General features: G+C 47.6%; 2 protein-coding genes and 2 pseudogenes across 3 annotated transcripts; 1 reads left to right on the forward strand and 3 right to left on the reverse strand.

Moving 5' to 3' along the window:
- Positions 1 to 3,675, reverse strand: part of LOC117097393 — a 7,961-nt pseudogene extending 4,286 nt beyond the window's left edge.
- Positions 3,676 to 16,475: 12,800 nt separating this feature from the next.
- LOC117097279 (UL16-binding protein 2) lies at positions 16,476 to 41,751 on the reverse strand. Of its 2 annotated transcripts, XM_033235085.1 has the most exons (7): positions 41,625 to 41,751; positions 29,989 to 30,128; positions 23,291 to 23,421; positions 19,896 to 20,159; positions 19,067 to 19,348; positions 18,270 to 18,401; positions 16,476 to 16,986 (listed from the first exon to the last, which is right to left on the reverse strand). In XM_033235085.1, the coding sequence occupies exons 2-6, from the start codon at positions 30,036 to 30,038 to the stop codon at positions 18,292 to 18,294; spliced, it is 837 nt and encodes a 278-aa protein (XP_033090976.1). In that variant the 5' UTR covers positions 30,039 to 30,128; positions 41,625 to 41,751; the 3' UTR covers positions 16,476 to 16,986; positions 18,270 to 18,291. The 2 variants fall into 2 exon arrangements, with proteins under 2 accessions (XP_033090976.1, XP_033090975.1); XM_033235084.1 differs by lacking the exon at positions 29,989 to 30,128 and having other exon boundaries at positions 41,625 to 41,727.
- Positions 40,304 to 43,582, reverse strand: LOC117097394. The gene is made up of 2 exons (XM_033235253.1): positions 43,402 to 43,582; positions 40,304 to 42,321 (listed from the first exon to the last, which is right to left on the reverse strand). Exons 1-2 carry the CDS (start codon positions 43,580 to 43,582, stop codon positions 41,621 to 41,623), a joined length of 882 nt encoding a protein of 293 aa, XP_033091144.1. The 3' UTR covers positions 40,304 to 41,620.
- Positions 43,583 to 58,731: 15,149 nt separating this feature from the next.
- LOC117097395 overlaps positions 58,732 to 70,894 on the forward strand; it is a 13,191-nt pseudogene continuing 1,028 nt past the window's right edge.

The raw sequence follows: 70,894 nt of genomic DNA on the forward strand, positions 1-70,894 counted from the left end.
CTACTCATGGGCGCTCCCAGAGTCATCCTGGGGGAAATGGTCCTTCCCATCCCCTCTGCACTAAGTTCTGTGGAAAGCGTGGGGTGTGTTTGCTGGGGTGTGTCCTCAGGCAAAAGGGGAGAAGGTGCTAGTTGGTGGGGTAGGTGCCAAGGGCTCCTTCATGGATGGGGAGGTGAGGGAGGCCTGTGTGGTGACTGCGGTGAGCTGAGACGGAGAGTGAAAGGGTGCAACCTGGGTGGTGAAAGAGAATGCTGAGGGGAGGTGTAGGAAGTGTCTGGTGAGCTCCTGGGTGCAGGTGAGTGTCTGCAGCAAAGTTCAGGGGGAAGTTCCAGGGCAGGAAGCCCTGGAGGTGCTGGAAGGTTTGTGTGGTGAAGAGCAGGTCAGAGCAGAGCAGGGCTGTGGCTGGTGGGGGAGTCTGTGATTGCTTCCCTGTGGAACTCCCCTTCACCCCTTTCCTGACCCCAGCTACGGTTCGGGGATCTGGTTTCTCTTTCCCTAGGGCGAGTGGGGCTGCGGGTCTGCACCAGGGAGGGTCTGCACCAGGGATCCCCGCCCCACCTTGCCCTCTGTAGCCCTTTGGCCCCTCCACTCTCCTGGGATTCCTTTCCAGCCTTCTTTGACGCTCCCCCTGGCCTGCGGGGCTAGCAGCAGCTGCAGCAAGCCGACTCGGTGGCAAGGAGCCCCGGAGAGGAACTGAGCGCCTTCAGCCGGGCATGTTCAGGGAGATAGCGACCTTCGGACAGATTGCAATGTTCCGGGAGGCCGCAATGCTCGAGGCGATCGCGATGTTCCGGGTGATCGCGATGTTCCGGGAGACCGCGATGTTCGCGGATATCGCGATGTTAGGGGTAACCGCGATGTTAGGGGAAACTGAGGTGTTCCGGGGAACCGCGATGTTCGGGGAGATCGCGCTGGTCCATCCAGCAGCCTCCTGGCCTACAGGGCAAGGAGCAGCCACAGGAAGTGGACCCGGAGGAAAGGAGCCGCGGAGGAGAACTGAGTGTCTTCAGCCGGGCATGTTCGGGGAGATCGCGATGTTCGGGGAGACCGCGATGTTCGGGAAAACCGCTATGTCTGCGGTGGCAGCGATGTTCGGGGAGACCGCGATGTTCGGGGAGACCGCGGTGTTCGGCGAGACCGGGATGTCTGGGGAGACCGCGATGTTCGGGGCGACGGCGATGTTCGGGGCGACCTCGCTATTCGCGGAGATCGCAAAGTTCGGGGAGACCGCGATGTTCGGGGCGACGGCGATGTTCGGGGGGACCTCGATTTTCGCGGAGATCGGAAAGTTCGGGAAGACGGCGATGTTCGGGGCGACGCCGATGTTCGGGGGGAACTCGATTTTCGCGGAGATCCCAAAGTTCGGGGAGACGGCGATGTTCGATGTTCGGGGAAACCGCGACGTTCGGGAAAACTGCGACTTTGGGGAAGATCGCGCCAGTCCATCCAAAAGCTTCCTGGCCTGCGGGGCAAGCAGCAGCCGCAGGAATCGGACCCGGCGGAAAGGAGCGGCGGAGGGGAACTGAGTGCCTTCAGCCGGGCATGTTAGGGGAGATCGAGATGTTTGGGGAGATGGCAATGTTGGGAGATCGCGATTTTCGGGGAGACCAAAATGTTCCGGGAGATCGCATTGTTCGGGGAGATGGCGATGTTCGGGGGGACCGCCATGTTTGGGGGGATCCGGGAGGACAGCGATGTTCGGGGAATCCGGGATGTTCGGGAGAACCGCGATGTGCGGGGAGATCGCGATGTGCGGGGAAATCGGGATGTTCGGGGAGACAGCGATATTCGGGGAGATCGCGATGTGCAGGGGAACCGGGATGTTCGGGGAGACAGCGATGTTTGGGGAAATCGCGTTGTTCGAGGAGATGGCGATGTTCGGGGAGACCGGGATGTTCGGGCGGATCGTGATGTTCGGATAGAACGCGATGTTGAGGGAGATCGCCCCGGTCCTTCCATAAGCTTCCTGGGGCAAACAGAAGCCTCAGGAAACCGACCCGGCGGAAAGGAGCCGCGGAGGGGAACTTAGTGCTTTCAGTCGGGCATGTTCCGGGAGATAGTGATGTTCGGGGAGATCGGAACTTTTGGGGAGACCGCGATGTATGGGAGATTGCGCTGGTCCATCCAGAAAGTTCCTGGCCTGCGGGGCAAGCAGCAGCCACAGGAATCGGACCCCGCGGAAAGGAGCCGCGGAGGGGAACTGAGTGCCTTCAGCCGGGCATGTTCGGGGAGACCGAGATATTCGGGGAGATCGCGTTGTTCGGGGAGATGGCGATGTTCGGGGGGACAGCGATGTTCGGGGGCATTGCAACGTTCGGGAAGACTTCGATGTTCGGGGTGATCGCGATGTTCGGGGAGGCCGCGATGTTTGGGGGGGCCGCGATGTTCGGGGGGACCGCGATGTTCGAGGAGACAGCGATGTTCGGGGAGATGGCGCCGGCGCATCCAGAAGCCTCCTGGCCTGTGGGGCAAGCAGCAGCCACAGGAAGTGGGCTGGGCGGAAAGGAGCCGCGGAGGGGAACTGAGTGGCTTCAGACAGGCATGTTCGGAGAGCTCGCGATATTCCGGGAGACAGCGATGTTCGGGGAGACAGCGATGTTCGGGGAGACGGCGTGTTCCGGGGGATCGCGATGTTCCGGGAGACAGCGATGTTCGGGGAGATCGCGATATTAGGGGACACAGCGATGTTCGGGGAGACCGGGATGTTCGGGGAGATCGCGCCGGTCCTTCCAGAAGCCTCCTGGCCTGCGAGGCAAGCAGAAGCCGCAGGAAGCAGACCCGGCGGAAAGGAGCCGCGGTGCGGAACTGAGTGCCTTTAGCAGGGCACATTAGGGGAGATCGAGATGTTCGGGGAGACCGCGACTATCGGGGAAACCGCGATGATCGGGAGATCGCGACGTTCGGGGAGATCGCGACGTTCGGGGAGACCGCGACGTTCGGGGAGATCGCGCGGGTGCATCCATAAGCTTCCTCGCCTGCGGAGCAAGCAGCAGGAGTGGGACCCGGCTGAAAGGAGCCGCGGAGGAGAACTGAGTGCCTTTAGCCGGGCATGTTCGGGGAGATCGAGACGGTCCGGGAGATGGCAATGTTCGGGGAGACCGCGATGTTTGGGGAGATCGCACCGGTCCTTCCAGAAGCTTCCTGGCCTGCCGGGCAAGCATCAGCCGCAGGAAGCCGGCCCGGCGGAAAGGAGCCACAGAGGGGAACCAAGTGTCTTCAGCTGGGTATGTTCGGGGAGTTCGCGATATTCGGGGAGATCGCGATGTTCGGGGAGACAGTGATGTTCGTCGGAGGGACCGCGATGTTCGGAGGGACCGCGACGTTTGGGGAAACAGAGATGTTCGGGGAACCAGGATGTTTGGGGGGACCGCGATATTTGGGCAGACCGCGATGTTCGGGGAGATCGCGCCAGTCCTTCCAGAAGCCTCTCCTCCTCTGAAACCCGCTGCAGTCCACAGCCCACCAGGTTTGGCCCCCGCCCCGCTTAGGTTCCATCCCCGAACTCACCGGCCCGCCCTGCCCCGGACCAGCCGAACAGCAGGTGCAGAAAGGAGAGGCACAGAAGGAACTCAGTGCTGGCAGTCACTGCCATGGCAGACCTGGAGCGCAGGGGCAGGAGGCGCGGTCCACGTGGAGTCCGGCTGACGAATCGCTTCCGGGCTCCCAGGCCTGCTAATTATAAAAGCCGCCCGGTCCCGCCCCTCTTCGCGGCACCCCGCCCCGGGGCGGGCTGGGATCCACTGGGCGGGATCCTAGCCTGCCCTTATTAGGGATGCTCCACCCAGTCACGCTGTCATCTGGCAGCCGCCTGGCTGATGAAACTTTCCCCTCCAACCCGCCCCCGCGGCTTGTTTGCGCCTGGCACAGGCCCCGAGCGGGCCCAGGGCGCGGTTCCTTCCATGGCCCCATCACCTAATTTTTCAACACAGCATTTCTCATTACCACAATGTAAACACGCACAGGAAGGTGAAGAAACTTGCACAGGAATACTCAGTGGCGGCGGTGTCTCCCCGTCACCGCCTGCGCCAGCAACACCCGCCCTCCCTCCGCCAGTGTCGCGGTGCCCCCGCCCCTCTCCGTTCAGGGCGCAGCCGCTTCCCCAGACCGGAGCGGACCTTGTTTGCCTGTCCACTAAAAGCATAAGGTCTTTGAGTAGATTCTATATCCCTTCATGACTTCCGGAAAAAAAAAAAAGAAAGCCCTGGAGGCCTACAGTGATCAATCATCATGTGATCAATTGTGTTTCCATGGAGAGCAGAAGCCGAGGGAGGGGTCTACGCATGCCTGGGGCTCACTTTGCCACACACCTTCTCGGTCCAACCACACTCAAATCCATGGCTGCATCCGCACCTCGGTTCAGTCCCTGGATGGTCACTGCAGCCATCCTTAAAGGGGCAACCCGAATGCATCCTCGTCTCAGTCATGAAGCCATCTAGATCTGTGGGCAGAAGCCAGAGGGAGGTGGGGAGCCCGTGGCCCTTGGCCTCAAGGGAGGGCTTAGCCTTGGGTGAAGACTGGGCAGAGGCCCTGAGTCCCACTCTGTCCCCAGTCACTCAGCCGGTTCCGCCATTGAATGAGAAGAATAGGCACAGACCTCCCACTCACACAGTCTTCATGTGGGGAGAACTTCACCTGGTGACCATCAATCCCCAGAGTCCTGAGGATATGGGAAAGGGGAGGAGGCCTGGACCAAGCCCAGGACCTGTCTATGCTTCAGGACAGGGACATGGGATGGCAGCCATCTCTGTGATTGAGCAGGGACACAAGAGCCAAAAGGTTCTGGCCTGAAGCACTAGAGCCTCTGTCCAGGAGGGGCCTTGTGAAGGGTAGTCTGGAGGACAACAGACACATGGGGGTGGGCAGTTCTCAGATTTGGGAGGGGCATAGCTTGGTGGGTCCAGGAATCTGTGTGTGAGAAGAGCCTCCCATGTACAGGGCTGAGGGCAGGAGCCCAGGTTACTCCTGGGAGGAGGCCACTGGGAAGGCCCCGGCAGCCCCACCCCTGAGGCTGGGTGACCTGGGCCAGTGACTGGGGGAACAGGATGAAAGCAGGGGAGACTGGCAGGAGAGCCCCAAGCAGGACAGCCAGATGACAGGAGGAGGGGCCTCTCTGCACACCTGGGCCCTCGTGCCTCACCCCTGCTGCAGGCATCTGGCCACCAGACTCAGGTCTGCCCACGATGGGGATAGAAGTGGCTCAAAAGTGACTGTAATGGCTGTGATCTAGAGGTCTTGCATTCAGACGTGGAAGTCAGCTGATATTGTGGCTGAATATTCCTGTGCAAGGTTCTTCAGCTTTCTGGGCATGGATGTCCACATGTGGAAAAATGACAAATGCTATGAACACAGATGAAATGAGCAGATTCTACAAGGAACCCTGTCCTTGCACATGCTAAGCACCCAGGGCAGGTCTCCTATTTCAGTTGTGAGCCCTGCTGCCCTCCCTGAAGTCAGCAAATGCCAGGCCCACCCTGAGGAGAGCTGGAGCTCTGAGCCCAGGCCATGGCCTCTTCATGGCCCTGAGTGTGCTGTGAGGGGGTGGAAATGAAAGCAAGACCCACCATCAGGACTCAGGTGTGTTTTTCAGACCCACAGAGGATGATTTTTCTCTCCATCACCTGGTGAGCCTGACCTGATTTAAGGGTGGTTGGAGGCTGAGTGAACCAGTGAATGAATGAGAGAGTTGTGGGAGTGAATGGGGCTCAGAGGAATAGCACAGATGCAGAGGGGAGTTGGAGCGGAGGTTTTAACCCCCAGGGGCCCGAAGGTGGCAGCGTCGAGGTTGGAGATCTCATGATTGGCACAAGTTGGTAATACTTTTTTGCCTTTTTTTTTTTTTTTCTTGAGACAGAGTCTCACTCTGTCGCCCAGGCTGGAGTGCAGTGGGATGATCTCAGTTCAGTGCAACTGCCGCCTCCCAGGTTGAAGCGATTCTTTTGACTCAGCCTTCCGAATAGCTGGGATTACAGGCATCTGCCATTGTGCCCGACTAATTTTTGCAGTTTTGGTAGAGACAAGGTCTCACCATGTTGGCCAGGCTAGTCTCGAACTCCTGGCCTCAGGTGATCCACCTGCCTCGGCCTCCCAAAGTGCTGGGATTACAAGCGTGTGAGCCACTGCAACTGGCCACAACTTGGAAATTTGAATGCCCACCTAGGTGTCCACAAAGATTTTCCAAGGAAGAGTAACTTTGGTTTTCAACCAGTCTGGGGGTGCTTCATCAGGATAGAATCTTCTAGAAAACATAGTGTGATGATGGACAGCAAACTGCTGTCTTCATCTGGTTTGATTGAGCCTAGAGTGCACCAGGGCCAAAAGAATCTTGCCTTTTTTTTTTTTTTTTTTTTGAGATGGTGTCTCACACTGTTGCAGGGGCTGGTGTACAGTTGAGCAATGTCAAGTTGCTACACTCTCCACCTCCCAGGTTCAAGCGATTCTCTTGCCTCAGCCTCCCAAGTTGCTAGGATTACAGGCGCCTGCCAACACACCTGGCTAATTTTTTTTTGTATTTTTAGTAGAGACAGGGTTTCACTATGTTGACCAGGCTGGTCTTGAACTCCTGATCCCGTGATCCACTCGCCTTGGACTTCCAAAGTGCTGGGATTACAGGCATGAGCCACAGTGCCCAGCCGAAAATCTGTGTTTCAAACAAAGAAGGAACGAATCTGAAAGCAGAAATGGAAATGGGAAAAGATAAGGAGGCCAGGAGGAAAGAGAAGGAGAAAAGAAGGGTTGGGGTCTGAGAGGGAGCGAGAATCCAAGCATTTCCGGACCCATGGCCTGGAGTTGCAAGTGGGCGGGGCGGGGGCCACTGGAGCTGTGACAGCCTTGAGGGCTGGGGTGACTCACATAGGGGCCCTCTGCTTCCTCCAGGCGTGTCACACCCTGGGCTCCAGCTCCCCAGTGGCACAGTTGCTGGTGCAGAGTTGGGTGTCTGCCTCCAGCTCTACTCCTGCTACCAGGCTGTTCCGGAGTGGGTCGGGTCAGTGAGTTCCAGGCTGGACCCTAAGCAGGGGTCCTGGGCCAACATAGGAAGTCTTGGACTGCAGGGGTGCGGGGAGTCAGGAGGAGGGGAGGCTTCTGGAAGTTTCTGAAGGTCTCCCTGGGATTTAATGCGGCATTGCCAGCTGAAGCCAGCTTGGCCGGGAGAGAGATGTGAGACTGATGAAAAGTGTGCAGCCTGATTTAAAGCCAAATCCTGAGCCCTTTCCAAGAACAATAAACTATATTGTAGTGGCTAAAACAAACAAACAAAGTAGCCTTTCTTGACAGATACAGCACCTATCATTTTTAAACTTTGCATTTAACATTGTCTTTTGAAGATAGTGTATATTATTTGATATTTTAAAATTCAACCTGGGAGTTTCAGTGATTTATGTGATGAGCTTAGTAATTCACCTTTACTGTAATTATTACTGTTTCGGATTTAGCTATGCCATCATTTTGTTTGTTTGTTTTAAGATACGGGATCTTCCTCTGTTGGCTGGAGTGCAGCGGCATGATCATAGCTAGCTGCAGCCTCTAACTCCTGGGCTCAGGCCATCTTACTGCCTCAGCCTCCAAGTAGCCAGGACTACAAGCATGCGCCACCCACTGGGCTAATTTTCTATATTTGTTTGTAGAGATGGGGTCTGCCTATATTGCCCAGGCTAGACTTGAACTCCCAAGCTCAAGCGATCCTCCCACCTCAGCCTCCAAAAGTGCAGGGATTACAGGCATGAGCCACTGTGCCTAGTCCACGTGTATTTATTGTGTTTTTTATTGCTGGTATTTCCCCCTCCATACCTGTGTTCCATTTAGTATACTGAGGTTTTCTTTGATTGGTTAAAAGTTATATATTCTAGTTTTCTTCTCAGGGTGGCCGCCCTTAACCTATGACTCATACTAACATCTGTCACATTTATTGGTATTAATGGTTTTGTTTTATTCCTAATTTTAGAAGTATCAGCATATTTTCCTATTCCTTTTGCGTGCCACCTCCAGCCCCATTTTCCTGATATCTTTCCTAGCTGTAATTCTCAGTTACTCTTAGCTACACTTCCTTGTTTCTGTGATCCTAACTTCACATTTCCCTTGTTGTGAGATAACAGTAATCTGGAACAGATTCTTTGGTCACTCATCCTCCTCGGTTCTCTTGTGGCATCTCCTGTGTTTCTCTTGCTATTGAGGTACCTTCCTCTAAACTATTTCCAACTTGGATCTTTAGGAGGCAAATATCCTTCAGGTTTTCTGTTTTGAATAATTCTGATACATGATGGGCAGGATTTGGCAACTGCCCCCTCAAGTTTCCTGTACCTTTTCTAGAACGATATGTTCTAGAAAACACTGATGATAGGACAACTAGCTGCTGTCTTAGCCTGTTTGTTTGAGCCTGGAGCATACCAGGGGCAGGAAAATCCAGTATTTTAAGCAAAGAAGAAATGTGTATGAAAGTGGGCATGGAAATGGGAAAGGAAAGGGGACCAGGAAGAAGGGGATGGAGAGAATAAGGGCTGAGGACCTAGAGAAACCAGCTGCTCCTAGTCTAGGCACCGCTAGTCTAGGTACTGTGAGTCTAGGCACCGCTAGTCTAGGCTCTGCACAGTCATAATTAAAGCTACTAATCAGTTGACCTTAAAATAGAGAGATTTTCCTGGATTCTCTGATTGGGTCCACTGCCATCACATGAGCTCTAAAAATCAGAGAATTTTCTCAGACTGGAGCCAAGAAAGATGCGTCCGATGTCAGAGATATTCTAAGCGTGAGAAGGATTCCATGTACCGTTGCTGGCTCTGAGCTGTGGGGGCCGTGAGCAAGACTGCAGAGGGGCCTCTAGGAGTTAGGGAAGGGCTGCAGCTGACAGCTAGTAGGGAAGTTAGGACCTCAGTCCCACAGGTCCAAGGACTGGATTCTGCCAGCAACCTGAGTGCACTTGGAAGCAGATGTGTCCCAGAATCTCCCAATCAGAGCCCAGCAGGGGGATACCTTGATTTTGACCTTGAGGACTGGGAGCAGAGAAACCAATCAAGCCGTCTCAGGCTTGTGACCTAGAGGACTGTGAAATAATAAAGATGTATTGATTTAAGCAGGTAAGTATGTGGCAATTTGTTATGACTGCAACAGAAAAGATACCTTCCTATTTAAATGAGAATTTGACTGGATATAAAATTCTAGGCTCAAATTTTCCTTCATATTTTAGAAATAATACTCCGTTGTTATCTTGCAACCAGGGTTGCTGTTGTGTAGTCTATTTGCCAAGTGTTTCCTTCTTCCTTCCATTGTTTCCCTGGGGTAATTTGGGAAAGGGAGCCAGAAGCCTGAGCTTATTTCCTGTCTTCATCCAGTGAATTTGTACCGTTCCAGGCTGTTAATCACAGTCTCAAGGAGGTAGAGAATAGTTTCTACTTTAACCTACCTGTTCACAGATGCACTTGGAGATCAGACAAGCTTACTGTTTTTCTCTTATTCGACTAGTGCTAGTCTTCTCTCCTCCTATTTTATAAATATTAAGCTTATTGAGATGTAATTTACAGACAATACTTCTTTGTGAACATAGGAGCTAAAAGTATCTTATCTTTAGGAGTGTATTGAAACATGTAGGCGTTTGCTCATATTATAAGGCATGTTCCCCAGTTATAAACATTAAATAGATGAATGATGTTACTTCAGTCATGTATCATCTTACCAACCTGTCAATTCTGTAGAAAATCACGTTTCTAGCATTGCTTGCTTCAGGTTTTCAGAAGAGAAAAACAACAATGTTTTCACCGAACATTGGCTTTTAAACAAAATGAATGCTAGAACTATGTTAAATTCATTTACTTCCTATCATTTCTATATTTTATAGATTTCATAAAATTGGCCCACAGTCTTAAATTTATTATAATTATGACAGAAATCTTAGTAAAATACTCCATCCCTTTCAGTTATTGGAAACACTACTGAATTCTAGACTTAAACAATAAATAGCACATTGTAGAACAGCAGTACTGTTTATAAACTGAATTCAGTTGAGTTAATCAGACATGACAAGATATTTTTGTGATTTTAACATAAGCTTAATGAACAATGTTGAATAGATTTAAATACTTTTTAAATAATATATCTAAATGGTGTGAATTACGGTAACACTGCCTTTGAGAAGAAATCATGAATTTTGGATTTAACATATAGGATGGCACCCTAGGAAAACGTTAAAAAGTCAGGAGAATTGTACCTTTAAGAGTGGAATTGATGAATGAAAATATACATTACCAGAGTCACCTCCTGGGATGCCTAGACATTTACTTATGATGCGAGCATTTTCCTGCCTAGAAACAGCAAAACTGACTGTTTAGCTCTAAGTGGCAGGCCCTACAGGCCATAGCAAAAACAGAGTAAGAAAGCCAGGAAAATGTTTTGCTCAATGGTTTTTTTTTTTTCATTTTTTTAAAAGCCATTGAAACATAGTAAGCATAGTTATTTTTAAATCCCTCCCTGATAATTCTAATTTTTTGTTGTTTTTTCTTTCTTTCTTTCTTCCCTTTTTTTTTTTTTTCTTTTTTCAAACAGAGTCTCACTCAATGGCCAGGACTGAAATGCAGTGGCATGATCTCGGCTCACTGAAACTTCCATTTCCCGGATTCAATCGATTCTCATGCCTCAGCCTCCTGAGTAACTGGGACTATAGCCGTGAACCACCAGACCCAGCTAATTTTCGTATTTTTAGTACAGAAGGGGTTTCACCATGTTGGTCAGGATGGTCTCAAACTCCCGACCACAGGTGATCCACCCGCCTGGGGCTCCCAAAGTGCTGGGATTACAGGGGTGAGACACCGCACCCGGCAAGATAATTCTAAAATCTAAAGCTGCAAAGTCTAACCCAGCAGTTACTAGCTACGTGAGGCTATTGAGAGCTTGCAATACAACTAGTTTAAATTGAGAAGTACTGTCAGTATACGGTGCACACCAAACTTCAAAGGTTTAGTATAAAAATGTCAAATGTCTCATTATTCATTTTTCCATTGATGACATGTTGAAATAATAATTGTGGTTAAAAAAATTTAGTTAAAGCATGTTGAGAAAAATGTTGTAAAAATATATTTTACCTGTTTCTTTTTATTTTTTCAATGTGCTCACTAGAATATTTAAAATTCCCTGTGTGGCTCACACTTGTGGCTTGCATTATATTTCTATCAGAGTACTGATCTAGAGGTTCCATGTATTTTCTGTCTCTGTTGCACATTTCAGCTGGTTCTTGTTGTTGCTATCTTACCTCCCTATGTGGTTGGTTATCTTTTTCTACGTTGTGGATACAGTGTTTTAAAAATTGCTGTTGACAGAATATAAAGTGTAGGATGGACTGGGCATAGTGGCAACCGGGGCGAGTCATTCTGCCAGGCTTGGGAACTGTGCTACTCGGGAAACTTTTCTCATCACCGACCCCAATCCTGTCCCAGATGGGAGAAGCAGTGAGTGCTGTGCCTAGGCTCCCTGCCTTCCCAGTGCTCCCAGCATCACACCAGCTCCTCCCCAGTTGCTATGGGGTCCTGACTCTCCATGTTCACTATACTCCCAAAATTGGCTCCCCATCTTCACTGCCCACCAAGCATCATCCCAGGCCCTCCAGGGTCACTGCCTGACCAGGTGGGGGTTGGGTGAAGAGGCAGAGATCAAGACAAGACACCTGGTCCAGTTTGACTTTAGGTTCGTCTCTGAAACGCGACTGCATTCCACATCCTGTTCCTCCGGCAACCTCAGCTGGGAGGATGTGTAGGACTGTGTAGAATCTTGGTGGGTGATGACCAATTCCTGCAACCATGGCTTTTCAGCTACATTGATTTTTCCTAAAACGGACAAACAGACTGGCAACAAGTTATGGAAATACTGTTTTCCTTACTAACAATAGAGATGTGTACATGTATCAATGATGGTTTTTAAAACAAGTATAAGCCCATAGGCACTCTGCTGAATGCAGATTCTATCTCAAACTAACACACTTTCAAGATCTTCCAATACCTGCACATATAGATTGTTTTCCTTTTTATCTCTTCAAGACATTACACAGAATGACTGCATCACAACAAATGTAACCAGTGTCTGTGTATGAAGATCCAGATGGTCTCCAGTCACTTTTACAGACACGAAGTGCTGCAGAAACTATGTTTCCATGAATCTCAATTTAATTGTGTAGAATAGATTTCCAGATACAGAATTGCTGTGCAAATTAATGCACTTTTAAAGCATGTCACGGGATGGCAATGCTGGCAACACTCTCTTCTGTGACTGTGAAGACCCAGCTTGGGCAGAGGATGGTGAAACATTCACTATAAAGGGAGTGGAAACTGAAGGACAGGGTGACAGGTTTCATCAAGAGTAAAAAATATCCAAGTCTGAATTAAGAATATCTATACATATGCATTTGAAATGGCATAAAGACTCCCTGGAAAGATTCAAAGAATCCAATAATGTCTTATTCCGGGCTGTGGCTAAGGAGAGTGGACCCAAGCAGGGGCGGGGGAGCCTTTCCCACATGACTTTTCATGGTTTCGATCCTGAAACAGGTGAAAATATGTAGGTGAAGAAGTAAGAAAGAGTGGGGCCAGGAGCCCCAGGGAGGGTCACCGGATGGGCTCGCCTGATCTGTTGTGGGCCCCGAGGGTCCTGGGACAGGGAAGACAAGCAGGGGCGTGCGGGGCTGCCTCAGTGAGGAGGCACTGGTTCTAGATATCTACCAAACGGTGTTGTCACAGGGGGGATATTATAGGCGATTGCAGATTTCAACCACAGATGACTTTGGGGGAAAGTTCCGCTCCTGGGAGTTTCAGTTTCCGCCCCTCCGCGTCCTCTCTGGCTTCTGCGGGCTCCACCCAGGGCGTCTGCTTCGACCGAGCCCCAGACCCAGGTCTTGCCCTGTGGAGACCCCAGATTGGGTGCCCCGCTGCCGGCCGATATCCCCGGGCCTCCGGGTCCACAGTGTCCAGAAAAAAACGGCCTTTCAAAGACCTGGGATGACTCGCTGGTCGCGGCAACGGACCTGCGGTTCCCGTGTCAGAAGAATCAAGGAAATGCGGGGCCTGGTGGGGTGAGGAGCACGAGGTTCCTGCTTCATCCTTGCCAGGACTTTGTCACCGGCTCAGTGTGTAGACCTCACCGTCCCGCTCGAATCCGTGGGGCTCCGACAGTGTGGGCCCCGCGAGGACCCCCATCCTCCTTGCCCTGGGGCTACTACTAGGTCCGGAAGGGGCGTCAAGTTGTCGCCTCCTGGATCCCGCCGCTCTCAGTCCAGGGCTCCTGGTTTATACGCTGGGATGGGGGCCCGGAGCATGGATGTCATGGGGCAGAGAAAACCTCGGGATGGTTGGAAATGAAGGATGGGAGGGAGAACCAGAGAAAGGGAGAGGAAGGAAGCAGGTAGGGCCTGAGAATAAAGAGAAACCTCCGCCAGGAAAATGGGAAGAGGATGACACACGCATAGCCCCACACTCCACCAACTCTCCCTCTCTGGCTCTCTGCCTTGTAAGGAACACAGGCCCCACCCCCTCCAGCCTCACTGTGTTTGGGGTCACCCATTCCAGCGGGGCGAGGCGTCCCCTTGGGTTGGCATTTCCCTGAGGGCTGTGGACACTGAGCACCTTTTCCTGGGTTCACTGCCATTTGCATTCTTCTTATGCCAGTGGGCAAGGGGAGGTCCCCAAACGCAGGTGGGACCTCAACCCCAGCCGGTGCGCAGCTCTTGGCAGCGCATGGGGGAAGTGAATTCAAAGACCAGTAGGAAAATAGAGAAAGGATGGAGATTTATTGTACAAGGAAAAGTACATACTCAAATAAAGGGAATGCAGGGGAACTCAAGAGAGAGGCAGGGGCAAGGGGGCTTGGGGCTGCCACCTTTCTGGGTTTCTTCAACCAAGGGGTGGAATACTCATGAAAATTCCTGGAAAGACAGGTTTTCTCAGAACCCTGGTGCCTCGAATTTTTATACCAAATATAAGTATTCTCAGAACTGCTAGGGAGCTTACTAGTATGTTAGTCAGCATGTAATGAGATCCTACGTGAAATCTGGGTCAAATCCAGGGCCATGTTGGGTCCACTCATTCTTAGCTTGGTCCACACGCTGTTTTTCAGCAACTTATCAGCCCACAGCCGCTGCAGATATTTCAACAGATTCCTTTTGCTCGTCACCTGAAACTGCTGCCTAAAATTTTCTATTCTTTTGAGATCACCGTGTAGTTTACCTGTCTCACATTGGAGAAATGTCTATTCAAATTCCTTGCATATATTTAAATTGGCTTACTTCACTTTATAATATTGAGTTGCAAGAGTTCTTGATATATTCAGAATAACAATCCCTTACCAGATACATGATTTTCAATTATTTTCGCTCATTCTGGAAGTTTTTTGTTTGTTTTGTTTTTACCTTCTGAATGAAGTCCTTTTTGAAGCACAAAAGTTTTACATTTGCATGAAATGAAATTAAACTACCTTTTATTGTGCTATTTGTGCTACTGGCTTCAGGGAAGGAGGGGTGGGCAGGAAGCCCCCTAGAGTCCCTGTCTCCCTCCACAGCAACTCAACCAGAAAACCCATTCACCATTCATACAGGCATGTTATCACACACACACACGCACACACACAGAGACATGCAGGCACTGTCTCTCACACATACTCACACCACGCAGGCACACACACACATACCAATGTATGCAGAAATACAGACACAGCCATGCACATACATGGACACACACAAAGACACACAGAAACACACGGAGAAACATGCGTGTCATCTTGAGAACTGTCACGTCGGGCCCATCCTGCCCACGCACCTTTCACCTCGGGGGCTGTCTCCCAGTTCATGAAGGAGTTCTGAAGCCCTCAAGCAGGCAGTCACTGTGTGATCTGAAACACTCAGACAGCTCTTCACTCTGACTTATCTTCCTGGTCCCCCGGGATGAAGCAGCATCCTGTTGGTTTTCACTGCAGCAGAAGAGAATTCTCCCCGGGGCAGAACTGCTGGGCCACCAGAGAGCACCCCTCTGCTCTTTGCCCTCAAGGCATCTTGATCTGCAGGGCAGAAGGAACTGCCCCAATCCTCAAAAATGAACTCTTTATGATTCGTCTTCCACCCTCATGTCGACGTCTCTTTTGTCTTCTCTGTAGCCCTTGGCTGTGGATCCCAAGATGTGTGCCAAGGAGCTCAGGGCACAAACTCGCTGTGCGCAAACCCTCTGGGCTTACTGAAATATTTGAAAGATGAGCAGTGCCATCTGCTGGAAAACACTATAAAGTACCAGTTCAAGGTATTTTATAGTTTCAACATCAGACTATGCACCATTACAAGTTACAAGTGTGTGCCATCATGCCTGGTTAATTTTTGTATTTTTAGTAGAGACGGAGTTTCACCATGTTGGTCAGACAGGTCTCAAACTCCTGACCTCGTGATCTGCCCACTGCGGCTTCCCAAAGAGCATTTTTTCACATTTGCTGGCCACTTGCAAGTCTTCTTTTAAAAAGTATCTGTTCACATACTTTGCTTATTTTTCACTTGGGATTTTGTTCTTGCTAGTTAAGTTCCGTGTAGATTCTGGATATTAGAGCTTTGCCAGACACACAGATTGCAGATTTTCTCCCATCCTATAGACTGTTTACTGTGTTGCTAATTTTTTTTTTTTTTTTTTTTTTTTACTGTGGAGAAGCTCTTCAGTTTAATGAGGTCCATTTGTGAATCTTGTTGTTGTTGTTGTTGTTGTTGCAAATGCTTTTGGTGTCTTCATCATGATATCTTTGTCAGGTACTATGTCCAAAGTGGCACTTCCTAGCTTATCTTCCAGGATTTTTATAGTTTTAGGACTTACATTTAAATCTTTAATTAATGTCGAGTTATTCTGCATATATGGTGAAAGGTAGAGGTTCAGTTTCATTCTTCTGCACATGGCTAGCCAGTTATCCCAGCACCATTTGTTGAATTAGGACTCTTTCCCCATTGTTTGTTTTTGCTGATTTTGTTGAAGGTTAGAAGGTGTGAAGGTTTCTTTCTGAGCTCTATTCTGTTCCACTGATCTAAGTGTCTATTTTGGTACCAGTACCACTCTGTTTTGATCACCGCAGCCTTATATTATAGTTTGAAGTCAGGCAGTGTGATGCCTCTGGCTTTGTTCTTTTTGCTTATCATTATTTTGGCTATTTGGGCTCTTTCTTAATTCCAAATAACTTTTAGATTAGATTTTTCTAATTCTGTGAAAAATGACATTGGTATTGATAGAGATAGTGTTGCATCTATAAATTGCTTTTGGAAGTATGACCATTTTAACTATGTTGATTCTCCAACCCATCGGTATGAAATATTTTCCCATGTATTTGTGTTGTATCTGATTTTTTTCAGCCATGTTTTGTAGATTCTCTTTTTCCATACAAAATCTGGTAGAATCACTTATTTATTACTCCAGATCATGGAGGAAAAATGAAATAATATTAATTCTCTACTGAGTAATACAACAAAATTCTAAACTCAGTAGCTTTTAGGGAAATATAACTTTTTATTTAAATATCAGTACAGAGCAATAAATTACTAAAAGAAACAATCATTAATATACATTTTTTGTTATTAAATAATTAAACAATTCTCTTTCAGGGCATGGAAAGAATCCCTGGAGGTCCGAAGTCTAACATGATTGTTTTACTGACAATATCATTTGCAAGAAAGAGATCATCATTCAAAGAAGTACTTGATTTTCCAAACAAAAACAGAAGAAAGAAAATGCTGACATATCTTGTTTAGTCAGCCAGAACTTTAAGTGCAAAACTTCCATCAGGTAGCACCAAGAGAAAATTGCGTAATATGTTAGGAATAACTCCTGGTAAATTTGTTGGCAAAAAGAATCAAGGCAGTGAATGAGCTATTGGGTCCATGGTGTCATCATGATCTGCTGGAGGCCTCTGGACATACACAGAAGGTGGTGGGCAAGTCGCCAGCCAGAAGGACGAGTTTGATAGAGACCCTGCTCACAGGGGCTTTTCGGTGTCATCTTTAACCTTCAGAAGGGTCACAAATGTTGGTTTAACAGGCAGAGAACCCGGATCACTTTTCCAGGGTAATCTTTCCCTAGTCACTCCATGTCTCAGATCCCTCTGCACTAAGGGACCAATTTTTCCCTTGAGCCCCAACCCTGGCGACTGCAAGTTGGACCAACCTCTTTCATCCTTGGTCACATCACAGAGTCAGTCCAGGCCCTGCACCTGACCCCCTGGTCACAGGGCATGGAGTGGAGGGGCCCACAGGTCTGAAGCTGGTGGTGATGGGTCCGCGCCCTCACTCAAGGCCCTCTCTATGATCTGATGAGAGGGCCTAAAACATGGCGAGGAGTGGGGTAGACATCCAAAGACAGGGTTCTGTATTCCTGTGCCCTTGGCCTTGGGTTGGCCTGCAGGCAAACATCCTTCTTTCCCCTTCTTCTTGAGCCTTTCCTCACACTGGGAGCAGCACCCATAGCTCTGAAGGTATCTGTCCGTGTTCCACCTTATCCATTCCTGGTGCAGCCCAGTGGTGCCCGTGGAACTCCAGCAGCACCTCAGACCCCCCTTGCCCTGAATCTACTCTGCTCCTGGCAGGGCTATCAGCGGGCTCAAGATCTGGGGTGTGTAGGAGGGTGATGGCAGGGGAGCTGCCTCAGGGCCCAGACTCAAACCCCATGGGTCCATGTAACTGACTTTTTAAATATCCTTCTCTTGAGCAGCCTCTACGCTTTACCTTCCACCTTAATTCCTGGAACCCAAGCCACTTTCTGTAGGAAGGCAGCCCTGTACTCCCACTCTTTCCATTAGGTGTACCAAGGCTCTCCCAGGCCCCTGCTCCTGGGATTACACCCAGGTCTCTCTCTTAGCCTCAGAGATGGAATCCCCCTTCCCTTGTCACACCTCATGTAAAACTACCATGAAGCACCTAACTCAATTAAGAGGACTGCCCATGTCTGAATTCCTGCTGCCTGCAGGCCACACACCCTTCCTAAATAGGAACTCCTAAATAGGAGCTCTGAATCACACCCGAACTTGCTAAACCTTTTCAAGCTCAACAGACCCTGAGCCTTGGTATAGGCCCCTCCTTTTCCCTCTGGACTCTGAAGGTGAGAATCCATCAGTACTCAGGGCTGAGCTGCCCAGGTCATTGCCAACAGATGACACGGTCTCATTCACCTGTCTCAAGTCAGGATGAGAAGGTCCCAGCCACACGGAGGGGTGGGACTCTGGGAATTCTCTTTCCCCATCCTGCCTCCTCACCCACCTGCTCCTTGTTCAACTTCCAATTCTGCCCACAGTACCTGTCATTCTAAAGGACTCTCCTCAGATGCCAGCTAGGATGAAGCAGCAGAGGATGATGAGGAGGCAGCAAAGGATGAGGGTGGTGGCCGTGGTCCTGAGTCGGGTTGTGCCTGAGGACATGGTGAGTGGTGCTGAAATGGAAACATAACAGTGACAACCCTTGTCCAGGCCCAAAATCTGAGGAGACACCTCCTCAGTTCCTGCCACCCTAGGTCATCCTGGAAGGCAGAGGTTTTGTCCCGCACGGCCCCCCCCCACCCCGCTGCTATGGGGCAGCCCTGGGGTAGGAACGGAGAGGGGGTGTCCCCTGTCCTCAGGGAGCTCACACAGCTGCTGAGGGAAGCAAGGTGACAGCACACCCACCCTCCTGCTGTGGCGGAAAAGGAGGTGATGCTCCAGAGTTGCGGAGGGGAAGGTCTCTGGGCTAGCGTTGGAAGTGGTTTTGATGGATTTCCAGAATCAAACGAGGGAAAGGAAAGGAAAAGTTATTATCAAAAGAGAAAGCACTAAGGAGAAAGGTCTGACAACACACTGACACCTGTAGTTTCAAGGTTGGTGAGAAATCCACAGTGCGGGGAGCAGAAGCAAGTGCAATGAAGAATAGGAGTCAGGAGGGAGAAGGGAGAGGAGGATAGGAGAGCACAGGCACACCAGCACGCCAGGAGGAGCGCCCCATGAGGGGGTCATTTTAACATAAACGTGTACACTGGGATGACTGAGGCTGAACTCAAGAACTAGTGTCTCGAGATCACCGTTTCTGATCTCATTCCAGATCCCCGTTTCTTTCTTCTGTTACCTCCTGCACTTGGCTCCAGGGTTCTGTCCATGCCCGTCAAGAAGTCCTTAAGCCATCTTGTGCAGTCTCCCATTGAGATGTAATGGAAGGACATGGTCACATCCTTGTCATTCTCCCACTTTTCTTTCATCTTTCTGGCTCTAGGATGAACCATTGTCCACATTCTGTTCTCTGAGTCAAAGAGGAGGAAGACCTGTCCATCGAAACTGAACTGCCAAGATCCACTGCTGTGTCCTTCAGCTTTCTGCTCACAAGACATCCGGGCCTGCAGGGTGAGGGGTTCTGCCCCCGTCAGAGAGAGATCAGCTCTGGTCTTGACACATGTTGAGCCCCCGTCCTGTTCCACTTACAATTTCCTGGCCTTACTCTCTCTGCCACATCTTGGCCTTGCCTCTAGATCTCTTAAGGGGTTAGATGACCCTCCATTTGTTTTTTTTTTTGTTTTGTTTTTTTGTTTTTTTGAGACAAAGTCTCACTCTGTTGCCCAGGCTGGAGTGCAGTGGCACAACCTCGGCTCACTGCAGCCTCTGCTTCCTGGGTTCAAACGATCCACCTGCCTCAGCCTCCCAAGTGGCTGGGATTACAGGTGTGTGCCACCATGCCCAGCTAACTTTTGCATTTTTAGTAGTGACAGGGTTTCACCATGTTTTTCAGGCTGGTCTCAAATTCCTGACCTTGTGATCAGCCCACCTCAGCCTCCCAAAGTGCTGGGATTGTAGTCATGAGCCACCGCGCCCAGCCCCCATTTGTATTTTTACATGAAAACTATAAATGCCTCTAACCTACCACTGTATCTGCTCCCTCCTGTCCTGGGCCATCTGAAACTTACCCCTGGGTGTGTAATTCTCCAGCTGAATGTCAAGCAGTTGCTCTGTGAGCATGTCCACCACCTCTCTCAGTACTGGGTTCTGTGCTTTCCAGGTCTTTGTGACACTTAGTTTCTTCCCCAGAGGACTGACGGGTGTGACTGTCTTGTTGCCACAGTCATACTGAAGAAAAGTCTCTTTATCCACCTGGCCTTGAACCGCACACCACCATGGTCCAGGTCTAAATTTAGGGATGATGGTGATGTCATAGCAAAGAGAGTGAGGGTCTGTGGAGAAAGGCAGGTAAGGGGTGGGTGGGGAGAAAGAGACCCCTAGTTAGCCCTCCTTCACAAGGTGACAATAAGAGGATGCTTTTTGCGGGCTAGGCTGCCCCAGGAAGGAGTGCCCCCTCCAGAACTGTGGTGTCCACAATACTAAGGCGAGTGCTGGCCCCTTGCATGAGGACAAGGAGGAGGTGGAGGAGGAAGAGGAGGAGGTCTCTGCCTGCTGAGAAACCCCAGACATGTCCCACTGCCCCTCTGCCCACATTGGTCAACACATGACCTTGCTAGAGGGGTGCCAGGGCTGCTAGAGGAGGAAGGGCCTGGATGCCAGAGGATCTTCAGCAGCAGCCCGCATTGACTGTGGGAGGTGGAAGAGGGTGTGAGGGATGCCCCTGAGGGTGCTGGTACATGGTGGAACAGAGTGAGGATGGAACCCCGTTGGATAAAGAAGAATTGATTATCATGGTCACAGGATTTAACATGTTGGCAAAGTCCCCAGTGATGGTGCACATCCGCTATGAGGATGCCTTCCTGAAACCCTGGACAAAGGGATGGTCCACGCAGCAAGAAAGGGAAAATCTGAAAGTCTAAGGCAGGTAGTAGAGGGAGGGATCACAGGATCAGAGAAGTGCCCATGCTTAGACCCAGAAGGGTCTAAGTGTGAAAATCCAGAACAATGTCCATCCACTGTGCTCATGGGAAACCTGGAGGACTCCTGTTTACCCAGCACATAAAGAAGGCCCCATGAGAAGACACCAGAATGGAATGAAGCTTAGGGATGCCTATTGCTGAAGGCCAGGGTTGGGGGTAGGAGACGCTCTTCCTGAAATGGGCTCCCAGTAGTAATGGGATGAAAAATTCTGAAATTACAGATTCCAGGTGGAGGCTGTCAACTGTCAGGAGCAAGGAGGGTGCAATGATGGAAATGATTAGAGAAGTCACAATGCCAGCTGGGAACCTCAGTTATACAAAGTTATGCCCATGGCTCATAGAACAAAGGGGTCCAAGGTCCAAAAGAGATGGAAACCCAACCCGGATACTGCTGGATTTAAATAATTACAAGAAACAGAGATAAAACAAATGATGGATGACCAGGAGGCTGAAAGTAACCAGTCCTTCAAAAACAAGGATAGTTTGTCCAATTTGCAGAATAAAGCCACTTCTCAGACCCTGAACCCATGACTAGAAGAGGACACCAGTTTCCAGTGAGGAAGGACCTTTTAACCCCACAGCAAGTACAATGGGTCCTTGTGGCCTTCTACAAAGATATTTATGGCCACTAAAGTTTTCTGTGAAAGGCAATTTTATAAATATGTAAAGGTGTGCAGAGAATATATTCTCCATTGTAACTACTCAACTCTGCTGTTGTAGTTCAAAAGCAGCCATAGACAATCCATGAATGATGAGCGAGGCTGGACCTGCCTTAAGTGCCCGATGACCCAAGGCCCCCTAAGATCCTAGAGGTACATGTGGTTGCAATATCTAATTGGAGAATCACAACAAAGATTCCATGTGAATGTTCAGAGGCAAGGCAATGCCACTCACAGCAAGGAAATCTCAACATTAAACAGTGGCTCCTGTACAGTACTGTGCCTTGGCAGAGATGGGGCCTTCAGCAATGTGAGGGCAGTGACCATCCAGTCTCAGAGCTGCCCATTACAGATGGACTCCTCACCCTCTAGGTCATTAGGAAGATAGGCACAGCAGTGAGAAGACGCAGGTGGGTCTCCTGCGATGGGCAGGAGCACGGCCACAGAGAACCAAGAAGCTGCATAAGCAGTTGGCCCCGATCCCCAGGACACCACGTGGCTGCACCCCCTCACCCTCAGCTCATACCTGAGGCTTTAGAGAGGGTCCCTGGTGGCCCCTGTAGACCATAGATGCTACTCAGCAGCAAAGGAGGGCAAAATAAGCCCCCAACTATGGCACCCCCACTCCCATCACATCCATACCACCCAGAAGCCACAGACAAGGTAGGACCAGCTTCCACTCTCCAACTGACACCCGAGACATTACTTGGAGATGACACCCTAAGGGATGGGACACTGTAATCCCCTCATCTGGGATCAGCAACCTAGGACAGGGTCCAAATCTGGTCCCCCCTCATTTGCAGGTTGCCATTGCCTGCTGCTGCTCTACAAAGGGACAGGATTGGACACAGAGAGCAGAACCCAAGGCCTGCAAAGATCACAGGGCATCCTTCCTCCCTTTCTAAAAAGGCTTTGCTGACCCCTGTCTACACAGTGACTATTCTCTAGGACGCTGGCTCCCCAGTAGGAAGAACAGGCTTCAGAAGGAAGAACAGGCAGGTCTGGGCCCCAAGGGCAGAAGTGGGCACCTCTATTCACCAGAGTTCCCAGGGTCATTCTGGAGGGAATGGTGCTTCCCATGCCCTCTGCACAAGTTCTGAGGGGAGCTTGGGGTGTGTTTGCTGTGGTGTGTCCTCAGTCAAGAGGCAGAAGGTGCCACGTGGTGTAGGAGATGGTGAGAGCCCCTTCATGGATGGGGAGACCTCTGGGGTGACCAGCTGGGTTGAGGTGGGGAGTAAGAGGATGTGACCTGGGTGGTGGCAGTGGATGGTGAGGGGAAGAGTTGGGGGTGTCTGCTGAGCCCCTGGGTGCAGGTGAATGTCTACAGGAAAAGTGCAGGGGAAAATTCAAGGGCAGGGAGCCCTGGGGGTGCTGGAGGGTTTTTGTGGTGGAGAGTGGGTGACAGCAGAACAGGCCTGTGGCTAGTGGATGTGTCTGTGATCGGGTCCCTGTGGAATCGCCTTCACCCCTTTCCTGTCCCCAGCTCGGGTTCCCGGGGCTCTGGCTTTTCCTTCCCGAGGGCGGGTGGGACTGCCAGGCTGCACCAGGGATCCCCGCCCCACCTCGCTCTCTGCAGCCCTCTGGCCCCTCCAACCTCCTGCCAGCCTCCTTTCCACCCCGCTCCTTTTCGCCTCTCCGCTGGCAAGAAGCAGCCTCGGGGAGTGGACCCGGCAGGGAGGAGCCGCCGACCGGAACTGAACGGGGGCGCAGTTCCGGGAAATCTCCCCTGTCTTTCTCGAAGCCTCCCCTCCTCTGAAAACCGCTGCAGTTCACAGCCCCCCAGGTTTGGCCCCCGCCTCGCTTAGGCTCCATCCAAGAACTCACCAGCTCGCCCAGCCCGGGACCAGAGCGACGGCAGGAGCAAAAGTAGGAGGCACACAAGGATCTTGGTAGTGGCGGCCGCTGCCATTGGGGACCAAGACCGCTGGGGATGAGAGACTTGATGGAAGGGGAGCCTGAAAGATGAATCACGTCAAGGTTGAAAAGCCGGCTTATATAGATGAGCGCGTTCAACGTTTCCCGTCGTCGTCACAGCGGCTAGAAATATGGTTGGCTGCCCTGCCGGCGTCCCTCCCCTTTCCGGGTGTCCCTCCCCTTTGCCCCAGCCCCCTTCGGGTTTGTGTCTGGGTGTCGACCCGGCTCCTGCCAGGACACGGTTCCTTCCACGACAGACTCATTTAATCATCACAGCATTTTTTTTAAGGTGACGAAACTTGCAGAGAAATATTCAGCGGCGGCGGCGTCTTCCTGTCCCCGCCTGGGCCCGCGACACTCTCCCTTCCTCCGTTTGGGCCGCGGTGTCCCTGACTCACCCCGCTCTGGGCGCAGCCACGGGCCTGATCGCGTTCCCTCTACTACTTCCCCAGTTCCCAGTGGACGTGTTTACAGTCTGGGCTAGGTTTTATTATTTATTTATTTAGAGACAGAGTTTCGCTCCTGTTGACCAGGCTGGAGTGCAGTGGCGTGATGGCTCACCGCAACCGCCGCCTCCAGGGTTCAAGGGATTCTCTGGCCTCAGCTTCCGGAGTAGCTGGGATTACAGGCGCCCTCCAACACGCCCGGCGAATTGTTTGTATTTTTGGTAGAGATGCGATTTCACCGTGTTGGCCAGGCTGGTCTCAAATTCCTGACTTCAGGTGATCCACCCGCCTGGGCCTCCTAAAGTGCTGGGATTACAGGCGTGAGCCACCGCGCCTGGCCCGGGCTAGGTTTTATTACAGGAACAGCACGCAAGGTTTCAGAGGTTTAAAACAACATATTGTATACTAAACAATTAGTCAAGATGGTAAATTTTATCTTCTATATTTTCACCAAAATTAAACAACTTTAAAAATTATCTTAAAAATTTACACTCAATATCGGAGAGTGTGGGGCGAGGCAGTCTGAGCCACTAGCGCAGCCATCCTCTTGTTACTGTTTCCTATGCCCTGGCAGATGCCTCAGTAGTATTCACTCCTGAATTTACCATGCCTTGTGTTAGACTGGTCTGGGGGACAAGTGGGTCTTGGCTGTAGTGCAACTGGGGCGAGTCATTCTGCCAGGATTAGGAACTGTGTTACTGGGGAAACTTCTCTCATCACCCACCCCAATCCTGTCCCAGATGGGAGGAGCAGTGAGTGCTGCGTCCAGCCTCCCTGCCTTCCCAGTGCTCCCAGCATCACACGCAGCTCCTCCCCAGATGGTGTGGGGTCTGAGTTCTCCATGTTCACCATGCTCCCACCACTAGCTCCCCATCTTCACTGCCCTCCCAGTATTTTCCCAGCCCCTTCAGGGTCACTGCCTGACCAGGTGGGGGTTCGGTGAAGAGGCAGAGGTCAGGACAAACCACTGGTCCAGTCTGACTTTAGGGTCCTCTCTGTAATGCGACTGCACACCATCCTGTTCCTCTATCAACCTCAGTTAGGATCATCTGTAGGGCAGTGTAGAATCTGGGCCAGTGATGACCAATTCCTGCCACCATGGCTTTTCAAGTATATCGATTTTTCCTAAAACGGATAAACACACTAGCAATAAGTTATGGAAATACTGTTTTCCTTACTAACAGTAGAGATGTGATTATGTATCAATTCTGGTTTTTAAAACAAATATAAACCCATAGGCACTCTACTGAACGCAGATTCTATCTCAACATAGCACACGTTGAAGATCTTCCAATATCCTCACATACAGATTCTTTTCCTTTTTATCTTTGCACACATTACATAGAACGACTGCATCACAACAAATGTAACCAGTGTCTGTGTGTGAAGATCCAGATGGTCTCCAGTCAGTTACTTTTACAGAAACGAAATGCTGCAGAAACTGTGCTTGTATGAATTTCAATTCAATTGTGTAGAATAGATTTCCAGACACAGAATTGCTGTGCAAATTAATGCACCTTTAAAGTGTCTCATGTCATGGGATAGCAATGCTGGTGACACTCTTGTCTGTGATTGTGAAGACCCAACTTGGACAGAGGAGGGTGAAACATCCACTGTAGGAGGGGAAACTGTTACAGGCTTCCTGAGGGACAGGGTGACAGGGTTCATAGAGTCAAAAATATCCAAGTCTGCATTAAGAATATGTACGTATATGCGTTTGAAATGTATGTATAAACACTCCCTGGAAAGATGAGAAGAATCAAATAAACTTTCCTCCCAGGCATGTGGCCAATGAGAGTGGATGCAGGCAGGGCTGGGGAGCTTTTCACACATTACTTTTCATGGTTTCGATTCTGAAGCAGGTAAAAATGTGGAGGTGAAGTAGTACAGAAGAGTGGGGCTGGGAGTCCCAGGGATGGTCACAGGGTGGGCTCACCTGATCTGTTTGGGGCCACAAGGGTCCGGGGATGCAGAACCCGGGCAGCGGTGTGCGGGTCTGCTACAGTGATGAGACACTTTTTCTAGCTATTTACCCAACGGTGTTGTCACAGGGTGGGTATTATAGGGGATTTTTGATTTCAACCACAGTTGTCTTTCGGGGAAAATTCGCACACAGGGTTTCAATTTCCATCCTTTTGCGTCCTCTCAAGGTTCTGCGCGCTCCTCCCAGGACGCCCGCTCTGCCCGAGCTCCGGACCCGGGTCCTGCCCGATGGAGACTGCGGAGTGGGTGCCATGCTGCCGGTCGATGCTCTCGGGCCTCCGAGTCCACAGCCTCCGGACAAAACGGCCTTTCGAAGACCTGGGAGGACTCGCCAGTCGCGGCAAGGAACCCTGGCAGGAGGACACAGGAAATGCGAGCCCGAGTGGGGTGAAGAGCACGAGGTTCCTCCTATATCCTCGCGGGGACTTTGCCACCGGCTCAGTGTGGAGACGTCCCCATCCCGCTCAGATCTCCGGGGATCCGACAGTGGCCGCCACGATGACCTTCATCCTCCTTGCCCTGGGGCTGCTGCGGGAGGGCGCCTGGGGCGCACTAGGTCCTGAGTGCCCAGGGTCCAACAGGGGCTTCCGGTTGACTCCTCCCCGACCCCGTTGCTCGCGGTCCAGGGCTCCTGGTTTCTCCACTGGGCTGAGGGCCCGGAGCATGGACGTCGTGAAGCAGAGAAAACCTTGGGATGGTTGGAAATGAACGATGGGAGGGCAAATCAGAGAAAGGGAGACGAAAGAAGCAGGTAGAGCCAGAAAACAAAGAGAAACCTCCGCCAGAAAAATGGGAAGGGGATGACATAAGCACAGCGCTTACACTCTACCAACTCTCCATCTCCTCCTCTCCACCTTGCAAGGAACGCAGGCGCCACCGCATCCACCCTCACTGTGTTTGGGGTCACCCATTCCAGCAGGGTAAGGCGTCCCCTTGTAGGTGCTGTTGGCATTGCCCTGAGGGCTGTGGACACTGAGCACCTCTTCCTGGGTTCACTGCCATTTGCATTCTTCTTCTGATGTCAGTGGGCAACGGATGGTCCCCAAACTCTGATGATACCTCGACCCCAGCCGGTGTCGGGCTCTTGACACTGCCTGGGGAAATGAATTCTAGAACCAGTGGGAAAATAGAGACACGATGGAGATTTTTTTGTAAAAGGAAAAGTACACACTCATGTAAAGGGAGTGCAGGAGAACTCAAGAGAGAGGCAGGTGCAAGGGGGTTTGGGGCTGCCACCTTTCTGGATTTCTTTAACCAAGGGATACAGTATTCATGAAAATTCCTGAAAGAAGGTGGAGATTTCTCAGAACTGTAGTGCTACCCATTTTTACGCCAAATATCGGTGTTCTCAGAATTGCCAGGACACTGGTGGGTGTGTGTTTAGTATGTTAATGAGTGTATAATAGGGTCCTAGGTGAAACCGAGGTCAAACCCAGGGCCATGTCGGGTCCACTCATTCTTAGCCAGCTTGGTCCATACTCTGTCTTTTAGGATTTTATCAGCCCACAGCCTCTGCAGATATTTCATCAGATTCCTTTTCCTAGTCACCTGAAACTGCTGCCTAAAATTTTCTCTTCTTTTGTGAGCACACTGTATTATACCTGCCTCACTTTGGAGAAACATCTTTTTGAATTCTTTGCATATATTTAGTTGGGTTATTTTGCTTTATAATATTGGGTTGCAAGAGTTCTTTATATATTCAGGATACCAGTCCCTTCCTAGATACACGATTTTCAAATACTTCCTCTCATTCTATAAGTTTTTTTTAACCTTATGAATGGAGTCCTTTTTGAAGCACAAAAGTTTTACATTTGCATGAAATGAAATTAAACTACCTTTTATTTTGCCATTTGTGCTATTGGCATACAGTGCTTAAGAAGCATTTGCCAAATCCAGGATCACAACAATACTGCTCTGTTTTCTTCTGAGACTTTCATTGTTTCATGTCTTAGGTGGACATCTGCCATTCCTCTAGAGCTAGTTTTTGTGTGTGCTGTAAGGAAGGGATCCGCTTCATTCTTCTGCATGCACCATCCAGCTGTCCCAGCACCATTCACTGTAGTGTAGGATGCACTTGCCCAACCTCCTGTCCCTCCCTCCTGCACTCAGGGTCAGAACTGCCTCCTGCTAATGGTTCTCCCAGGGTTTCCACCAATGAAATTCCCTCATGTGAATCCCATGTAGGCGCCTGCTTTTCAGAGGACCTGGTCTGGTCTAAGGAGTGGATTCACCAGAGGAAATGATATTTCATGAGATGGAACATTCTGGGAATACTGATACTCAGCAGACCCTTTACTTCATCAAAAGTGAAAAATCGCATTCTTTGGTCATTTTGGGTCCCACAATTCTTCCACCAATTTAGTTTATTGGGGTTAAATTTTGTTATTTCTGCTGCAGTTGTTGTTGTTTTCTTTGAGACGGGCTCTTACACTGTTGCCCAGGCTCCAGAGATCCTCCTACCTTAGCCTCCTGAGGAGCTGCTACTACAGTCACATGCTACTACACTTGGTTAATTTTTAAAATAATCTGTAGAGACAGGGTCTCACCATGTTGCTTGCTGTGGCTGATCTCCAACTCCTAGACTTAAGCAATCCCCCGACATTGGCCTCCCAAAGTTCTGGGATTACAGGCATGAGCCACCACTCCTGGCCCAAAAAGTCATTGCTTTTTAGTTTTTACTTTTCACATGGTTGTATGACATTATGTAGATTAAAATTCCATATAAGTAATTTAGGGAATGCTATACAATAAAATGCTTTCTTCAGCCACAGCTTCCTAAAAATACATGTGGCATTCAAATGTTGTGCATTCGTCAAATCTTGAAGAAGTTTCAAATCTTTAGAGTGATTCTGCACTCTTATTTTGGTGACACAATAATCCATAAAAACAAGTAAAGCGCGCACTCTGTTCTGGAAGCTGTAAGGAAGTGAAAGTATTGATAAGCCAAAGTGACAGCCTCTTTTGTAGACATGATCCTGCCTAAATTTCTCATCCTTCACAAAAGAGGGCCCTGAACTCCCCGCTTCTCCAGAGCTCCATGAAGTCTTTGAAGCACTCTCTGGCAGTCTCCGCAAGTGGTTGAACAGCTCCTGCTGGTCTCCGTGGGGCTTCGGAGGCTCCAGGTCCCCTACGCCCAGGGGCTGTCATGCTCACCAGGTCTCACCAAGGGTGCAGCCCACCGTGAGTGGTGGAAGAGACCAGGTGTAGCTGCTCCTGCCCCTACCCCTCTCCTGACCTGCCAATCTTAATAGGGGGAAGGAGTAGAGATGAGTGGAGCCATGGAGGTTGGTGCTGGAAAGAACAGAAATGAAGACCTTTGTTCAATTCCCCAAATTATGGGGATCCCTTTCTGAGTTCTAGCAGCCCTTTGGTAGTCTGATGATTGGATTCCTGCCATGTGTCTTAAATCCTATCGTTTGGCAGGCACTGTGCTAGGTGCTGGGTTTACACGTGGGTGATGGATGTGTCCAGTCCTCCAGGAACTTAGAATCCAGGGACAGAAACAAACATCCACGTGGCTGCTGCTGCTGATGTGTTGTCCTCGAGGTGGTTGGGGGTATGAGAGGACAGAAGAGGGGGTGACTCATTCCGCCTGGGGAGTTGCATGGAGGCTTCTTGGGAGGTGACATTTCAGATTGTTCTTGTAGGAATTGGAAGAATACAGCGTGGCCAGATGGGAGGAGAAGACAGGGCACCCGACAGAGGGACAAGCATGAGGAGGAGACTTGGGGGTGCAAAATCATAGAACTTTGGGGAGCTGTGAGAAGTCTGCAGTAATGAACCCTCAGTTACTGAGTAGACTCTTTCCACAGGGAGGAAGGAATGTCTGGAGGGACGATAGGGGAGAAAGGGTGGGCAGGAACCTGTCTTGGGGTCCCTGTCTCCCTTCACAGTAAATCAACCAGGAAATCAATTGACCATTCATACATATACATATAGCATATGCTTCCACACACACAGAGTCACACAGAGATATGCACATACAGTCTCACACATACACACAGACATGCATGCACAGTCTCACACATGCACACTACACAGGCACACATACATATGCACACACAGGCACTCAAACACACATACACACACACATGTGCACACACAGACATACATAAACACACAGGAGAAACTGGGTGTCATCTCGAGAGTTGTTGTATCTGTCCCTTCCTGCCCACTCACCTATCACCTCCGGGGCTGTCTCCCAGCTCATGAAGGATTTCTGAAGCCATCAAGCAGGATGTCACTGTGTGATGTCACTGTGTGATCTGAAAGACTCAGACACCTCCTCACTCTGACCTTCCTTTCTGGTATCCTTGGTTCTGGGATGAAGCAGAGTCCTGTGGGTTTTCGCTGTAGTAGAAAAGAAATCTCTCCCCTGGGGCAGAACTGCTGGGCCACCAGAGAGCACCCCTCTGCTCTTTGCCCTCAAGGCATCTTGATCTGCAGGATGGGAGGAACTGCCCCAACCCTCTAAAATAAACTCTTTATTGACCCATCATCCACCATGATGTCACAAGCTGTGTGCCAAGGAGCTCAGGGCACAAACTCAATGGGAACAAACACTCTGGGCTTATTGAAATATTTGAAAGATTAGTGGTGCCATCTGCTGGACTCCACAGGAAGCACTGGTCCAAAGTATTGCATAGTTTCAACATTAGACTGACTATGCATGCACCATTGCTTTAGATGACATTGTAGTTTTACAGTCTGTGATTTCAACAGTTGCTGTGATAAAAACACAAAAACAAAAACAAGAATCCCTGAAAAAATAGATATGAAATAGGAAATGAGGGTGGCTGTGTCCAATCTGCTTCCAAGGTTTGAGAAGTTGTTCAGTGCCCAGTAGGTACTCATGTCCATTAGTAAACATTTGTGCTTATTTAAGAATGAAATAAGAGCCCGCATTGCCAGGACAATCCTAAGTCAAAAGAACAAAGCTGGAGGCATCACGCTACCTGACTTTAAACTATACTACAAGGCTACAGTAACCAAAACGGCATGGTACTGGTACCAAAACAGAGATATAGACCAATGGAACAGAACAGAGCCCTCAGAAATAATACCTCACATCTACAACTATCTGATCTTTGACAAAAACCTGACAAAAACAAGAAATGGGTAAAGGATTCCCTATTTAATAAATGCTGCTGGGAAAACTGACTAGCCATAAGTAGAAAGCTGAAACTCGATCCCGTCCTTACTCATTATGCAAAAATTAATTCAAGATGGATCAGAGACTTAAATATTAGACCTAAAACCATAAAAACCCTATAAGAAAATCTAGGTAATACCATTCAGGACATAGGCATGGGCAAGGACTTCATGTCTAAAACACCAAAAGCAATGGCAACAAAAGCCAAAATTGACAAATGGGATCTAATTAAACTAAAGAGCTTCTGCACAGCAAAAGAAACTACCATCAGAGTGAACAGGCAACCTACAGAATGGGAGAAAATTTTTCTAACCTACTCATCTGACAAATGGCTAACCAGAACCTACAAAGAACTCAAACAAATTTAACAGAAAAAAACAAACAACCCCATCAAAAAGTGGGCAAAGGAAATGAACAGACACTTCTCAAAAGAAGACATTCATACAGCCAACAGACACATGAAAAAATGCTCATCATCACTAGCCATCAGAGAAATGCAAATCAAAACCACAATGAGATACCATCTCACACCAGTTAGAATAGCAATCATTAAAAAATCAGGAAACAACAGGTGCTGGAGAGGATATGGAGAAATAGGAACACTTCTACACTGTTGGTGGGACTGTAAACTAGTTCAACCATTTTGGAAGACAGTGCGGCAATTCCTCAAGGATCTAGAACTAGAAATACCATTTGACCCAGCCATCCCATTACTGGGTATATACCCAAAGGATTATAAATCACGCTGCTATAAAGACACATGCACACGTATGTTTATTGTGCACTATTCACAATAGCAAAGACTTGGAGCCAACCCAAACGTCCATCAATGACAGACTGGATTAAGAAAATGTGGCACATATACACCATGGAATACTATGCAGCCATTAAAAAAGATAAGTTTGTGTCTTTGTAGGGACATGGATGCAGTTGTAAACCATCATTCTCAGCAAACTATCGCAAGAACAGAAAACTAAACACCACATGTTCTCACTCATAGGTGGGAACTGAACAATGAGATCACTTGGACACAGTAAGGGGAACATTACACACTGGGGCCTGTTGTGGGATGGGAAGAGGTGAGAGGGAAAGCATTAGGAGATATACCTAATGTAAATGATGAGTTAATGGGTGCAGCACACCAACATGGCACATGTATATATATATATAACAAATCTGCACGTTGTGCACATGTACCCTGGAACATAAAGTATAATAAAATAAAGAATGAATGAAATAAACATACTACTTTTTCAATTTATGTGAAATATTTTCTTAAATGGCAATAAAATTGCTAGGTCATAAATATTTATTGTTTGCTCCTGACTACTTAATGAATACATTCTTTGGTATTTCTTTTGTTTTAGGGTTGTCTTGAAAATGTTACAAAGGCACCTTCTGGATTTTCCCTGGACCACTCCAGTACATTTGATGGGCTCTGCCTCCTGCGGGAATGCTCACCTTCATGAAGCCAGGACACACAGGTTACTTTTTGGGGAGTCCTTCCTGTTTAGGCTATTGAGAACCTGGGGACTCCCCTCCTACGCTTCCTCTCCACTACCTTGCTCCCCGCCACCTGAATCATCTGTCACCTTCCTATATCCGATGCAATGCACCTGCTCATTATGTTCACCTGCCGTCCCCACTGGAGCAGGAATTTTGTCTGTTTTCCTGAGAGAAGTGTCCACAGCACAGCTCACTGTTGGTGCTGAGGCTGTACTTACCCTGTGAGTGAATGCATGAGAGGCAGTGATGGGGCAGGAGCCTCTTTGTTTTCCATTTATTCACTACACTTTAGATGGTAACTTAGGACATGGTGAGGCCAGTGTTTCCTGGGCACAATAAATCAGAATATATTGTGAAGACAAGAGGCAGAAAGAAATATTAGGTGGAAGAATATGAATTTTCAAATAGGAGTTGAGAAGAGTGAGAAACCAATCAGGAAAGGGGTAAGTTTGTCTTGCTTGTAGATAACATGTGAAGAAATGCAGCCATCTGCAATGGAGACTGGGTGCTCTTAGATTCCTCTGAAATGCTGAGACCATCTCCACTACCTGCTCTTGTCCTCCTCTCTCCCAAGGCTGAATGCAGCTCTTGTGCCTTCAGTGCCAAGGAAGTCACAGTTTCAGGCCAGGGAAAGGGCTTGGGTAGACCCTGGAAAAGGAACTGGTGGGTGCAGAAGGGGACGGCTGGGAGCAATGACTTCCAGAGGATAAACAAAAAATGTCACTTCAAAATGGAACAAAAAAGAAGGATATAAAGAACAGGTGGAAATCATCTGAAATTCCATTATGCACAGTTTAATGTTAGGGTTTTAGTAGAATCATGTGTAATTTTTATAAAATTATGATCATACACCTTATGATTATTTTAAATGACTAGAGTTTATTTTTCTAGGGCAGGGTTAGAGCTTATAGTGCAGAGTTCTCTCTTGCCTGTGTCAGTTAAACCCACTTTTTTGCCTCATGTCAATTGATTTTATTTGTTCATTTTTATTTTTTAATTTTACTTTAAGTTCTTGGATACATGTGCAGAACGTGCGGGTTTGTTACATAGGTATACATTTGCCATGGTGGTTTACTGCACCTATCAACCTGTCATCTAGGTTTTAAGCCCCACATGATTAGGTATTTGTTCTAATGCTCTCTCTCCCCTTGACCCCCACCCCTTGACAGGCCCCGGTGTGTGATGTTCTCCTTCCTGTGTCCATGTGTTCTCACTGGTGACCTCCCACTTATGAATGAGAACATTCGGTGTTTGGTTTTCTATTCTTGTGTTAGTTTGCTGAGAATGATGGTTTCCAGCTTCATTCATGTCCCTGCAAAGGACATGAACTCATTCTTTTTTATGGCTGCATAGTTGCCTGGTACATATACGCCACGTTTTCTTTATCCAGTCTATTATTGATGGGCATTCGGGTTGGTTCCAAGTCTTTGCTATTGTAAACAGTGCTGCAATAAACATACTTGTGTACGTTTTTTATAGTAGAATGATTTATGATCTTTTGGCTATATACCCAGCAATGGGATTGCTGGGTCAAACGGTATTACTGGTTCCAGATCCTTGAGGTATCGCTGCACTGTCTTCCACAATGGTTGAACTAATTTACACTCCCACCCAAGTGTAAGAACTCCCAAGTCTGAGAACTGCCCACCACCATGTGTGTTATCCTCCAGACCACCCTCCACATGGCCCTTCCTGGACAGAGGCTCTAGTGTATCAGGCCAGAACCTTCTAGGCTCCTGTGTCCCTGCACAGTCACAGAGGTGACTGCCATCCCATATCCACATCCTCAAGCAGAGACAGGCCCTCGGCTTTGTCTAGGCCTCCTCCCCTTTCCCACAGCCTCAGGACCCTGGGGATTGATGGTCACCAGGTGCAGGTCTTCCCCACTTGAAGACTGTGTGGAGTGAGAGGGCTGTGCCTATTTTTTTTCATTCAATGAGGAATGAGCTGAGTGACTGGGGGCAGAGTGGGACTCAGAGGCTCTACCCAGTCTTCACCCCAGGCTAAGCTGTTCTCCACAGCCAGGGGCCACTGGGCCCCCCACCTCCCTCCCACTTCTGCCTACAGTTCCAGATGCCTCCATGGTGACTGAGACAAGGATGTGCTGGGGATTCCTCAGTTGTGCGTGGATGAAGTGACCACAGGGATGAGCCGCATGGAGAGGGGGTGCAGCCGCAGACTCAGGCCTGGTTGACCATGGATGGCTGTGCTCTAAAGTGAGCCCCAGGTGGAAGGAGAACGCTCCCTCAGGTCCTGTGCCCATGGAAATCCAGCCCTTCACAGATCTGAGTCTCATATGGATTAGACCATATATTTAGAAAGTGATGAAGGAACTCTGGGCCTGAGCTGCTTCAGTCTCCAGAGGGACCTAGGGGTTGCCTGCAGGGGACGAGGGGGCAAGAGAAGCTGCCTGAGGCTGAGAACAGAGGGTGAAAGGGAAACACCTGGAGGTCCTGGCTTTGCAGGAGGAGGAGGAGCTGTGCTGCATTATGGAATTATTTACCTCCTCACATCAATTTCTAAAAAGTTAGTTTTCTTGAATTTCTGGATGTGCTTTTTAAATCCAGGGCCATGTTGTGTCCACTCATTCTTAGCCAGGTTGGTCCACATGCTGTTTTTCAGCATCTTAACAGCCCACAGCCTCTGCAGATATTTCAGCAGATTCCTTTAGCTAGTCATCTGAAACTTCTGCCTAAAATTTTCTATTCTTTTGCAACCACCATGTAGTATACCTGTCTCACTTCAGAGAAACGTCTATTCAAATTCCTTGCATATATTTAAATTGGCTTATTTCACTTTATAATATTGAGTTGCAAGAGTTCTTTATATATACAGGATACCAGTCCCTGGCCAGATACATGATTTTCAAATATATTCTCTCATTCTGTAAGTTTTGTTTGTTTGTTTGTTTGTTTTTTACATTCTAAATGGAGTCCTTTTGGAAGCACAAAAGTTTTACATTTGCATGAAATGAAATTAAACTACCTTTTATTTTGTCATTTGCACTACTGGCATACAGTACTTAAGAAGCCTTTGCCAACTGCTGTTTTCTTCTGAGACTTTCATAGTTTCATGTCTTAGGTGGACATCTGCCATTCATCTAGAGCTAGTTTTCGTGTGTGCTGTAAGGAAGGGGTCTGCCTCATTCTTCTGCATGTGGCATCCAGTTGTCCCAGAACCATTCACTCTAAGCCTAGTGAAATCATCCTATCTTCTAAATTGATCACTGATGAATCTGAAATAATACAATCTTAAAACAGCATGAATCTTGAAATAACATGAATCTTAAAATAACTCAGAGCTAATCTACCCAGAAACAGCCCTTAAAATAAACAAATAACAACAGGAAGATGAAGGGAGTGTGCCACCACTTTAAAATGTGTGACTTGCTAATGAAGAATAAGATAAACGTAATTTTGAATTTTTGTCAAAAAAATGTAATAAACCCATTTTAAGTACTAGGGAAACACTGGTTTCTTTTGAAAACTAAACACCCTACAGAGGTAAAATAAGACTCCTGCCGATTTAGAGTGAGCATATCAGGTGGCATTGTATTCAGAGAAGTGTAATATAATATCAACCAGCCTCATTCACGTCACACTACTGTGCACAGAGGCTCCATGACAAGGAAGATGTTCACTGTGCTGTGTGGGAACGAGTGGTATAGCTCAGGCGGAGCAACTGGAAAGAACTCTGAAGTCAGGGTGCGGAAGTGGGGCGGAAGTGGGGCCAGACTAAGGGAAGAGGCTCAGACACATGCAGTCAAAATCCATCATGGATTTCCAACTGCAACACTTTAGAAAAAAAAGTATTCGCAACCCCAGTATGATTATTGTGATTTTTGGTATGTACTGATCTAGTCCTTCTCCCTATGGTGCTGCTGATAATAATTATAATAGTTGCCATTTACTGGGAGATTTTGAAACTGCCTTTGCAAAAATTATAGCTGAGAAAATTATAACAGTGAAAGAGATCTGACCGACTCCATGTGGCTTCTAATCTCCAAGCTGTCCTTGTCCATTCCTGGGCATAGGCCGAACTAACTTTGGGAGGAACTTGGTTTACAGTTTGACTTTGAAACAAAGACGAGGCGGGTGTGATGATTCATGTTTGTAATCCCAGCACTTTAGGAGGCTGAGGTAGGCAGATTGCTTGAGCCCAGGAGTTCCAGAGCAGCCTGGACAACATGGTAAAACCCCATCTCTACTAAAAATACAAAAAGTAGCCTGGTGTGGTGGCACACACCTATAATCCCAGTTACTTGAGGGGCTGAGGAATTTGAAGCTACAGTGAGCCAAGACTGTGCCAATTCACTCCTGCCTGGGTAACAAAGGGAGTCCCTGTCTCAAAAAAAAAAAAGTAAAAAGACAAAAAGATGGTAACAGCCCTTTCCCCAAATAAACCCCTTTCTTGCCTGGGGAACTGGACTGTCTGCAAAACTAAGAAATTAGCAAAAAGATTAGAAATTATGGTTTAGGCATCACTATTATAAAACCTAAGGTCAGTGCTTGAGATATTTTATAGACCCTGACTGTCCTCGATGGTTGGCAGCACCCAGTTGGCAGTACCTAGACTGATAAACTGTCTCATCTGGTCTTGTGGTTTATCCATAACCAGCTTTATGTGAATTAAACTTTTTCTCTATTGCAATTACCCTGTCTTGATAAATCAGCTCTGTGTAGGCAGTGGGCAAGGAGAACACATTGGGCGGTTAAAATTTCCTTATACCAGGTACGATACCATTTCACAACGAATCTCTGAGGTAGGTATTATCATCTGCATAATACTGATGCAGGAACCAGGCTCAGACAGGCTAAGCTGTATCACACAGATGATACATTTGTCAGCCCAGATATTTCTAACTCAAAGGTTCTGTCCTTCCACTATACCTCGAGACAACCCTAGGTGTATTCCAGTTACAATAAATATAATTTTACATCCTGAATTTAATCCATCAACTTATTGGTATATTCCTGTTATTGATATTTCTTCATATATCTTAGCACTGCCCATGTGAATACATAAACTTCACAACTGCCACTTGAGTTTCCTAATCTGTACTACTGGACATTTACTTTGTCACTGTTTTTTTCACCATTAGAAATAATGCCATAATAAACATTTTTTGCTCATACGTTCTCTTCAGCATGGATCATTTTCCTAAAAAATATTCCAGAAGTATGAATGAATATTTTAATGATTTCTGCCACAAATTTCCCAATTGGTTTCCAAGACAGAAGTGCCAATTTACACCATCAGTGTGCATAGAAGTGTATATAAAGTTGTCCATATGCATGTCAATATGAGTAAAACTATTTTTACCGAGTTAATAAATGAAAGCTGGCCTTATTTACATTTCTTTGATTCTAAGGTCGAACATTTGTCCATGTTTATCCACTATACCTCCTCTTTTGGGAACTGTTTGCTCATGTCCTTTGTCCATTTATTTTATTTTTCTTGCTGACTCATAAGTTCTTTTTTTTTTTTGAGTGGGGAGAGGGGACAGAGTCTTGCTCTGTTGCCCAGACTGGAGTCCAGTGGTGCAGTCTCAGCTTACTGTAACCTCCACCTCCAGGGTTTAAGCAATTCTCATGTCTCAAGTCTCCTCAGTAGCTCTAGCTACTACAGGCATGTGTCAACACACCCAGCTAATTTTTCTACTTTTAGTACAGATAGAGTTTCACCATGTTGGCCAGGCTGGTTTCTAACTCCTGGCCTCGAGAGATCTGCCTGTGTTGGCCTCCCAAAGTGCTGGGATTACAGGTGTGAACCACTGTGCCTGGCCCATAAACTCTATGAATAAATATTTTAATGTCACATTTTCCCAGACTGTTGTTTCCAATTCCTTTTGCTTCTCGATAGGAAGTTTTTATAAATGTGCATATAATCTATCCTTTTCTTTGTGATCTCTTTAATTGATTTGAAACCTGTCTTCCTTCCAGGTATGGAAGTTTATTTCCTTTAAGTTTTTCTATGTATGGAGTAATCTATGGCTTAATTTAAAAGAAAATATTTAATTCTTTAATCCATCTGGAATTTGTTTGTGTATGGTCAGAGTTGTAGGTCTATTTTCCCTGACACCGCGAACCAATTATCTTATTATTTAACAAACATAATTGTTTGTTTATAACACAAAAGAAAGAAGATGAAAATGTGAGAAAGTAAGGCCCTTGAAGAGGGAGAGTGGTCAGGCACCTGCAGAGGGATTAGCTTTGAATGGGAAGGTCAACTCTTTCCTTTGCACTTGGCGGAGACAGAGAAAGGCTGGGGGTGGCAGCAGGTGGGTCTGCAGAGAGGAGAGCAGACCTCTGCCTAACAGCTTTGATTTTCCCTAACACACAAGGGACCCACTTCCCAAATCCTTCCCTGAGATACTGGACTTCAGGCTGAATATCCAGCAGAAACAATATAAGGGTTCTCGTCCTTGAGCTCTTGGAGGTTATATTCCCACTCTTCTGGAATCCTAGCACCTCCAGCTTCCACCTCTCCTCCCTCCCTCCCCTCCTGCTGTTCTTCACTTTTTATCATGACATCCAGTCCCCCAACCCCTCCAGTCATGGGCATGACCCAACCAGGTTCCTAGAACAGTATGATGTACATGCGTGCCACCTTAGTAACTCACAAAGCATGTCCACTCTTGAACCTCACAACAGCCTGGGCTGGAGGACAAGCAGGCACCAGGATGAGCAGGGACTTGTTTGTGGAGACGCCAGGCCCCAGAACTTCAAGCACCCCTCTCTGCTCTACAGACGCTAGCAGGCAGGCTCAGCCACTGCAAGACACCTCTCTCCAGCATCCCCTACTCGTTCCAGCATCCTCCTGCCTTTCCTACCTCTACCCTCGCAGTCCCAGAGCAGTGGTCCCTTTCTCCGCTTCTGCTGGTGCTGCTGAAGAAAGCATAGGAGTTCTGGCTCCACAGCCCCCATGCTGTCTGAGCCTCAGGCAGTTTGCTTTCTCTTGCCAAGCCTTTGTATACACTAGGGATCATAACAGAACCTAGGCCTTTGTGTTGTTGTGAGGACAGAGTGAGTTCATGCATGGAAAGGACTGAGGACATCACCTAACACCAAAGTCAACAAATGTGGGCATGAAACAGGGCCGGTGTGTCCTGCTGTAAGTTCGTGCTATCTTGTCACCATTTCTTCATGATGCTTTTATCCACCTCAGATGGATCCAGTCACAGCTCCTCTCCAACGGCTCTTCTAAGCCATTTTCACATGCTCATAACGTTTCCAAAAAAAAGGAACAATTCAAGAAGGAAACACTTAGTCCGAGAAGCATAAACAACTTCAACCTGTTAAACATCTGGGCAGGGGACACACAGGGCACTGGGGAAAAACTTTTGACCTCCACGCAGAGAGAACAAGGGAGCCTCTACAGGAGCCTGAAGCACCTTCCTTGTTTCCATGTTGCTGAGACCTCAGAAAGTCTGAGCACGGCAGTGTTCTCCCAGAAATGGGGACCAGCGCCATGCTCACCTATTCTCATCCCCAAACACCTACAAAACAACTCCTAGACAAACTCCCCCAGGGAAAGAAAGGGCAACGAAGGAAGCAAGAGGAAAAACAACCCGGAAACTTCTCATAGTAACCTAAAGTGTTTCTGTTTTTGTTTCTGAGACAGTGTCTCCCTCTGTTGCCCAGGCTGGAGTGCTGTGAGGTGATCTGTACTCTGATCTGCAACCTCCACCTCCAGAGTTCAAGCAATTCTCCTGCCTCAGCCTCCCGAGTAGCTGAGATCACAGGCACGCGCCACCATGCCAGGCTTTGTGTTTGTTTTTTTTAGTAGACACGGGGTTTTGCCATGTTGGCCAGGCTGGTCTCTAACTCCTGGCCTCAAGTGATTCACCCGCCTTGGCCTCCCAAAGTGCTGGAGTTACAGTTATGAGCCACCGTGCGCAGCCTCTTACAGTAATCTAAACTTCAAAATTTTTTTCTACGGGATATTCTTTCCTTGTTTATTTTCCTTCTAAAAGGTTTCCTCTGGGTTTATAGGAAAGCTCTCTTTGGCAATGTCAGTTTCCTCTAGGTGAATAGTGAGAACACAGAGAAGAGACTTTGTTTCTTTGCTGCTGGGATATTTTCCTCTGTGTTTGGGCAAAGAGGATGTGTGTGGAACAGCCGTGGTGGGCCTCAGCGATGCTGGTGGGGGTCCAAGTGAAAGTGCTGCCTGCTCCCACTTCAGCGGGAAAGCTACGGAGTCCTTCCCAGTGTTTGCCTCAAGGCCAAGCAGTCGCAGGGTGGCCCTTTGGTATCTGCTCCCCTGACAATGGTTCTGAGCCTCATCTAAGGTAGAGGTGGGGAGGGAAGCAGGATGTGATGGACACAGATTTCCAGACCCTTTTAATGGATCCACAGGTTTTGGAGAATCCACACTTTCAAAGGGGTTGAGCTCTGCCCCCATCTTGCTGATATCATTCGTGCTATTATAAATGAAACAGCAACAGAGCATGATTAAACACACGGAGCATGACCACACGTGGGCACAATCAAGGTCTCTTATTCCTTCCTTGACGTTCACGTCCAACCACTACCATTTTTGTGCCTCCTGTATGTGTCCTGATTCTCTCCTTCAGAGCATCTACAAAAAGTCAAACTGTCGAATCAGCATCATTTTTAGTCCTTAAGTAACATGGTTTAAAGTTTTCTATTTTCAACGAAAATAAAGTCCCTTCTTTTCACTTTTTATAAAAGGGAGCACTAGTTTCCCATCCCATTTCTGTCTGATGAAAGCCACCACAGGGAGAGTCAGGAAAGCCATGTTGAGAAACAGGGGCGGGTGTTATGAGAAGCTCGGCATCTAATTAGATTTTGCTCTTGCAATGACTTAACACAAACCATGCCTTATACAACCCAGGAGACTAAAATAAATTTTTTTCCCTGAACTTTTCTCTTCTTTTAAACCAAATTTCCAAGAATCCCCTCAGATCAGCCTTCCTCCTCAAGCCTAGAAAAATTCCAGTAGCACTTCACCGCGCCCGCCCGCTTCTGCCAATCTACTGGGCTTCCTCTTCCCTAAGACAGAGAAACCAACGTCAGAAATTCCTCTGGGTGCTCGCGGCTAAACTTAGCACGAATGTGTTTCTCTTCCACATTGGCGAGGGCGCTGCGGGACCCGAGTGCTCTGGCCTCGGCCGGCCCCACAGTCGCGTGCTTACCCAGCCGAAGCGAGGCGCGTGCGGTGGCCGGGGCGACGCCGTCCGGGGCGCGGCTGAGGTTGTAGCTGCTGTAGCCGCGGCGCAGCGCGAGGAGTTGCTGCGGTTCCCGCCGGCGCCCACGCGCCCGCGGCCTCGGGTGAGCAGCCGGGTTCCGGGTACGCCACGATGTGAGGCTGGAGCCCGGAGCCAGCCGCGGCTGCGCAGGACGAGCCTAGGACTCGCGCTCGCCCGCACCCGCGCCCCCACCTTCCTGCGGCGATCCGCCCCGCCTCGGCTCGCTGACCTCGGCCTGCAGATGTTGCCGCCGCGCGCCGTGCAGTTGAAGAGGTAGCAGCCCAGTGCGGCGGCCAGAGGCGCGGTCCGCCGGGGCAACTCCACCACGGCCACGGAGCAGCGTGGCTCGGAGCAGCAGGCCGTCCGCACTGTCGCCAGCCCAGCAAGGCCAGCGGCGCCCGAAGGAAGCTGGTATCCGCCGCCAGGGAGTCGTCCGGCTGCTGGCGAAACTCCTCCGGCAGCTGCTCCACGCCCGAGGACTGCGCGTGCAGCTCGGACAGCGGCGTCGCGGGAGGCAAGGCCAAGCGGTCGCTCGGCAGCCACAGGCAAAACAGCAGCAACCCGCGCAGCGCCCGGTGACGCGGCGGTCGCAGGCGGGAACCGCAGCAGCGGGAGGCATAGCCAGCCCGGCCGGGCACCGTTCCTCGCGGTCATGGTAGGCTGCCTGGCGCCCTGCGCCTCTCCGCCCGGGCCCGCGGCGGCTAGGTGACGGCGAATCTTCCTCAGCGCGGATTAGCACCCGAACAGTGGCCGCGGCGGGTGGAGCCTTGGTGAGCCCTGCTCCTCCGCGCGACGCCGCCCCAGCCTCCGCGAGTTTCCCGCCGGCTCCTTCCGGGCGGGGAGAGCAGGCTCCTGGGAATGCAGGTTCAGGACTCTTCTGCTCCCGCGCCGCCGCTGCCCAGCCAGGACTGGGTTCATGTCTGGGCCTAGCAGGTTTTAGCAACCAACCAGACCTGCTCAGGGGGCCTGCCCACAGGGACCTGGCACTCGGGGAAAGCGGAGCAGTGGGAAGGGAGGGCTTCTCTTCAAATCCTTGTGACCCCAGGGCTACTCCAAAGAAGGGGCACGCGCACCTAGGACCACCGCACGGCGTCATCAACCCTTCGCCTCCAGCGTCCCCGACTCTTTCTGCATCAGGTTCCCAAAATGTGCTTGGGTGGTACAAAGCGGGGCGGGGTTAGGGGTGGCTGAGTCGGGGCCGGGTGGAGTGGGGATGGGAAGTACTGAAAGATGTTCAGTCTGTTTTTTTGTTCGTTTGTTTGTTTTTTCTTTGAGACAGAGTCTCACTCTGTTGCCCAGGCTGGAGTGCAGTGGCGCGATCTCGGCTCACTGCAAGCTCGGCCTCCCGGGTTCACGCTATTCTCCCGCCTCAGCCTTCCGAGTAGCTGGGACTACAGGCGCTCGCCAACACGCCCTGCTATTTTTTTGTATTTTTAGTAGAGACGGGGTTTCACCGTGTTAGCCAGGATGGTCTCCATCTCCTGACCTTGTGATCCACCCGCCTCGCCCTCCCAAAGTGCTGGTGAGAGGTGACAATGTGCTAGCAGCCCTCACTCTCAGCGCCTCCTCGGCCTCGGCGTCCACTCTGGCGGCGCTTGAGGAGCCCTTCAGCCCGCCACGGCACCGTGGGAGCCCCTCTTTGCGCTGGCTGGGGCCGGAGCCGCCTCCCTCTATTTGCGGGGAGGTGTGGAGGGAGAGGCGCGGGCAGGAACCAGGGCTGCACGCGGCGCTCGGGGGCCAGCGCGAGTTCCGGCGAGGGCGGGCGCGGGCTTGGCGGGCCGCGCACACTGAGCGGCAGGGCAGTGAGGGGCGTAGCACCCGAGCCAGCAGCTGCGGAGGTTGCGCTGAGTCCCCCAGCAGTGCCGGCCTGGGGCAGCACTGACGGGCGCCGCCCCCTGCTCCATGGCGCCGCGTCCCACTGACAGCCCAAGGGCTGAGGAGTGCAGGTGCAGCTGGGGACTGGCGGGCAGCTCCGCCTGCAGCCCCAGTGCAGGATCCACTAGGTGAAGCCAGCTGGGTTCCTGAGTCTAGTAGGGCTTGGAGAGCCTTTATGTCTAGCTAAGGGATTGTAAATAAACCAATCAACACTCTGTGTCTAGCTCAGGGATTGTAAATACACCAATTGGTACTATGTATCTAGCTAACCTAGTGGGGACTTGGAAAACTTTTCTGTCTGGCACTCTGTGTCTAGCTCAAGGATTGTAAATGCACCAATCAGCACTCTGTGTCTAGCTCCAGGTTTGTAAATACACCAATTGGTACTCTGTATCTAGCTAACTCTGTATCTAGCTAACTAGCACTCTGAGACTCTGTCTAGCTCAAGAATTGTAAACGCACCAATCTGTCAAAATGGACCAATCAGCTCTCTGTAAAATACACCAATCAGCAGGATGTGGGTGGGGTCAGATAAGGGAATAAAAACAGGCTGCCAGAGCCAGCAGTGGCAACCCAGTGGGGTCTGCTTCCACACTGAAGCTTTGTTCTTTCCCTCTTTGCAATAAATCTTGCTGCTGCTCACTCTTTGGGTCCACGCTGACTTTATGGCTGTAACACTCACCACGAAAGTCTGCAGCTTCACTCCTGACAGCGAGACCACGAACTCACCGGAAGGAAAAAACTCCATTCACATGTGAACGTCTGAAGGAGCAAACTCTGGACACACCATCTTTAAGAACTGTAACACTCACTGCGAGTGTGCGCAGCTTCATTCTTGAAGTCAGTGAGACCAAGAACCCACCAATTGTGGACACACTGGGATTACAGGCGTGAGCCACTGCGCCTGGCCAATGTTCAGTCTGCTTAAAAACAAAAATCGCGGTGGCTCAAGCCTGTAATCCCAGCACTTTGGGAGGCCGAGACGGGCGGATCACGAGGTCAGAAGATCGAGACCATCCTGGCTAACACGGTGAAACCCCGTCTCTACTAAAAAATACAAAAAAAAACTAGCCGGGCGAGGTGGCGGGCGCCTGTAGTCCCAGCTACTCGGGAGGCTGAGGCAGGAGAATGGCGTAGACCCGGGAGGCGGAGCTTGCAGTGAGCTGAGATCCGGCCACTGCACTCCAGCCTGGGCGACAGAGCGAGACTCCGTCTCAAAAAAAAAAAAAAAAAGCAAAACAAAAATCGGCCGGGCACGGTGGCTCAAGCCTGTAATCCCAGCACTTTGGGAGGCCGAGACGGGCGGATCACGAGGTCAGGAGATCGAGACCATCCTGGCTAACATGGTGAAACCCCGTCTCTACTAAAAAATACCAAAAAACTAGCCGGGCGAGGTGGCGGGCGCCTGTAGTCCCAGCTACTCGGGAGGCTGAAGCAGGAGAATGGCGTAAACCTGGGAGGCGGAGCTTGCAGTGAGCTGAGATCCGGCCACTGCACTCCAGCCTGGGCAACACAGGGAGACTCCGTCTCAAAAAAAAAAAAAAAAAAATCAAACTTGGTGAGGTACTGCCCCCTGTAAGTCCTGAGGCTGAGTTGGGAGGATCGCTTGAGCCCAGGGGTTCGAGACTGTAATGAGCTGTGATCACATCACTGCACTCCAGCCTGGGGGACAGAACAAGACCCTGTCTTTAAAAATAAAAACTGTAAAAAGCAGTCGTCAGATTCACTCACATTTCCACAAATATAACTAAAATCTGAACACAGCCAACATGGGGACCTGGTGAGTAATCTCTACAGCCTGTGACAGAGTGGTCTCTAGCTGTTAGATCGCATAAAATCTCAGGAGTTGTGCTTTAAATGACATAAGGAATAAGAAAATGTCCAACCCAGTGGTGGCTTCACCTTGGAGTTCTAGACTTCTGTGAGCAGTGTCTGCATCTTGTTTATTTCTTAATCAGTTTCTGTTGATTCATTTTTCTCCTGATTATGGATCACATTTTCTTGCTTTTTGGCATGTCTGGAAATTTTTGTCTGGATGCTGCACATTGTAAATAGAACATTGTGAAGTGTCTGTATTTTTTAGGTGGGGAAGAATAAATAATTGAATGGGAAAATATCAGTCTCTCCTATGTTTTTAATATCTCCAGAGCTGACATTTAGGAACCCATTGCTTGCAGGTCCAGACCAGAGTATGAGATAAAGTTAAAAGGCAGAAATAGAAAGAAAAAAGTTCAATGGTACTTGCCATTCCATGAAAGGGAGAAATTATAAAGTTTTTGCAGGGTTTATTTGAGTGATGTTTGAGGCTGAAAGAAACGCCTTTTAGCTCTAAAGGCTGTGTCTGGACTGTACCACTTTGGCCTGGAGATGTGGGATACTCATCCCACACAACTGCAGTCATTTTAAGATGACCTTGAAGCAACATAATGCTTTTTATTTATTATTTTTATTTTTTGCCATAGGCCCTGGAGAGCTTGAGCAGGATTGTTTATGAGGAGAAACTTACACTAGTGATGAAAATGCTGACTGAGGGTATCATCAAACCCTCCAAGGACTAGTTGGTATATAAGTTATTAATATTAAAAATAACATGATAATATGTAATATTAACTAAGAATTGTATATGATTTCAAAGTTTGCCAAACACTTTCACATACATGATTTTATGTGGACTTCACAGACTTTGATCACCTCACTCCTGCCTCTGGGACAGTGAAAGAGAAGTCAGTATAGAGTGAGCCCTAGCTCACATGCTGCGTGGTAGGGGAGTGGACAGGGGAGAGGCCAGCATTTCTCAGGTGCATTCATTTCTAAATTCCTCCAGCACCACCAAAGATTTTCCTGCATCTGCAAATTAACAATAGGTATTTTTGGGAGAAGTGAAAATTATTTAATGTTGTGTTTACCCATTAGCAGTGGTTATTTCTGGGCTGTTAGTTGCGAGTACCGAAGGGGAAATACCGACTTTTTTTTTTTTTTTTTTTTTTTTAGACGTAGCCTTGCTCTGTTGCCAGGCTGGAGTGCAGTGGCCCGATCTCGGCTCACTGAAGCCTCCACCTCCTGGGTTCAAGCGATTCTCCTGCCTCAGCCTCCCGAGTAGCTGGGACTACAGGCATGTGCCACCATGCCCAGCTAATTTTTGTATTTTTAGTAGAGACGGGGTTTCACCATGTTGGCCAGGATGGTCTCAATCTCCTTATCGAGGTCGATCTCGGGATCCACCCGCCTCAGCCTTCCAAAGTGCTGGGATTACAGGTGTGAGCCACTACGCCCAGCCTACTATTATAATTTATAAGACTTTTTATCTGTTGAATTTTTGTTTTTTACAATGAGCTTCTTGTAAATTATTTTTTATTTTTTAAAAATAAGTGTTGACATCTGCTTCAGCCAAGAGGGAGCAACAGGGACTGGACTTACTCCATAACCTGAAGTGAAAAATATGGGGAAAATGTATGGAACAATGGTTTTCAGACATTGGGCAACAGGCAATGAAGGGCCCAATAGAAGGGAGACAAATGAAGTGAAGATGCTGCTTGCTCCAGCTTACTGCCTGGAGAGGGTTTCCAAGCTGCATTTCAGACAGAGGAACCCAAACAGCCCAGCAGTCTCTCTGAGTTGGAAAACAGAGCTGCAAATTCAGGGAGGCCAGGGTGGCTAGAGTACCAGAGAGGAGAGAGGGAGATCTGGAGGTCTGCGTGGGGTTCCTCTGAGTCTTCAGCTGAAGTTCTACCAGGTACATGCATTTGAGGAAACTTCCCAAGACAGAGAGGCAACCACAAGATAAAAGTAGGCAGAAAAACTTCTGAGCTTGCACTGGCCAGGCAATAATTCATGTTCTCAACAGCCAGAGTGGAGAAACCTTGTGATACAAGAGGCATGAGCTTGAGTAGGAAGGGAAGGGATTACAGAGAAGCACATGAAAACTTCTGCAGTGATAGGTGTGTTCATTATCTTCATTGTGATGATGGTTTCACTGGTGAATACATAGATGAAAGCTCATCAAATTATACATTTTAAGTGGGTGTAGTTTGTTATAGTCAATTATATGTTAACAAGGCTATTTTAAAAAACCAAGTTTCATTGCAGTGTGTATTATGATTTATCTTCTTATTCTAGTTCTCCTTTCAGTTTTTTCTGAAATAAACTATCTTTGTTTTAAAAGCCTAAACATCAAAACCTTATCAATGGATAGAAGTATTTTTATGTGAGGATGAAAATGTCAGGACTGTAGTCTGGAAAGAAGAAGACATGTTCCTCTTTTATAAGATAGATCATTAAGAGTAAGACTGGATCAAATTGAGATTTGGACTTTGTAGGTCAGTTTGTTGAATGTTGGAATGAGATGACACGTGTCTTAGCTGGGCTGCTGTAATGGAATACCACAGACTGGGAGGCTTATAAACAACAGAAATTTATTCCTCTCAATTCTAGAGGTTGGGAAGTTCAAGATCATGGTGCTGGCAGACACTGATATCTGGTGAGGGCCCACTTCCTGGTTCATAGACAACAGGCTTCTCACTGAGTCCTCACCTAATGGGAGGGGTTAGGGAGCTCTCTGGAATCTTATTATAACACTAATCCTACTGGTGAGGGCTCCACCTTCATGTCCTAATAATCTCCCAAAGTATCCACCTCCAAATATCATCACATTAGGTGTCAACACAGGAATTTTGGGGGATTACAAACACCCAATCTATAGCAACACCCTAGTGACCATACCTTTTTGTTGCCCTCCCCTCCCCACTACTGCCCATCTTAAATACATTTACAGGCATCGAATAAGTTAAATCAGTGCATGTGAAATGCTTACAAGGGCATCTGACACATGATAGAAGCTCAATAAATGCTAGTAGTTGTTGTTATTACAACAGAAATGAAGGACCTTTCCTAAGATTAGAAGTCATGAAACCACTTGAAGCCTGAATCTCCTCTACAACATCCCAGCTGAGTGGTCGTTGCACTAAGATTCTTCCTTCTCCATACCCCTTTCATGGAGTCTGCTCTGCTCACATCCTTGGAAGGGGCAGCCCCAACCTCCAGGTGACCACACCTCCTGTTCACTAGGGATGGAATCTATAATGAACACCTGGCCCAAGCAGAGCCAATCAGATATTCTGTCTAAGGAATGTAAAAACAGAATTGAGAAACAAATTGACTCAACAAACTGACTCAACAAATTGAGTCAGAGAGTAAAGTGTAGCTGGGAAGCCAGGTGAGCTCCAGGGGACATGGAAGGGGATGATGATGCAGAGAAGCTGTTCAGCAGAGGGGGATAAATGGAACGGTGAAAGGAGGAAGTAGACAGTAGTGCATATGTAGCCCTGAGAGAGATGGGGAGTGAAGACAGGAGTTGCCTGTCACTTTCTGCTCTCAAATATCTCCCCTGAGTGCCTACTTGTCCTTCTACCTGGAATTCCTCTTATGGAGTTCTTGCCTTGCAGCTCAGTGATCTAGGTTTGTCCTAATTAAATCTCTGTGGATTGCAAACAACAGAAACTTAGTTTAGATTGGTTTAAAGAAAAATAGCTACTGTGTTTACACACATGCACTCACAGGCAGGGAGGAAGGGCAGTTGGGCCTTAGGAGAGCCTGGATCAGACACAGCAGAACCCTCAGCAATCAGGTAGCTGGTCTTCCAGTTATTGCTTCTCTCTTCTGGGACCAAGTAGTCCGAGATCTCCACTTCTCTCTGCACATCTGATTCACCCTTCTCTGAGTCTGACATTTTCTGCCCTCCATGTACAGAGTCTAAGTTTATCTCACCTCACCTGCAGCAGTGAACAGAAACTCAGAACAGTGACCATCAGTACCAAGAGAGAGACTCTGATGAGTCCAGCTTGGTCCTGTGTCCACCCTAAACTGAGGTTAGGGTGTGGAGATCATGAGGCACAAAAAGAGTTACAAACATGGCCTTCCCTCTCCTCATTGAGGATAGAATGAGAGGCCGTTCTTGGAGGAAGGAAGTGGTGGTAACTGGGGAAAATCCTGAAAAGTTGTCTTCTATGTTGACTAAGGCAATGCCTCGGGTCTGCTGGAACATGTTCATTAATTTTCATTTTAAATTTAAGAAACGCTTATAAAAAGGACTGTGTTAACGACTACCAGGAACTGTTCTGAGTTCTGCACAATCACTTATTTACTTAAAGCAACAATTATACAGCATATGCTAGTATTACACCCAATTCACAGGTAAGGAATGCAATACGTTGTTACTGAAACACCAGGGGTTCAGTTTAGGTCCCGTCACTTGCAGCACAGAAAGTCAATCACTGGATAGAGTATTTTTGGGGAAGAAGGCTTTCTTTGTTGCTGCCAAATAAAGATAAGTGGAGATAAGTCTCAAATCTCTGACCAACTAAAATTGGGGGTGTATATAGTGGGGAAGGGGTGTAGCTACCCGTAGGAAAACAGGAATTAAGGAGGGGTAAGGAAGAACAATTGGTCAACAGGAAGCAGATGGTTGGTTAGGAAAACAGGAATTATGGAGGAGTAAGGAGAGGAGTCTGGTGTCTCATTATCTGGATGCAGTGATGTGATGAGTTTTACTTCCTCCATATTATGGAAGTCGGAGGGTTTCCTGAAAAAGGAATTCATATAAGACAAATGTAAGTTTTAAGCATTAAGAAGAGCAGGGTCCATTTCTATCTTTAATAGAAAAAAATGGTAAACATCAGTTCTCCAGGGAAATTGAGCTAGTTTCATGTTCACGCATGAAAGCTCCTTCCATCTTTGGGCAACTCTTACTGTTCATTAGAATGTTTTCCTAATATTCAGTTACAATCTGTTTTGTAGCTTCCAAATATTTGTCTTAGTTCCTTCTCTTGGGATCTCTCAGAGCAACCTATACCTTCTCCCAAGTGATGGTCCTTTAAATATTTTTAAAATGCCATTGAAGCTCAGGTAACTCAGCCTGCTTAGTACGGCACAGTGTTGAGTGTGGCTTATGACAGCAGTGTCCAACACCTGCTGGCTGTGTGACTTTGGGCAAGTCACCTACCCTCTTCAAGCACCAGATCACCCCTCTGTAATATAGGAATAATTGCCTCACCTTGCTTCCCACAAGTGTGGTGAGGATTAAGTGAAACACAGCATGTAAGGCACTTGGCACAATGGCGAGTGTGTGCTAAAGGCTCCTAAGTGTTGGCTGGGATCGTCCTCTCTCAGCTCATCTATTCATCACATCTTGAGGCTTGCAGATCTCCATTCTATCATCTCACCTGCTTTCTATCCCACCTGGCTTTGTTATTGTTCCGTTTTTCAGCTTTACTGAGGTACAACTGACAAATAAAAATTGTAGGCGGGCACGGTGGCTCATGCCTGTAATTCCAGCCTTTGGGAGGCTGAGGCAGGTGAATCATGAGGTTGGGAGTTCGAGTCCAGCCTGGCCAACATGGTGAAACCCTGTGTCTACTAAAAATACAAAAAAAAAAAAAAAAACAAAACAAAACAAACACACACACACACACACACACAAAACAAATTAGCTGGCCATAGTGGTGGGTGCCTGTAATCCCAGCTACTTAGGAGGTTGAGGCAGGAGAATCGCTTGAACCCAGGAGACGGAAGTTACTGTGAGCCAAGATCACGCTACTGCCCTCCAGCCCTGGTGACAGAGTGAGTCTCTGTCTCAAAAAAAGAAAAAAAATTGTATATTTTCAAGGTATATGACATGATCATTTGACATACATATACATTGTGTATGATTACTATAATCACATTAATGAACATGTCCATCACCACATACAGTTACCATTGTTTTTGTGTGTGTTTGGTGAGGGTACTTGAGGTCTACTCTTTTAGCAAATTTCAAATAAACAGTACAGTATTATTGACTGTAGTCACTATGCTAGTTCCAACTTTTATGTCTTATAACTGAAAGTTTGACCAACTATTTTATTTATTTTTATTTTTTGAGATGGAGTCTCACTCTGTTACCAAGCTGGAGTGCAGTAGTATGATCTCAGCTCACTGCAAGCTCCGCCTCCCAGGTTCATGCTATTCTCCTGCCTCAGCCTACTACGTAGCTGGCACTACAGGCACCTGCCACCATACCCGGCTAATTTTTTGTATTTTTTTTTAGTAGAGACAGTGTTTCACCATGTTAGCCAGGATGTTCTCAATCTCCTGACCTCGTGATCCACCTGCCTCGGCCTCCCAAAGTGCTGGGATTACAGGCGTGAACCACCACGCTCGGCCTGTTGAGGGTTTTTATTATAAAAAGATGCTAAATTTTGTCAAATGCTTTTTCTGTGTCTGTTGAGATGATCGTATAATTTTTATCCCTCATTATATTTATATGGTATGTCACATTTATTGCTTTGCATGTTGAACCATCCTTGCATCCCAAGGATAAATCCCACTTGATCATGGTGTATGATCCTTTTAATGTGCTGTTGAATTCAGTTTGCTGGTATTTTGTTGAGAATATTTGCATCTGTGATCACTGGGGATATTGGCCTGTAATTTTCTTTTCTTATAGTCTTCTTATCTGGCTTTGGTGTGGGAGTAATTCTAGCCTTGTAAAAGGAGTTTGGAAGTGTTGCCTCCCCTTCAATTTTTTTGGAAGACTTTGAGAAAAATAGATGTTATTTCTTCTTTAAATGTCTTGTAGAATTTACTCATGAAGCCATCTGACCCTGGCCTTTCCTTCGTGAGGAGATTTTTAAATTATTATTATTATACTTTAGGTTCCAGAGTACATGTGCACAACGTGCAGGTTTGTTACATATGTATACATATGTCATGTTGGTGTGCAGCACCCATTAACTCTTCATTTACATTAGGCATATCTCCTAATGCTGTCTTTCCCCCCTCCCCCGACCCCACAACAGGCCCCAGTGTGTGATGTTCCCCTTCCTGTGTCCAGGTGTTCCGTGAGGAGATTTTTGATTGTTGATTCAATCTTCTTACTCACTAATTGTCTATTCTGATTTTCTTTCTTCACGGTGCAGTCTTGGTAGCTTATGTTTCTAGCAATGTATCCATTTATTCTAGGTTATCCGATTTGTAGGCACACAATGGTTTACAGTAGTTTCTTATGATCCTGTGTCTTTCTGTGATATCAATTGTAATGTCTTTCTTTCATTCATAATTTTAATCATTTGAGTGTATTTTTTTCATTAATCTAGCTTAGGTTTGTCAATTTTATCTTTTCAAAAAACCAACTCTTAGTTTTGTTTATCTCTTCTCTCTTCTATTGTTTTTCTATTCTCAAATTCATTTATTTCTGCTCTAATTTTTATTATTTCCTTCCTTCTGCTGACTTTGGGCTTAATTTGCTTTTTTTTCTGTTCCTTGGGGTTTAAAGTTACATTATTTGAGATCTTCCTTTTTTCTTTTTTTATTATTTATTTATTAGACTTAATGTTCTTCTGAATCTTTTTTCTTAATCTAGGCATTTATTGCTATAAACATCTGTCTTAGTCTGTTTTGTGCTGCTATAACAAAATACCTGAGATTGGGTCATTTATAAATACCATAAATTTATTTTCTCACAATTCTGGAAACTGAGAAGTTTAAGATCAAGGCACTGGCATTTAGTGTCTGGTGAGGGCCTTCTTGCTGCATCCTCACATAGCGGAAGGCAGAAGGGCAAGCTAGCCAAATGGTACATGAAACCTCTTTTATAAGAGTAGTAATTCTATCAAGGAAGGAGAAGCCCTCATGACCTAATCAACTCTTAAAGGCCCACCTCTTAACACTGCCACATTGGTAACATCTGAATTTTAGAGAGAACACATCCAGACAATAGCAACATCCAGACAATAGCAACATCCATCTTAGAACTGCTTTTACTGCATCACGTAAGTTTTGCCATGTTGTGTTTCCATTTTTGTCTCAAGATACTTTTTACTCACCTGGCTTTGTATCCTCTATAAACTGATGATCCTGCCTTCTATGTCTTCATCCAAGAAATCTATGTAAAATATGGACTATGAGAAGGCCAAGGGGAGAGCCTTGAGACACTTCATTAAACACCTATGCCAACATTGATATCAATTCGTTCATTTGAATCCTCTGTGATTATTAGGTATGTATGTATGTATGTATGTATTTATTTATTATTTATTTATTTATTTTGAGACAGAATTTCGTTCTTGTTGCCCAGCTTGGAGTGGAATGCGTGATCTGGGCTCACTGCAACCTCTGCTTCCCGGGTTCAATTGATTCTCCTGCTTCAGCCTCCTGAGAAGCTGGGATTACAGGCATGTGCCACCATGCCTGGCTAATTTTGTATTTTTAGTAGAGACAGGGGTTCTCCATGTTGGTCAGGCTGTTCCAAACTCCTGACCTCAGGTGATGCACCCGCCTCGGCCTCCCAAAGTATTGGGATTACAGGCATGAGCCACCAGGCCGGCGATTATTAGGTTATTAATCCACCCAGTTGCCCTTATCCAGCCCACATATTTCCATCTTCTCCACAAACATATCATGCAAAGTTGTCAAAAATCTTGGCGTTGAGGCTATTGTATTCTCATACTTGCCAATTTATAACAGCAATTTAAAAAATAAAAATATACTGGGAAATTTAGTAAGCAATTTAAGGTTCTGATGAGCATTGTTGCCTTTTTTCAGATTTTTCCAAATAGACCCTCAAAAACTGTTGCTAGAATATTTTACAGGATTGATAGCAGACATGCTGATATAGTCTTTGCAAAATAAACTATACTCCCCTCTTGATGTTTGGAATAATTTTTGCCCATTTCTGTAGTCTAGACATCTTTGATAATGTCCATCATCTCTCAAAGGTCACAAACAATGGTCCAGTCCTCTCATTTGCAAATTGGTATCTGGGGCTGTCATTCATGTAGATTAGGAAACCTGGGCTCACTGAGAGCAGTTAGGACTCCCTGATGGTCATTCCTCCCCTAACGAGTGTTTGTTCTCTCTGGTTAGTCTGAAGATCATTCCCTTTGCCAAAAAAGAAATACTCAATGCCCAAGCACCTAAGTTTCCATGGCACCTATAAAATACTGGAAGCTGATAGTATTTCTGATTGAATAGGTGATAGGAAAGGGGTAGGGACCAGACACTGGAGAGGACTGCAGAGAAAGAAATAAAACTGTTTCTCTTTTCAGATGACATGAATGACTATGTACGTAGTAAAGCTTTGTCTGCTAACTCAAACATCTGGATTAGTTCAGAGTTTGTTTTTATTGACTGCTTTTTTCCTTGAGTAACATTTTCCTGCTACTTTGCAGGTTGCACTGGTTATTTTTGCTGTGTAAAACAAAACAACTACCCCAAAGCTTAATGGTTTAAAACAACAACCGTTTTATGGGTTCTCATAGATTCTGTGGGTCAGGAAATTTGGAGAGGGCACAATAAGTATTGTTTGTCTCTGTTCCGTGGCTGGGAAGACCAGAAAGTGGTGACTTGATTCTTGGTGGAATTACATGGACATTCCTTTACTAGCATGTCTGATGCCGGGGTTAGGATGATTTGACATCTAGACCCACTGGCTTTACTACCAACATGTGGCTTGGCTTTCTCACACCATTGGCCTGGGTGGTCTGACTAAACATCTCCCAAAATGCCTCACATCCCAACACTGTTGCACTGGGGATTAAGTTTCTGACACATGAATTTTGGGGGATACATCGAGACTATAGCACCCACCGAGAGTCAAGGGGAAAAGACAGAGACTCTGCCTCTTGATGGGAAGTGTGTCAAAGAATTGGCAACCATTTTACAAAACCGCCATACTGTCCAGAGATTTTTCATTATTTCCTCTTGGCTATTATTGATGACACATTGTAGAAACTCTGGATTCTGTTATTTTCCTCTGAACTGTGTTGATTTTTGTTCCAGTAGGCAATTCAATGATCTGTTAACCATCCTGAACTTTAGAAGGCTTGGTTTTATGCTCTATTAGGTAGATCTGTGGATAGATTAGTTCCTATGACCTTCTAAATACAACCTCAAAACTCTGTCTCCCCTGCTCATCTTGACATGGATTGATTTTAAGCTTTGTTGGGTAGATCTCACTCTGGGACATGACCCTTATTTCTAAGCAATGGCCTTAGGATGTTTGTGGTGTTAATAAAGTATTAACAACATCTCTCCTCTCTCCTCCCGCAACGTCCTGCAACATTGCTCTGCCCCTACTGTCTCTGTTTCAACCCCATAGCAGTGGTTCTCTGGCAGGGTTTAGGGGGTCTCACTGAGCAAGCACCACTTGGCCAAGGACTCCCACACAGACTTCTGCCCCTCCTCTCCACTTATCAGTTCCCTCTTCAGTGACCTCTCCTACAAATTCCAGTCACTTTAGCTGCCCCAAGCTCTGATCTCTCCCTTCTATTCCTAGTGAGACCCCTGTGCTCTGCATGGACATCAGCTCATAGCACCATGGGGAATTGTCCCCAGGCAGACAGTTGTAGGGCTCACCATGGGAATTTCCCTTCTCTCAAGGATAGCAGTCTTGCACTCTCTGTTGTCCACTGCCTGACAATAGCTGCCTATTTTCCTTATTCCTGGGATGCAAGGTGGTTTAACATATGCATAATAATAAATATGATTCACCATATAAGCAGAATTAAAAGCAAAAACCATATGATCATCTCAATAGATGCAGAAAAAGCTTTCAATAAAATCCAACATACCTTCATGGCAAAAACTCTCAACAAACTAGTCATTGAAGGAACATACTTCAAAATAATAAGAGCCGTCTATGACAAACCCACAGCCAACATCATACTGAATGGGAAACAGCTGGAAACATTCCCCTTAAGAACAGGAACAAGACAAGGATGCTCACTCTCACCACTTCTATTCAATATAGTACTGGCAGTCATAGCCAGAGCAATCAGGCAACAGAGACAAGGAAAAGACATCCAAATCTGTCTCTCTTCACTGCTGGTATGATAATAACTAGAAAACCTTAAAGAGGCTGCCAAAAGACTCCTAGAACTGACAAGTGATTTCAGTAAAATTTCAGGATGCAAAATCAATGCACAAAAATTAGTTATTCTATACACCAATAACGTTCAAGCTGAGAGCCAAATCAAGAATGCAATCCCATTTACAATACACACACACCCCTAGGAATACATCTAACCAAGGAGATGAAAGATCTCTGCAGGGATAACCACAAAATACTGCTGAAAGAAATCATAGATGACACAAGCAAATGGAAGAACATTCCATGCTCATAGGTTGAAAGAATCAGTAACATTAAAATGGCCATACTGCCCAAAGCAATCTGGAGATTTAATGCTATTCCTATCAAGCTTCCAATGTTTTTCACACAATTAGAAGAAAACTATTCTAAAATTCATATGAAACTCAGAAGCAGCTCCATTCGCCAAATCAATCCTAAGCAAAAAAAAAAAAAAAAAAAAAAAGCAGAGGCATCACATCAGCTGACTTCAAGCTATCTTATAAGGCTACAGTAACCAAAACAGAAAGGTACTGGTACATAGTGAGAACATGCAGTATTTGGTTTTCTGTTGTTGCATTAATTCACTTACAATAATGGCTGGAACAGAATAGAGAACCCAGAAATAGAAACTTTTTTTTTTTTTTTTTTGAGATGGAGTCTCGCTCTGTCGCCCAGGCTGGAGTGCAGTGGCCGGATCTCAGCTCACTGCAAGCTCCGCCTCCTGGGTTTACGCCATTCTCCTGCCTCAGCCTCCCGAGTAGCTGGGACTACAGGCGCCCGCCACCTCGCCCGGCTAGTTTTTTTTGTATTTTTTAGTAGAGACGGGGTTTCACTGTGTTAGCCAGGATGGTCTCGATCTCCTGACCTAGTGATCCGCCCGTCTCGGCCTCCCAAAGTGCTGGGATTACAGGCTTGAGTCACCGTGCCCAGCCGAGAACCCAGAAATAAAGCTGCACGTCTGCAGCCATCTGATCTTTGACAAAGTTGGCACAAATAAACAATGGGAAAAGGTATTCCCTATTCAATAAATGGTGCTGGGATAGTTGGCTATTTATATGCAGAAAAATGAAACTGGACGCTTAACTTTCACCATATGCAAAAATCAACTCAAGATGGATTGCAGTTGTTTTTTTGTTTTGTTTTGTTTTGTTTTTGAGGTGTCTTGCTCTTGTCGCCTAGGCTGTAGTGCAGTGGCATGATCTCAGATCACTGCAACCTCCGCCTCCTGGCTTCTAGCAATTCTCCTGACTCAGCCTCTTGAGTAGCTGGGATTACAGGTGCCTGCCACCATGCCGAGCTAATTTTTGTATTTTTAGTAGAGATGGAGTTTCACCATGATGCCCAGGCTTGTCTCGAACTCCCTACTTCAGGTGATCCAACTGCCTTGGCCTCCCAGAGTACTGAGATTACAGGCGTGGCTCACCACGCTCAGCCGGATTGAAGATTTAAATATAAGACTTCAAACTATAAGAATCCTAGAAGAGGCCAGGCACAGTGGCTTATGCTTGTAATCCCAGCACTTTGGGAGGCCGAGGCGGGCAGATCACGAGATCAGGAGATTGAGACCATCCTGGCTAACACGGTGAAACCCCGTCTCCACTAAAAATACAAAAAATTAGCCGAGCGTGGTGGCAGGCACCTATAGTCCCAGCTACTCGGGAGGCTGAGGCAGGAGAATGGCGTGAACCCAGGAGGCAGAGCTTGCAGTGAGCCGAGATTGTGCCACTGCACTCCAGCCTGGGCAACAGAGTGAGACTCCGTCTCAAAAAAAAAAGAAAACAAAAGAATCCTAGAAGAAATTTTCAGAAATACCATTCTAGACATTGGCCTTGGGAAAGAATTTATAACAAGTCCTCGAAAGCAACTGCGACAAAACCAAAAATTGACAAGTGAGACCTAATTAAACTAAAGCGCTTCTGCCAGGCAAAAAGAAACTATCAACAGAGCAAACAGACAACCTACAGAATGGGAGAACATATTTGCAAACTGTGCAGCCAACAAAGGTCTAATACTCAGAATCTATAAGAAACTTAATTCAACAAGCAATAACCAAATAATCCCATTAAAAAGTGGGCAAAGAACATGAACAGACACTTCTCAAAAGAAGACATACAAGTGGTCAACAAATATGAAAAACCTCTGAACATCTCTAATCACCAGAGAAATGCAAATAAAAACCACAATGAGACATCATCTCACACCAGCCAGAATGACGATTATTAAAAAGTCAAAAATTAGGTGGGTTGCTGGGCAGACCAGTCACAGAGAAGAGAAGAGAGTAACAGGCTGCTGAATAAGCTTCCAAAATGATGCCCACACTAGTTATCCTATTGAAAGAGGGGACTGATAGCTCCCAAGGTATCCCCCAGCTTGTGAATAACCTCAGTGCCTGCCAGGTGATTGCTAAGCCTGTAAGAACCACCCTGGGTGCCCATGGCATGGACGAGCTTATTGTGGATGGCAGAGGCAAAGCAACAATTTCTAATGAGGTGGCCACAATTCTGAAACTTCTTGATGTTGTCCATCCTGCAGCAAAGACATTAGTAGACATTACCAAATCCCAAGATGCTGAGGTGGATGATGGCACCACCTCACTGACCTTGCTGGCTGCAGAGTTTCTGAAGCAGGTGAAACTGTAGGTGAAGGATGTTTTACACCTTAGCTCACATTCGAGCTTTCTGCACAGCCACCCAGTTGGCAGTTAACAAGATCAGAGAGATTGCTGTGACTGTGAAGGAGGGAGATAAAGTGGAGCAGAGGAATCTTCTGGAGTAGTGTGCCAGGACTGCTCTGAGCTCCAAGCTGATCTCACAGCAGAAGGCTTTCTTTGCTAAAATGGTGGTGGATGCAGTGATGATGCTCAATGATTTGCTGCAGCTTAAAATGATTAGAATCAAGAAGGTACAGGGTGGAGCCCTTGCTGGTAGCTGGTGTTGCATTCAAGAAGACTTTCTCTTATGCTGGGTTTGAAATACAAACCCCTCAAAAATACTATGACCCCAAGATTGCCTTTTTTTTTTTGAGACGGAGTTTCGCTCTTGTCGCCCAGGCTGGAGTGCAGTGGCCTGATCTCGGCTCACTGCAACTACTGCCTTCTGGGATCAAGTGATTCTCCTGTCTCAGCCTCCTGAGTACCTGGGATTACAGGCATGCGCCACCACACCTGGCTAATTTTTGTATTTTTAGTAGAGACGGGGTTTCACCATGTTGGTCAGGCTGGTCTCAAACTCCTGACCTCGTGATTGGCCCGCCTCGGCCTTCCAAAGTGCTGGGATTACAGGCAAGAGCCACCGTTCCTGGCCAAGATTGCCCTTTTGAATACTGAGCTCCAGTTGAAAGCTGAGAAAGATAATGCTGAGATAAGAGTCCACACACTTAAGGATTATCAGGAGATTGTTGATACCAAGTAGAACATTCTCTATGACAAGTTAGAGAGGATCCATCATTCTGGAGCCAAAGTTGTCTTGTCCAAACTCCCCACTGGGGACGTGGCCACCCAGTACTTTGCTGACAGGGACATGTTCTGTGCTGGCCGAGTACCTGAGGATAAGCTGAAGAGCATGATGATGGCCTGTGAAGTCTCAATCCAGACCAGTGCGAATGCTGTCTCAGCAGATGTGTTGGGTCAATGCCAGGTATTTGAAGAGACCCAGATTTAAAGGTGAGAGGTAAAATTTTTTATTGGCTGCCCCAAGGCCAAGACATGAACCTTCATCCTCTGTGGCAGTGCCAAGCAGTTTATGGAGGAGACAGAGCGGTCCCTGCATGGTACCATCAAGAATGAGTCAGTGGTGGCTGGTGGCGGGGTCATTGAGAGGGAGTTCTTTAAGTACCTTTGGGATTCCCCAAGGACTATTCCAAGAAAACAGCAGCTGTTGATTGGGGCATATACAAAGGCCCTGGAGATTACCCCACACCAGCCATGCAATAAGGCTGGCTTTGATGCCACAAAGATTCTTAACAAGCTGCAGGCTCAGCATGCCTGGGGGCACGTGATATGAGGTAGACATCAACAACAAGGACATTGCTGACAACTTTGAGGCCTTCTCAAGGCTGGGAGCCAGTTATGGTATGGATCAATGCCCTGGCAGTATTCTGTTTTGGCTCAGTTTACCTTTCAGCCTTTCCGACTGCTCTCCATGTGGCATCCATGACTGGAAGATTTGCTTTCCCTGAATTCGTTCTATGCATCTCTGCTTCTGTGCCTTTGTTTATGTTTCCTACCAGCTGGAGTGTCCCTGCTGTCCTCTGAATTAGTTGTATTTATCCTTTGGACCTCCACTGAGCTTTACCTTTCATGTCACTTTTGTTCTTTCTTCTCAGGATCTGGTTTTGTCCTCACCATGCTGAGATCCCACATTTCAGAGATAGTTTCATTCCTCTTTCCCTATAGCACAAAGCCATATTAGTAAATAGTTGCTCAGGAAATATCTGTAGCCTAGGTGAATCAGGCCCACCTGGTAAAATGTAAGGATATCTGCACTTTCACTTTTATAGCTCCCTCTGGTTCTCACTAGGGTGTTTTTTTCCCTTCAGCATATTTCATTTTCTTTTGAGCAGTCCTCAACTTCCAGAAACTTACCTGAAGAGAAAATATCTTCTTTCCTCTATTTAACGGGGAGACTTGGCAAACCCCCAAGCTTTGTCCAAGGCCTGGGACCGAATGAACACCAAGATCCTGTACAAGGTATTGGATTGTATTCTTCCTTCAGGTCTCCTCTCCTCTTTTCTCTCCCTGTGGCTCACCTCTTTGGAAGCATTAGAAAGATGCCCTTGCTGGCCGGGCACGGTGATTCACACCTGTAATCCCAGCACTTTGGGAGGCCCAGGGGGTCGGATCACAAGGTCAGGAGATCCAGACCATCCTGGTGAACACGGTGAAACTCCGTCTCTACTAAAAATACAAAAAAATTAGCCAGGCATGGTGGTGGGCGCCTGTAGTCCCAGCTACTCAGGAGGCTGAGGCAGGAGAATGACGTGAACCCAGGAGGCAGCGGAGCTTGCAGTGAGCGGAGATCGTGCCACTGCACTCCAGCCTGGGCGACAGAGCAAGACTCCATCTCAAAAAAAAAAAAAAGGAAGATGCCCTTGCTGTACCTCTGTGTGTTTTATGTTCCCAGGAGAGGTGATAATGTCAGTTTTTCTCTCTCTCTATTTCAGATATCCTATTCAATGTTTCCTTCTTCCTGGAAGAGTAAGGAAGCTGTGTTTATCTGGAGACCACGGGCACCACAGTTGAAGACTGACATTGCTGCACCCTGGTATTTCTAAAGAAACATCAGTATTTTAGTCTGACATATTTGAAATATCAATGTCTTGAACCTGAGGACTGGGTCTCGGAGAGACCAACTGGATGAAAGACTCTGGATGAAAGTTTGCTGTGTGCCAGGCATTGTGTTTGTTGCCTTTACCCTCCAGAACTGGCAAATAATAGTGCAGTATCGCAGATAACAAGTTCATAGAAGGATGGAAGGATGGCAGGAAATGGGTCAGTAAGGGTGGACTGGAACCAAATTGCGAAGAGGATTGTGAATCCCAGCTCAAGCATTTGTATTTTGCTCTACAAATGGGAGTTGCTTGCTTATGTGTATGTGTATGTAATAAAGAAGTTTATTTGTTTGTTTTTGTTTGTTTGAGATGGAGTCTTGCTCTGTCACCCAGGCTGGAGTGTAGTGGCGCGATCTTGGCTCACTGCAAACTCCACCTCCGGGGTTCATACCATTCTCTTGCCTCAGCCTCCCCAGTAGTTGGGACTACAGGTGTCTGCCACCACACCTGGCTAATTTTTTGTATTTTTAGTACAGACGGGGTTTCACCATTTTAGCCAGATGGTCTCAATCTCTTGACCTTGTGGTCCACCCACCTTGGCCTCCCAAAGTGCTAGGATTATAGGTGTGAGCCACCTCACCTGGCCAATAAAGAGGTTTTTAAACTTCCCTCATAGAAACAAGAAATGGCTAAGTAGAAACAAGCATGTTTATAGCACTCAGTAGTAACTATATAGTATTTAAGGATAATTGTTATTCTTTTTATTTTGTTCCTTCTTAGCTTTTTGTCTGTTAAAATGCCATCCTTTTTACTGTTCTTTTTAAATTTAAAATCCTTTTTGTTTATTTTTTTGAGATGGAGTCTCACTCTGTCACTAAGGCTGGCGCGATCTTAGCTCACTGCAATCTGTGCCTCCTAGGTTCAAGTGATTCTCCTGCCTCAGCCTCCCGAGTAGCTGCAATTACAGGTGACTACCACTATGCCCGGCTAATTTTTATATTTTTAGTAGAGACAAGGTCTCATCATGTTGGCTAAGCTGGTCTTGAACTCCTGACCTCAAGTGATCTGCCTGCTTCGGCCTCCCAAAATGCTGGGATTACAAGTGTGAGCTACTGCACACTACACTCGGCCTGATTTATTTTTTGAGTAAGTGATACATCAATATTGTAAAAAAGGTATGCGAGAGCATATTTAGACTGGGCACAATGGCTTATCCCAGCACTTTGGGAGGGCGAGGTGGGAGGGTGGCTTGAGGTCAGGAGTTTAGACCAGCCTGAGCAACTGTCTCTTTTGAGACTCTATCTCTACAAAAAAATAAAAGAGGGCCGGGCGTGGTGACTCATACCTGTAATCTCAGCACTTTGGGAGGCCCAGGCTGGCAGATCATGAGGTCAAGAGATTGAGACCATCCTGGCCAACAGGGTGAAACCCTGTCTCTACTAAAATACAAAAATTAGCTGGGTGTGGTGGCGTGCACCTTTAGTCCCAGCTGCTAAGGAGGCTAAGGCAGGAGAATTGCTTGAATCTGGGAGGCAGAAGTTGCAGTGAGCCGAGATCACGTCACTGCACTTTAGCCTGGGCAACAGAGTGAGACTCTGTCTCAAATAAATGAATAAATAAATAAATAAAATAATACAAAATAAATAAATAAAAGAGCCATGTGTGGTGGTGTGTGCCTATAGTCCTAGCTATTTGAGAGGCTGAGGCGGGAGGATCACTTGAGCCCAGGAGTTTGAGGTTACAGTGAGCCATGATTACACCACTTCACCCTAGCCTGGGCAACAGAGTGAGGCCCTGTCTCTAAAAGAACAATGGTGTACTCAGTGAAAAATGCTTCTCCCCCAGTTTCCCAATTCCCTTCCCTGAAAGCAACCCATATTGGATGTTTCTTGTGTATCCTTCCAGAAATACTATTTGCCTGGGTGAGTGTGGTGGGCAGGTATCCTCAAAGGCAGCTCCCAGTGCTCCTACCTCTGGTATTCACGCCCCTGTGCACTCCCCTCCCCTTCCATATGGGCTGGACTTACAGATCTACTTCTAATGAACAGAATACCACACAAGTGGTAGGATGTCACTTCTGAAATAGGTAAAAAAGACTGCAGCTTCCATCTGGGTGCTCTCTCTCTCTGGGATCAGCCACCCTGGGGAAAGACAGCTGCGGTGGTGTGAGGCAGCCCTGTGGAGAGACTCATGTGAGAGACCAATGCCTGCTGACAACCATGTGAGTGAACTTGGAAACAGATCCTCCCTCCCAGTTGAACCTTCTGATGGGTCCGCAGCTGCAGCTGACAATTTGACTACAGCTCTTGAAGATCCCAGGCAAAGGCGGCCAGCCAAGCACTGCCCAGATTCCTGATCCATGTACACTGGGATAAAAAATGTTCCAAATCGCTAAGTTTGGGGGCCATTTGTTCCACAGCAATTGATAATCACTATAACAAAGAAACCTCCCTTCGTTTTATATGAATGGTAACATACCATATACCCACTTTTGCACCTTGTTCTTTCCTACTTACTGTATCTTGGAGTTCATTCTATATAAAGAGCTTCCTTACATTGTTTTTAAAAAACAGTTGCTCAGATTTCTGTTGTGTGGGTAAACCATAATTTACTTAAATCGCCCCTTAGGGTGGACATTTGTTTCCAAAGTCTTAACACCTATTGGTTTTTATAATAGCAACCCCCCTGCACTCCCACTCTTGTTCATTAGGCCTTCCCCCGATCCCCTGGAATTTTCCATTTAGCTAATCCCACCACCTTCCAACAAAAAAAGTCAGTATTTTTACTGGAATCATTAAATTGATAACTAATTCAGGGAAAATCACCACAATGGGAATACTTCTGGTGCTCCTCCTTTATGTATGCCACTGGCTTATGAAGGAAGACATCAATGTGAGTTTTGTTCTCTGTTTCTCCTCAGCTGGGTCAGAGCCTCTTGCTCTGTCAGTGTAAGACAGTCTTGGGATGAAATGAAGAGTTTTCGTTTCCCTCTATCCTGTCCCTCCCCATCCACATCTAGAAACTGACCTTCAGATTCTTCTCTCAGAGTAAGGCTTGTCTCAAGTAATTTCCCCTAAGTCTATTTCCTCATCTGTATAGGAGAAGTGATGATATGTCTTTACATGGTTGTAAGGTTTAAGTGAGAGGAGTAGTGAGGGCTTTTGGTACATTTATCAGCATTTAAGGGATTGAAATTCACTTAAGCTTTATTAGTCACTCACTAAGTGTATAGCTCTGTGCTAGGCTCTTTAATATCTTTTTAAACCCTCAACAAGTATTGAAACAAGTATACTTACTTCCATCAGGTAGATGAGGAGACGGAGACAGAGACCTGGTAAGTTTTCTAAATGCTCGTAACGTGATGAAACATCTGCAAAACTCAACTATAAATTCCTGGCCACTGCCAAGCAGAGGATGCTGTTTTCCAGGCACGTTTTGTCCAGCTGGTGGCTCTGTCCCCTTACCCAGTTTGCATTTTTGCACTTGCCTCTTTAAACTTTTGATTTGATTTGTCAGTGTTGTTGCCAGAATTTGTACCAGGGCTTGCTTGATTCTGGTGAAAGGTGCTTTCCCCCACACCACTGATCCCTCTCTGCCACAGAAGGCAAGAGCATGTCTAACATCTACTCAGCTGTAACAAGAGTGAGGTTTTCTGATACATGGATCCTGCAGTGCAGTTACCCCCATCTGACTTGGCAGTAGCACATGAAGTATCAAAGCCTCTTCCAGGACAGCTGCAACCTTGCCAGTTACCCTCCCTTCTGATCCCATAGCCAAGAGGGTTGGAGCAAATCCTGGCATGGTCTACCAGAGTCCTACACTTTTGCCCTTGATGTCAGGGCCTGGTAGGGGAAAGCCAGTGCTTCTGAAGGAATGACAGGGGCACCCCTTCCAGGCACTCTCCTCCTCCCCATCCTTCCTGGAAGGCTTCTTCTTGGTTTCCACATAGAGCAAAGGAAAGTCATTTTTCCGAGACTATAGGGCCCCAGCCCAGAGATTCCGATCTAGTATGTATGGGGAGGGGCTAGATATCTGAGCCCTTAATAAGTACCCTTCGTTCTGTTGCAGGGTCATTCCTTAAGAGCCTTCATCCTGAGAAAAAGCAGCAGTTAGCACAGAGATTGATGGCTGGGTAGAGTAGCCACAAAGACTGCCCTTCTCTGGGGAAGAAACGCCTTCATAATTCCCTCGCTGCACCTCTTTCCCCCTTTTTGTTGCCAGTTCTGAAGTCCAACGGGTACCTCGGCATTGCTCCCCCGGCCCCTCTATGCTGTTTGGGGTGGGATAGTCATAACTTATGTATACGGGACTTGAGAGTCTGTCGCATCCATATCCATTCATTCTGAGGCCTCCCTGTGTGCCCAGCACAGAACTCATCATTAGCAATACAGAGATAAATGAAAGAAGTCCATGATCTAGTAGGCCAGGCAGATCTGCAAGCCCTTCGTGAGAAGGGCTGTTGTGAAGGATGTGTGGGGAATGCAGTGGATGGAGAGAGTGACTGATTATTTTTGTGGGTTTTTGTGGGAGGCGAGATAGGGGAATGTGAGACTAGATCCTCTGTGACTTAATTTCAGCAAGAATCTTCCCTCTGGTCTCTAGTAGAGTAAGTGATGGGGTGGGGGTCAGTGTGGCCTGTTGGCCATCATGTGAGTGGGGAGCAACCCTCTCTGCTCTGGCTCATCTCTTCTGATTGAAACACGTGGAGCAGTTCTTAATTTGTATGGAGTGCCCAGACTAATAAATCCTCTACTCAATTGCAATCCCCACAGTGTGTTTATAGGCAACAGCTGACTTTTATCAGATAGTTTGTTCTTTCACATAAGCAGAATTGTGTGGGTCTCCTGACCTGGCTCGTAATGTGATAAAATGTCTGCAAAACTCAACTATAAATCCCTGGCACCTGCCAAGCAGAGGATGCTATTTTCCAGGCACATTTTGTCCAGCTGGTGGCTCTGTCCCCTTACCCAGTTTGCATTTTTGCACTTGTCTCTTTAAACTTTTGATTTGTTTTTCAGTTCTCTGTGGCCTCTTTAAAGGCAACTGAAAAATATGGGGTAGGCAAAAGGAACTAGATAGTTATGTCTGTGCTAAAAATTACCCCTGGCTTGTATTGCTCTGAAAGTCAGCTTTGATCCCACTGTTGAAACAGAGACATCAGGCTTCCCAGCCACATGAACCCCAGGGCGGGGGACAGGAGGCCGGTGCCAGTGGAGCCCGTTGTTAATACTTTGATTCTTTTCTGGGCCATCACCCTTTGTACTTGCCAAAGGCCCCTACCCTCAGTTGTCAGTTCTCTAAATTAAAGAAACAGCTCCAGAGGCCTTTGCCCCAGATGGTCTCCAGGCTTGACATCTTTTCCCAGCATTTAGAGCTCCCCCAACACAGAGAGGTGAAATTTAAATGCCTTCTCTCTGCCAAATAGGGCGAGACCTGGACGCTTGGAGAATGCTGGTTGGCTGGGGTGGACTGAGTGGTTGGGAGAGCTACAAAGACCTCAGTGGTACATCTAGGAAAGGTTGAGTGTGGCCCTGGCTGTGTCTCAGGATTACCCAACTGTGTTTATGGGTTCTCTTCATTTTGATCAGACCATTAGGTCAGAAGGCTCCTGTGGCTGCTCTTCCTGTGGCCTTATCCCTTGCTTGTTTTTCCCAGCCCACACTTCAGGGCTGGCTTCATGTGCCTGTAACCCACGCTTACAAAGGTTCCCAAGATGGGTTTTGTGCTCTGCTGTCACTCTCAAAATTCTGAGCAGTTTTTGAATAGATTTTGAACTGATTTTCCTTTTGCACTGGGCCCTGCAAATTATGTTGCCAGTTCTGCCCAGCTTCTCTGTGGGTCCTACTGATTGCAGCTGCCCCAGTACTGTGGACACTTTCTTCTCCAAGTTTAAGTTTGAGCCTTTGCAGAGCAGGTTAGTTACCTGTCATTGAGGAATTCAGCCTTGTCCCCCTCCCAAAGGCTCCCTGTTATCCACTCTTCTGACAACAGCCAATCCCTGTTATGTGACATTATCTCTACAGGCCCTAAAGAGGTGCCTGCCAATCCCAACTCGCTAAGTCGTCTGCAGCTGCTCCTGGCCCCTTCTTATCATTTTCTAGAAAATATTTCTAGTCAATGCGCTTGCTTGGAGGAAGCTGCCTGCTTTTATGGAGGAGCTGTGGTCTTTGCTAGAGAAAACATCCCCTAACTCCCACCTCCACCTTAAAGGCAAGACATTGTTTCCTGCTATGGGAAAGGAGACCTACTTTTACTTTTCCAAGCCCAACTCAGACACCATCTCCTCTGTGGTATCTCATCTTACACCCCTAGATGGAAATCACCCTTCCTTTCTCAGCACAGTGCTTGCAATTCTCTTTACCACTTATTTTTTAAATTTTTTTAAAAATAGAGACGGGTTTCACCATGTTGTCCAGGTTGGTCTGAACTCCTGGGCTCAAGAGATCCACCCGGGCTGGGTGCGGTGGCTCACACCTGTAATCCCAGCAATTTGGGAGACCAAGGCGGGCAGATTGCTTAAGCCCAGAGTTTGAGACCAGCCAGGGCAACATAGTGAGACTCCATCTCTTAAATAAATAAATAAAAGAGATCTGCTCACCTTGGCCTCCCAAAGTGCTGGGATTATAGGCATGAGCCACCACACTCAGTCTATTTTTTTTTTTACGTAAATCCAGCTCCTGCAGGAAACTATTTTTTCTTATTCATTCTTGTATACCTACCAGCTCAGTAAGGGGCTCAGCCCCATCTGGGAATTGAACCAAGTGGTAGAAATGGTGCAGGGGCCTTTGCAGCTGCCTTGCATGGAGAAGGTGGGCCCTGCTCTACCCAGTGGGATGGTGCAAGGGGTGGCAGTGGTCTCTGGCAGAGCTGGCTGACTGCTGGTAGCCATGGCCTCCGGTAAAGTCACAGTATCCTAGAAAGATTGTGAGCTTTGGCATAATCCTGGCTCCACCACCTAGGATGTGGGCCTTGTGTTTTACCTCTCTTACCTGTGAGAAGAGGATAAGAAGACCTGACTCACTGAGCTATTTTGAAAATGAACTAATTCATTCAAACCACAAAGGATGAAGCCCAGCACCCAGTAGGTTCTTAATTAATTATAGGTTTTATCCTCCCCTTTGGGGAGGACTTGGGGCTGAGGCCCATTTTCTCCTCTGCCAGGTACCAGGTAGTCACTGGCTACCTAGGAGCTAGGCTGGCTGATGGAAGTGAAACAGGTAAGAAGATGACCCCTATCCCACAGCTAAGACTCACAGGCCAGGCTGGGAATGGCATCCTCCCTTTCCCAGCTGCCTGGCTTGGGTTCCCTGGCAAGGCTGGCGGGCCTAGATCCACCTGGCATGACAGAGGCTGGGGCCTCTGTCACAGCTCCACCCTCCTCTCAGTATCTCCTTCCACCCCAGGTTTCCCCGCCTCCCTCCTTCCCAGAGAACCCAGGGTGTAACCTCTCCTTGAGGCCAAGGTAAGCCACAGTCCTCTGTGGCTGCTGCTGTGTGGTGAAGGTCCTGGGCAGGGAGTTGGGACAACTGGGTTTCTGACCCAGCTCTGCCACCCTGGTGGGACCTGCGCATGTGACTTCACCTCTCTAGACCCTAGGGTCTTCATCAAACAAAGAGGACAAGTAGGCAAAAGTTTAAACTTCACCGAGCTGCTTCAAAAATGAAATGGGCTAATGCACGTAAAAGAGCTTGAAATCAGGGCTGGGTGCAGTGGCTCACATCTGTAATCCTAGTACTTTGGGAGGCCGAGGCGGGGAGGATTGCTTGAGCCCAGGGGTTCGAGACCAACCTTAGGTAGGCTCCTAAGAGGTGACCTACCTCTGTCTGAAACAGCCCGTCAAGCCTCTCCACACACCCAGCCCCCATAGAATGTCTCCAGGGCCAACAAATTCACCATCTTCCTTGCACTCCTGTTTGTTTCTAAGCCCCTGTCGGTCAGGAAGTTCTTTCCAATGTCTGCCTAAAGTCTCCAGGAATAACTTAGGCCAATTGTCCCAGAGCCAAGCAGCATGGAGGCAGAGGGTTGTCCTCCCCAAAAGCCTCCCCTTGCTTCCCTAAGGAAAAGAAGGCACGAGGAACCAGCACAGGAGAGTGAGGAGGACGGGGGGCAGGTTGGAAATTGAACTGACAAATGTCCAGTGCATGTTCCCAAGGAAATACAATGTAATTGCAGTGAACAGGGCTTGGCAAAGAAGGCCTGCCTCTGATCTGAAACTTAAGAGCTCTCCTAGTGGAGAGGCACTGGTAACCAAGTAGGGTGAGCTTTCAAGTTATGAGCAGCCCTCGAGCATGGCAGGTGCATCGGGAATCCTGGAATACCTACCAGGCACACTGGAAGAAGGAGACGGGGTGGGATTTTCCAGACCCTTAGCCTTCCTAGGCTGGGTTGAGAGAAGACATCCAGGCTGGCCTAGACAAACAAAGGACCCTGCAGCCTGCACCAGGACTGCTCACTATTGGACAGGCCAGAAAGAAGGGGCCTCCAGTACAGCTGCCCTGCAGGGAGGAAGGACCTCATCTGCAGCCTGGGTCAGCCTCAAAGGCAGGGGCCCTCCAGCCCAACTGAACACAGGTGCCTGCCATCCTCACTGCCTGAAGGGGTGGTCTGCCCCTCCACACCTGTGGGTATTTCTTGTCAGGTGGGACAAGAGACTGAGAAAAGAAATAAGACACAGAAACAAAGTATAGAGAAAGAACAGTTGGCCCAGGAGACTGGCGCTCAGCATTCGGAGGACCTGCACTGGCACTGGTCTCTGAGTTCCCTCAGTATTTATTGATTATTATTTTCACTATCTCAGCAAGGGGAATGCGGCAGGAGAACAGGGTGATAGTGGGGAGAAGGTCAGCAAGAAAACATGTGAGCAAAGGAATCTATGTCACAAATAAGTCCAAGAGAAGGTACTATGCTTGGATGTGCATGTAGGCCAGATTTATGCTTCTCTCCACCAAAACATCTTAGTGGAGTAAAAAATAACAGAGCAGCATTGCCACCAGCATGTCTCACCTCCAACCACAGGGCGGGTTTCTCTCATCTCAGAATAGAACAAATGTATAATCGGGTTTATGCCGAGACATTCCATTCCCAGGGGCATGCAGGAGACAGAGGCCTTCCTCTTTTACTAATCCTCCTCAGCACAGACCCTTCACGGGTGTGGGACTGTAGGATGGTCAGGTCTTTCCCGTCCCACAAGGCC

This window comes from Trachypithecus francoisi, unplaced genomic scaffold (assembly GCF_009764315.1).
Source record: "Trachypithecus francoisi isolate TF-2019V2 unplaced genomic scaffold, Tfra_2.0 Lachesis_group15, whole genome shotgun sequence".
Taxonomy (NCBI): domain Eukaryota; kingdom Metazoa; phylum Chordata; class Mammalia; order Primates; family Cercopithecidae; genus Trachypithecus; species Trachypithecus francoisi.

Bases quoted from the DNA above. Each gene is read 5' to 3' on its own strand.
- LOC117097279 (XM_033235085.1), bottom strand. From the start codon at position 30,038: ATGGCTTCAGAAATCCTTCATGAGCTGGGAGACAGCCCCGGAGGTGAT. The intron at 20,160-23,290 runs GTGAGTTCTTGG...CTTTCTCCACAG, and splicing joins GTCCCGGGCTGGGCGAGCTG to ACCCTCACTCTCTTTGCTAT. The intron at 19,349-19,895 runs GTAAGTTTCAGA...TGACGGGGGCAG, and splicing joins GGAGAATTACACACCCAGGG to AACCCCTCACCCTGCAGGCC.
- LOC117097394 (XM_033235253.1), bottom strand. From the start codon at position 43,582: ATGGAGCAGGGGGCGGCGCCCGTCAGTGCTGCCCCAGGCCGGCACTGC. The intron at 42,322-43,401 runs GTGCAGCCCTGG...CATGACCGCGAG, and splicing joins CGCTGGCCCCCGAGCGCCGC to GAACGGTGCCCGGCCGGGCT.